A 71,499-nucleotide genomic window follows, 5' to 3' on the forward strand; every position below is an offset into this window, starting at 1 on the left:
TCATTCTTCTCCTGGTTTTGTAGTACATTTTGTTATGTTGTTGGTGTTTTTCCCCCTTCCCCTTTTCCCCCTTCTTTTTTAGTTTTTGAAGTTATTTCTTATTGTTTCAAAAACAATAAAAATTATATTATTTAAAAAAAAGACTGAAGAAAAGAACTTTCAGTTGATTGCAAAATTATTTACCGAAAAAAAGGACTCAGGGACAATTATCTTTTAAGTATTTGGGAACTGAGAAACATATAAAATTGTGTTATATTTAATGTTATGTTTCTTTCTGTAAATGCTCACAAGTTATTCATTGAATCTTTGCAAATTAATTTCTTTTGGTCCTTAAGAACCTGCCAGGGATTATACAAGCCTTTGAGTTCTCTGCAGAAATGGAAGGTTCATTCAACCAAGGCTATACAATGTTTAGCAATTACTGTTTTCTTGTTTAGCAGGCCACATGGACATCTGTAAATGTTTTCCACAGAGCAAATATAATTTTCAGAGAAACAAAGCACTGGGGCTGAACTTCCAAACAGAGAAGCTGTTCATACTAAGGCTGCATACACAAATATGTTGTTCTAGAATCATTTGAGACTGGGTTCTTCTCTTTTTCTACCTAGTGCACATACAATTTAGACCTATTGTATATTTTGCCCTTGAAAAGTGTTTCCTGACAGAGTGGATTCATTCCAAAAATAAAAGCTAATGATTCTGCATTACCCCACAGCATGTTCATTTGAAAACAGATGTAGGTAGTCCCAGCAATAGGATCTACAACTGCCCAATGACATTGTGAGTGGGTGTATACCAAGATTGCAAAGGGAGCATTTTCAAATGCATAATCTAATCAAGGGAAGGGTTTTCAAACACATATCCAGTAACCACACCCACCTGCCTTGACAGCAGGATCTACAATCCATCTATATTGAAAGCAGCATGTTGAGGACAAGCATGAACATTTCTGCACTTCTAATGGGTATGTACACAGCCTTAGTGTACATATCCATATCAAAGCAGGGTTGGCAACCCACTGCATGGAATGCCCTGCCTGCCTTTTAACATGGCTGCTCCAAATATCTTTACAGGCTTGACCCTTCATTGCAGAGAGAGGTTTGAGAAATGAGTAAGGGCTCATTCACATCACAGTAAAGATGCAGCTTCTGCCATCGTGATAGATTTGCAAGGTTCACACTTCCTACCTTCAAATCCGCTGCTTTCCTTTCACACAAGTAACCGTTCCTCTTGAAAGGTTTAGTGTTGCTGTTTCCTTGTGGCCCCGCCCCTAATTTTACATGTTTGCTCCCTCTGGAGTATGGATATTGCTAATGGAGAAGGGGAGGTTTTTTATCAGTTTCATTGTTTCTTGTCAATTGCACGCCTCTTCAGCCCAGAGAGTGGGGGTGGAATTGACATGAAACTGTATGAAACTGAATGGGCAAAGTGGACAGCAGCTGCTGCAGCTTTTGCAAGCTACAGAGAGAGAGAGAGCTGGCGATGGGGCATAAGAGAGCTTGCCCACTAAAAAAACACTGAGGCAAAGTGCCTCCATGGAGGAGAGTAGTAAGGCTGAGATGGTTTTTCCTTTCCTTTTTGCATTATAATTGGATTGGGTTGATATGGGAAAACTGTGTGATAGCTGCTGATTGCCTGCAACGTTATTGTGAATCATGCAAATTAAACGGGGATGCAAGTAGCACCAATCTCACAGGAATTTGCTGTGTAAACGAGCCCTAAGAGTTAAGAATATTAACCCTTTCCTGCCTATACTGTGGGCTGCTATAAACTCACTTTGACAGCCAACCCAATTCCAGTGAGTAATAGACAGAGAGAAAGCACACATGGCTTGGTCTGCCTTCACAAGCAGCAGCTTGGGAACAACAGCAATTGAAGTCATACTTCCCAGTATGTGAATTCTCTTTTACCACTATTGGGCAAGAAACAAACAGTCATGCAATCAACAAGATGCATCATCAGTGGGTTTAAGGTGGTTGAGCTGAGTGCATAGAACCACTGTTGTTGCTTCTATGGATGTAAGGGAGTGAGATGAAAGGTAAATAACATGCAAATAGAAAAGAAAAACAAGAGACAGCGATGATTTCCTAAATGCAATACCATACCAACCACAAGAGTCCTATGAGTAAGGCAGAAAACTCAGCATCCCACAACCAGTCAGGATTCCTAACCAAAAACCAAAACTAAAAAATCCTGGCAGCTAGTCAGCCAAGGTCACAGAAATCCCCATGCAGCACAACCTGGCTGCAGTTAGTGCAGAATGCTGCAGCACAATTACTGACATGAGTGAGACTCTAACACATAATACCTCTGCTCTAAAATCTGCACTGGTTGTCAATTTGCTACCAGGCCAAGTTCAAGGTGTGCTTTCCATGTTACAACTGCCACATAGTACTTGTTCTGTTCCTGTAAGAAATTGATTCTTTAGTGTGGTAGCACTTACATTATGGAACTCCCTGCCTACTGACATTAGGCAGGTGCCTTCATTGTATTGTTTTCGGCAACTGCTAAACACATGTTTTAGCCAGTCATATAGAAGCTTTTATGCTTTTTATCTGTTTTAACGCATTGTTGGTTTTATTACTTTGAATATTTTTAAATACCTGTTTTAACTAGTTTAGCCAATAATGTTACTGTTTTAATTCCTTCTGTAATCTGCTTTGAGTTTTTTTATGATAAAACAATATATAAATGTTCTAAGGAAAATACATACATAAATTGGAGAGTCACTGTGGCCCTTGGGTGTCTTTCCTCTTCTAGGAACAAAGAAATCTGCCTTATACCAAATCAGGCCATTTGGTACTATCTAGCTCAGTACTGATGACATGGACTAGCATTGGCTTTCCAGGATTCCAGACAATAGTCTTTTCCAGAGATTACAGTTTGGACCTTTGTATGCAAAGGATGTGCCCTTCCCCTGTTTAAAAAAGTATCATTTTAAATTGTTCTTTTCAATTCACTAATGAATTGGTTGCCAGGCCCAGCCTTCAAGAGGTCTTCTGTATCTTTAAAAGTTGCACAGGGGGAAGGGAGAATTCCACCTTGTGGTTTGTCCCATTACAGTGTTGCAAGAACACCTGCACTCGGCTGACTTTCTCTTCTCCTAAAGATACAGGATCAGTCTCAGGCCCTGAACCTGGCAACCCTAGATCCAGGTGAGGCGCAGGTGTGAGCTGGATGAGGCGATCCCTGTCCTGAGCTAGGAGAGTAGCCAGTAAGTACCCCACTAGACCCCTTATGGGAGTCCCTCTTATGTTTGATCCTACCCAATGCCATTTCCACCTAAGTTGTGACAGAAGGGTAAGAATGGCTAACATTGCACAGCAATCACTGAGGGATAGGCGAAAAAACCTCAACTGAGAGCCAATTTGACTGAGAGAAAAGATTCCTATGCGGCCCCGTCAACCAGCAACCCTGTTAGAACACATTTTAACAGAGGAAGGGCAGGTGAGAAAGCCAGCGCATGAAGAAAAACAGTCTGGCAGGCAAAGGCCTTTTCTTGGCCTGGGCCTGTTCTCGCCCCTCTGTGGCTCCCGTGGGATCTCCCGGAACTACAGGCAATCCCATGATAGCTGGCCATGGGCAGGAGGATGAAATCCCTCCTTCCTCTGGGGCTGTGCTCTGCTTCACAAAGGTGCCCCACGCCAAAGGTTGGCTTGGCTTTCTAGGGTTCAAAAATGTGCAGAAAACTTCCTGATACAGCGAGTTGCTGAAATGGGGATGGGAGGCGGGGGAGCTAACATACTTGTCTACACTGCTCCCCCCTCTTCATGTGTTTCCTTACCCTGCCTGAAGAGGGCTCTCTTAGCTAAGTCCCGCCTCTGCTGACATTTTGCGTTTCTGACCTACATGTAGCTGATCAAGGCCAGGCCTCTATCTGCAACCTAGTATTGTTTTGCACTGAAGAAGAGAAAGCAAGACTTTCTCTAGGTGCCAGAGTGTAGGAAACAAAATAAGTAAGTTTCCAGAAGGAACAGAGAAATAGATTGTAACCTCAAATAATTCTAAACTGACTTTTACCCAGCTGCTCCTTAGATGTCTTTTAAGAAGGTTGCAATTCTTGAATTTTCTTAGTATTCTGTTCCTAATAAGATTTTCTTAATAACCACTCTGTACTTTCATTGACTGTGTATTGTTTGTCCCACAGCAGCATTTAACAGTGATTTTTCATTCCAGCTTTACAACACTGACTGTCAGTGCACTCTTTACTTTCATGGAGTTAAACTACCCTGTACAACAACACTCCCACCCCCATCCCCGGGGCATGGCAGAATCTAAGGTCATCCCTACACCACAAATGTATATTGGTTTTACTTAACTAATCTCATTTTCCCCACAGAATCGTGGGAACTGTAGTTTGGTGAAAGTCCAAGCATTCTGTTAGTGCACAATGATTGGAATTTGAATGAGAGTTATCTGAAGACAGAACTTCATGGTTCCTTTTGACCCTTACCTGCCCCCTCCGCCCCCCCCCCCCGGTAAACTGAAACCTGACCTTTGCTGTCATCACAGCAGAACTAAAGATAAAGTTGTATTTCTCCATTGTTTTGTGTGGGCAGCTGTTGCTTCCATCCAGAGATGGGGAGAGAGAGAGAAACCAAAAACTTGTGTCCAAAGTCAGCCTGGAAGTTGGGCCCTGTGTGTAAGTCTACATGCTATAAGGCTAAGCCTAGAAATCCCTCGCTCTCCTCACAGAACTATTCTTTCAGATTCCCTGGGAAGAGAAAATGACCATTAAGCCAGTTTAAGTCTGTGATGAATACGGCCTGAAGGTTTACAGGTACTTCATGGGAATTAGGTCAGTAGCTTTGCTTGCAAGGGAAGGAGAGTGGGTGTGAATTCATCAAGGAGTGATATGGTCCTCGAGCCAAATATAGGCGTTATAGTTAAGAGATAGCAGAGGCCTTTCTCTGACAAGTATGAGTATCTCATTTATATTCAACATTTCAAAATATTATTGAATGTGCTCACTAAAAAATGAACTGATCTTATGAATGCATATTAGTGATCATAATTCAGGATAGCCAAATGGCTTGCTATGATTAACAAATGGTTATGTCTAGAAGATATTTGAAATCTAATGTGGCCTACCCTTTTGGGTATGCTTCAATCCCCAAAGAAGAGGGAGTACAGATACAACTGTATATGCCTTTGAATATTCCTTCTATGAGTAGATTAAGACCTCAGATTTTTAAGGTCTGACAAAACTCCAAGTCATGTTTTGTCTACATGCCTCTTGAGAAGGCCCTTTTGCAATGCTCCTGATGGATTATTTGGGTGCACGCAAGTTGTGCGTAGGTGTACATCTGTAAGGGAGCTCCTTGGCCCTTCTAAACTCAGCGAGGAAACGGTAGGAATGTCTGTCAGCCATTGCAAAGCTCAAGCATGGCTTGACTAGGATGGCCATTTATTTGCTCATGACCAAAAAAGATTTTATGCACAGATTTGCATAAAATTTGCATATACAAGTTTATATTATAGATGCAAATGTTTATATTAGTACAACAATTTAGATAGAAATACAGTACGTCTCACCATAATGAAGACTGCGACAAGGTGACCTGTGTGACTGCTCAGTCTGCTGGCCATATGCTTACTCTTATGGGCAACTTCAAGACCCCTGCTCTCCCTTCTTACAGTTCTTTTGAACTGGACTTCAAACAGAGGGCTATCCTTTCTAAAGCAAACACATGGCTACTCTTGGGTGTGCGCCATATGAAGATCTTGGCATCTGTAATGTATGACTAAGAAAGAATCCAAAGTTTTTGAGGAAAGACTGGAGCTGCTCAGGTGTGAGGAATATGGGTGGAGAGAAGATTGGTTATCAAGGAGTTGAACAAATGCAATGAAAGCCTGTTAAATAAATCATCTTTTAAATCAACCTTTGTTCATTTGAAGTGCAGCTGTGCTTACTCTTACAGCAACATGAGAATCTGCAGAAGAAAATTCTGAGGGCAAAGCTCTACAAAAGCAGGTAAGAATTTTCCAGACTCCTCTCTCCCAAACCTTCAGGTTATTTTTTTTAATTGCTTGCTAGATTTTGGGACACGGTTCCTGTTTTACAGCTTTCATGCAACTCCCTGAGATCTACAAACTTGTGCATTATATAAAAAAAATGTTAAGATTCACAGGAAGTCAACTGATTCCTTGTGTCCTGCACACAATTACACCAGTTGGATTGCACTATATTTATTAAAATTGTGCACCTTTTCTTTCATTATAATTCAAGTGGGATTGCACTATATTTATTAAAATAGTTTGATTGTAAATTAACTTATTTATAAAAATGTAAAATACTGAATATGTATAGTTCATGGGGGAGTGGGATCATGCTCGTTGGCTCCCACTCAGTGTTCATTTGGTAGAACCTGTGAATGAGCCTGTTTGCAACATGGGATACTGTCTGTTCTGTTTCTAACCACACATGGGCTCTACCAAAGATTATGCTTAACATGGGTAGGGGGCAGGGGTGAGGCCAGTACTAGTGATCCTGCTTCCACCTCTAACATATAAAGACCCTATGCACAGCACTGTCAAGCAACTGGGCTTGTAAGTATGGCTGTTACTTTTAGTAAGAACTACTTTTGTTTTATTAAACAATATAACTTGGGAATCAAGAATCAGCTGTCCAGCTCTCTTCCAACTTGTCATTAGAATGCGAAGAATAGTACGTGTGGGGAACCAGAATGCCCCCTAATCCAAACTCCTGGCTTAGGGAAGATCCTCCACTCATTAACCATCTTCTCTTTACATATTAACTACACCATCTAGATTATAGTGTGCCACTAGCAAAGCAGGAGTGAGCAAAGTTCACAATTATTATAAAGCACTGGAACTGCAATACATTTACTAAGCTGCCATGCTTTTCTTGAGGGGTGAACAGGTGTCAACAAATTTTGGCCTACCTTATTAGCCAACAATTATTTGCAGTTGCCATCTGCCCCTTGCCCTTGCACAACTGGAGGACTCAGGCAGAGGACTATGTGGAGGGGATGGTCTTTCACTCTCCACTGGGCTTTGGAAACAGCCTAACCTTTAACCTTAGCTCAAATAAAATATAACCTCATTTCTCCACTGAGGTGTCCCATATAAGCCCAAAGAGAACATTGCTCAGTTTCTGAGGGTATTTCTGGTGGGCCCCCTTCTAATACAACTGCAGTTGGTAAAGATGAGGGAAATAATCTTTTATATTACAGCATCCAAGAGTATGAAATGCTCTTCCCAGAGAGCTTCAGCTGGCTGGCTCCCTCATTGCCGCTTTAAAGAGGGCATTGAAAACTGTATTATTTTGATAGGCATTTTTCTTTGTTAATTCCCCCCTGATAGCTTTTTACCTACTGTTTTTAATTCTTGCTTGTTGACTTTTGATTATATTTTATTTTGTTTAATTATATTGTTTTATCTTACCACATTCTAAGCTGCCTTCAGTAGGCATTTTGCCTAGAAAGGTGGGATATTAATTTTACTATAAATAAACTTGCATGCAGCAATGAGAGACTGCTGCTATTTCTTATCTTCTGCAAACAAGAGCTCAAATGGGAGGGGATCCCTACTTCTTTCCCAAGATAGATCTTGATAGGACCATTGATTTTCTTCCTTAAAAAATTCATTAATGATTCCACTTAATGATCCCACTGAATAGTACTCTTAATATTTTCCTCAAGGCATTAGTACACACCTTCTTGTATGCCAGTAATGGAAAATTCAACGTGCTGGTGTGAATGGCTTATTAAATACCAGATATAATCACGTTTTTATTTCATTCTGATAAAATCAAGTACTAAACAGTTGGGAGAACCAATAATGCTATTGCTTACAATAAAAGTAAGTGGAACAGCAAGCAGACAGTGTCTGAAAGATAGAGTCTCATCTACAAGGAAGTGTAATCAGGCAACTTTCAAATAAAACATGAGTAAACCATGGCATTCACAAGTATAATTTCTCTGTGTATGTCAAACAGGATCTCCCTTTGTGCGTTACTTGTGTGATGGGTTTCTCATATGATCAAGGGGCAGTGGGGCAACACTGCTGGCTCTGCTGAATAGGTTACAGTTTCCCCCCAACACCCATGTGTTAATCTGTAGTTTTCTGCAGGGGAAAAGCCTACACACATAGGCTTTCACCCTACAGACATCCATGACTAGTATATGGATATCAGGAGTGAGACTAAGGAAAGTCATGTGACATTGGAGGCAGTACCGGTGACTTGGCCCTGCTGCCCCTTAATCATGTGAGTAACAAGCAAGTGTTTTAGTTGTTCTGCTGTTTTAATGGGCTTTTATTGCACATTTTTATTGTGAATTTTTTTAAAAAAATCTTTTGATGGAATTATTTTAGTGTGGATTTTAATTATGTGTTTAGGTTTTTGTAATTCATTTTGTACTTGCAGGCCACTTTAGCCATTAAGTGGTATATAAATAAATAAATAATACTGAGAATACCAAAAGCATCCCATTGCTCTGCCTGTGTCCCTGCACAAGTGGAAACTTAACACATGGGGATGGGGATGATGGTTCTTTTAAAACTGCCTTTAAGGACACATTGCTTAACAAAGCAGTGTACAATCATGCCAAAGTACAGTATAATACTGTTGCACGCCACCCCAATCTCCAAGCGGTGAGAGATCTCCATGGGTCCCTGCACTTACCCAGGGGTTTGGTTCCCTTGGAAAGGTCAGCGGAGACTGTGGTGTCTTTATGAAATATGGTATGTTTATTTACACACATTCCAACCTGAGCTTAAGATGGAGGGGTTCAAAGCCTCAGCAGTCCAGTAGATCTTGCTTTTTCATCAGGCTTACAGGAGGCATCCTAAAGCCATGGAGCAGGGAGCTAGCCTCTCTGCCTGCCTCTAGTTCCCAGCCTTTCCTCAGACTCAACTAAAAACACAAGCCTCTCCTTGGCCTCAGGAAGGGGAGGGGGTTCTCCTGAAGAGTTTCAATAACAATAGGATCTCCCTGGCCCACTTGATAGGCCCATTAACTCACCTGGCCACTCTGTTAGACTAACAAAGGGAACTCATCTGACCAGCAGAGTGGGTTTCTCACCCCCAGGTGCAAGGTTCCAAATCAGAGGCTGGAAGGGGACTCATAGAAATCATCCATCTCAACCCCAGACCCATAACACTACCTGCTCCAGACCTGCAAACAACAGAATAACAGCTTTTCCTATAAAGAAATAACAGATACAGGTTAATAAGACATTGAAATATACATCAACAAAAGCATAGCTATAGTACAGTCTCATTTCCACACCACACAAGTACAAAAACAGTCCATTCCCTCACAACACGTTTTATTAATTCCTCTCTCTTTAGGCTTCCTCTTCTTTCTTTGAGCTCCCACTCACAGTTCTGCATCCCAACCACTTACCCAGCCCTCATACATGGCAGTGGACAAGATAGTGAGTTCCTGACATGTTTAAGCCAGATTACAGCCTTAGTACTGGAGCTTCTTTGTCCTGCCTTGTGGCACTACAGCACAGCAGCCCTCAACCGCATGCACATTTTCCCTTGCTCCCCCAAACAGTTGTACACACACCCACAATCTAACAGCCATAGTATAGTAAATCTTAAACATTAAAACCTTATTGGAAAAACCTATCAGTATCATTCCTAAAAAACCATTAAACTGTTCATATCCTCACAAGCATGCAAAAAGCACAAATCAAAATCCAAAAAGCAATACTAAAACCATCAGGAAGAATTGCTGCAGCAAATCAATACACAGTCCCATAAGCACAATTCCCACCCCCAGACCATGCAGATGCCCACATGGCCCTTTTCCTTGGGGCTTCATGGAGTTCCCATTCCAAGTGCATCCCTGCTGCTGCATGCAGGGTCTTGAGATGCATCTCCAAGAACACATCTGTTTTTTCATCAGCGCACAGGAGACTGTAGCCATTTTCCTCCCACTCGCTGCCCTGGAAAAAATCTTTAAGCCAGTCCACTTCATCTCCTGCCCCAAACTCCAAAGTCCTGCCACAATCTTTATCTGGGGGCATCTTCTTCAGGACCAGCTGGCCTAGCTCACCCAGGTTGGCAGAAAGAAATCTTCTCTGTTCTCTCTCACCATCTCCAGTGTGAATCATGGGCCCAAACAGAGGCAGGTAACCCTCCCAAGTCTCTCTTGCCCTCCAAACTCACAGGGCGCTGTGTACCTCTCACTGCTGGAATTTGCTCAGGGATTGCACCCATCATTGGAGCTGCATCCCACCCTATAAGACCATTATGGAGCACCCAAGGGGCAAAGTCACTTGGGAATTTTATCTCACCCATCTCTCCAGGTGCCAGGAGCTCCTCTTGGACTTGCACTCCTGCCTCAGGCTTCTCCTCCCACACCTTTTTTTGCATAGCCATTTCTCCAGGTGCTGGCAGCTCCTCTCACACACACCCCTCCAACTCTTCTTCCTGCACTTTCTGTTCCACAGCTGGCACACACGGGGTGAACAAATCTACCAATAGCGGCTGTTCTCCAGCCTGTATTTCACCTTTCTCCAACATCTTTTCTTGCTCCTGCATTACTTTAACAGCAGGCACACATGGAACAGAGAAATCTATCAGCAGCATCTCTTCTCTAGCCTCTACACCACTTTCCTCCGAGGCATCTTCCTCTTCATTTTCCAGCCTTTCCTCCTTCAAATCTTGGGGAATTACTTCCAGCTTTCTGTTGTCTTCCCCCCTGGCAGTTTCCTGAACAATCAAAGCCTCCTCCACTACTGACTGCAATTCCTCACAGTGCAAGCCCTCCAGCTGCCCATCCACTTTCTGGATCTCTTTAGCCAAGACGTCCGCTCTGCTCCCTCCGTTGGTTTTCTGGAGACTTCTGAAAACGATTTTGTTCCGGAGAGCCTTTGGGAGGGGCTGAACGTAGAGCCTGACACTGATTTTATGCCTTCTACGTTAAATTTTCCCTTTGTAGTCCCTTTAATACCACCACCACCCTTTCTCTCTCTATATATAATTTTATGTATTTTAATTGTATCTTATGTATTTTAATTTTAATGTTTTTGTGATTTTACTGTTTAGAATTTTATTATGTATGTGTTTGATTTTATTTTTGTAAGCCGCCCTGAGTGCCATATTATAGGGTAGAAGGGCGGGAAAGAAACATTTTAAATAAATAAATAAATAATCCCAGTCTGGGTGCTCTGCAACTGGACTCCCAGGGCATTCTCAACCCTTTGTAGCAGCTGATCAGGAATGGCTCTCACTTCCTCACATGGGGTCTCCTTTATCTCTCCAAAGAGGCTTTCAGATATCGCCCAAGTGCTCCTGATGTTCTCGTTGCCTTTGCTGCTGGTCCTCCTGCCTTTGCTGCTGGAGCATCAATTTTATCTGTTCCAGGAGGGTTGGTGTTTCTCCCCCATTTTGACTCAGGCACATCTTGCTCCCAATGCTTCTTCCAGGAAACTCAATCCCACAGCTCACACCAGTGTTGTGCACCACCCCAATCTCTGAGTGGTGAGAGATCTCCAGGGGTCCCTGCACTTACCCAGGGGTTTGGTTCCCTTGGAAAGGTCAGCGGAGTCTGTGATGTCTTTATGAAACATGGTTTATTTATTTACACACATTCCAGCCTGAGCTTCAGATGGAGGGATTCAAAGCATCAGTAGTCCAATAGATCTTTTTTGTCCATCAGGCTTACAGGAGGCACCTTAAAGCCATGGTGCAGGGAGCCAGCCTCCAGTTCCCAGCCTTTCCTCAGACTCAGCTAAAAACACAAGCCTCTCCTTGGCCTCAGGAGGGGGGGGGCTCTCCTGAAGAGTTTCAATAACAATAGGATCTCCCTGGCCCATTTGCCAGTTAATGGGCATTTGATACACCCATTAACCCACCTGGCCACTCTATTCGATTATCAAAGGGAACTCATCTGACCAGCAGAGCGGGTTTCTCACCCCCAGGTGCAGGGTTCCAAATCAGAGGCTGGAAGGGGACTCATAGAAATCATCCATCTCAACCCCAAACCCTTAACACCTTATATAAAACCACACTGTACTCCTTTTAAAAAGAGCAATAATGAATAATCAAAACACAGCTCTTAATTAAAGTAGATCAAAATGAAAACATCTTAACGGTTAGCAATATTTCCTGAGGAAAGGAATTCCACAAATGTGAAGCAACCACTGCGAAGATCATGTCCTAGTACCAATCTAATATCTCTTTCTGACAGGTCAGAGACTGTGGGCTGCGAAGCTGATCTCAGTGTAGCTCTTTTATGTGTTTGAAACTTCCTTTCATATTAAGGCAAACCCAACTAAGCTCAGTGGGACTTAGGTCAGAGTAAACAAGCATAGGATTTTGCTGTCAAGTTTCTACTTTAGAGGTGACTTTAATGTTAGTCAGTATTCTTTTTTCTTCAGTGTCAGTCAGCATTCTTTTTTCTATAGCCAGAAATTATTGTCTCTGTATTTGTGTAATCGACCTGGCTCCTTATATGAGCACCTTGTTTGGTTCACTTCACTGGAGTAGTTTCCCTCAGCGAGGCTCTTTTTCTTACATGAACATCTTTTGACACCTGATGTATCTTTTTCATCCCTTTTGACAGAAATGACGTCTCCTCTTCAGCCCAGGGAATGCAAACTGAATAGGAAAGAGAAAGAAAGCTATGGATTTTGCCTGCGCATTGAGAAGTATAAAACAGGGCACCTTATTCGGAATGTGGAAAAGGGGAGTCCAGCTGAGAAGGCTGGCCTAAAAGATGGAGACAGAATCCTGAGGGTCGATGGGATTTTTGTAGACAAGAAAGATCATGAAAAGGTATGGAATAATTTAATTTTGGGATCCTTTCCACTGCCAAACAAACAGGAAATATAGGTACATCATGCAGCCTGATCCCATACCCACTTATTAAAGCCTTTTCCTTTTCCAAAGGCTGAAGGTGTCTTACGGTAATGTAAAACTGATTAATTAACAGTAACCACCACCATCCCACCCATGCACAGCAACAGCAAGAAAATCATCCAGCAATTACCTACCTCCATAAAAAAACTCACAGTTCCCAGAAGCTTATCTGAACATGCTGAGGGATGTCAGTCCTTAGCCAGGAGTGGCTGACTCCCAGCTTGGGGACTGCATCTGGTTCCTCACGCAATTTTTTCTGCCCATCTATGACCCTACCAGTTTTGGCAGCAGGGACAAAAAGAAATAAAAGTTGTCACAACATTGAGGTGGGCAGAGCTCAGTGGCCTGATGAGGATGCAAGTCACACAGTCATTAGACTGATCATTTGAGTGGATGGGGTGATAATACCTCCTCATCAGCTGATCTGTGTAGATAACAGGAGAGGGGGAGCTGTGTGACTATGAATGTATCTGTCTATGCGCTCTGTCTGTAGATGTGGAAGTGTATGTGACAGAGTGTGGCATAGCCCCACCAACTTTTAGTTACACCCACCACTGGTATGCAGCCTCTGGAGGGTTGGCCAAGGATGAATGTAGCCCTTAGGCCTTCGCTGCAGGGCTGCTAAAGAAAGGTCCTGCTCATAGCTAATAGGCATCCTCTCTTTTCACAATTGCAGAAACACACAGGACCTTTTAATATTGAGAACAATCTTAACCGGCAAGCAGTTTACACAAACAGAACTGCTCCATATGGCATGTTGATCCCATTAAATTTAGTAAGATTTACTCTTGGGTAACTCACATGCATAGGTTTGAAGACTTAGGGAATATATAATTAGCTGAGCTCCACTCATCGCACTACAGGTTCCTAGGGAGAGGGAATGGCTGTTAAATTGGTTTATATCAGTGATATATATATACCATTAGATATTTGCTATACCAAACGTTTTCTGCAAAATCACAGTGGGGCGAAACAATTCTGAGCATCTTCGGTTTCCATCATGGGCACCCAGAAGAACACTATGGAAGTTCTGGTCTGTGACTATTGTATTTCCGCCGCCCCCCAAGACGTTTTGCACATGTTTTTTCAGTGCCAGTAGCTCTTGTTTTGCACCAGATAACCAAAAAACCTAGATGAGTCATTTTACTATTACTCGTAATTACCACTGAAACTCTCATTCTGTCCATTGCAGGTGGCTGATTTAGTTAAGAAAAGTGTGGATTCTGTAGTATTTCTTGTTTTGGATGACAAAGCCTATGAAAATGCACAAAAGAAAAAAGTCTGTCTTGAAGAGTTGGGTCAACAGTTAGCAATCCAGCAGCAGGCAGAACATCCCTCAATTGTGACAAATGGAGAGCCTGTTCCAGTTACACAACCCCGGCTCTGCTATCTGGTGAAAGAAAGAAATAGCTATGGCTTTTCTTTGAAAACCACTGCAGGTGAGAACAATAAATATAGACAATGTATATGTAGCATTATAATCACATTCTGGAGCTGGGGCTGCACATGGGAGGTTAATATTAGGGTTGCCAGGTTCAGGGCCTGAGACTGATCCTGTATCTTTAGGAGAAGAGAAAGTCAGCCAAGTACAGGTGTTCTTGCAACCCTGTAATGGGAAAAACCACAAGGTGGAATTCTCCCTTCCCCCTGCACAACTTTTAAAGATATAAAAGACCTCTTACAGGCCGGGCCTGGCAACCAAGATGTCTTCCGTATCTTTAAAAGTTGTGCAGGAGGAAGGGAGAATTCCACCTTGTGGTTTTCTCATTACAGGGTTGCAAGAACACCTGTACTTGGCTGACTTTCTCTTCTCCTAAAGATACAGGATCAGTCTCAGGCCCTGAACCTGGCAACCCTAGTTAATACAGTTCCTTTATGTTGCCTTTCATTTAAAGCATGCTGTCCCAAACCAGTTACTAAAGACCATTGGGTTAAGAACATAAGAAGAGCCTGCTGGATCAGGCCAGTGGCCCGTCTAGTCCAGCATCCTGTTCTCACAGTGGCCAACCAGGTGCCTGGGGGAAGCCCGCAAGCAGGACCCGAGTGCAAGAACACTGTCCCCTCCTGAGGCTTCCAGCAACTGGTTTTCAGAAGCATGCTGCCTCTGACTAGGGTGGCAGAGCACAGCCATCACGGCTAGTAGCCATTGATAGCCTTGTCCTCCATGAATTTGTCTAATCTTCTTTTAAAGCCGTCCAAGCTGGTGGCCATTACTGCATCTTGTGGGAGCAAATTCCATAGTTTAACTATGCGCTGAGTAAAGAAGTACTTCCTTTTGTCTGTCCTGAATCTTCCAACATTCAGCTTCTTTGAATGTCCACGAGTTCTAGTATTATGAGAGAGGGAGAAGAACTTTTCTCTATCCACTTTCTCAATGCCATGCATAATTTTATACACTTCTATCATGTCTCCTCTGACCCGCCTTTTCTCTAAACTAAAAAGCCCCAAATGCTGCAACCTTTCCTCGTAAGGGAGTCGCTCCATCCCCTTGATCATTCTGGTTGCCCTCTTCTGAACCTTTTCCAACTCTAGAATATCCTTTTTGAGATGAGGCGACCAGAACTGTACACAGTATTCCAAATGCGGCCGCACCATAGATTTATACAACGGCATTATGATATCGGCTGTTTTATTTTCAATACCTTTCCTAATTATCGCTAGCATGGAATTTGCCTTTTTCACAGCTGCCGCACACTGGGTCGACATTTTCATCGTGCTGTCCACTACAACCCCGAGGTCTCTCTCCCGGTCGGTCACCGCCAGTTCAGACCCCATGAGCGTATATGTGAAATTAAGATTTTTTGCTCCAATATGCATAATTTTACACTTGTTTATATTGAATTGCATTTGCCATTTTTCTGCCCATTCACTCAGTTTGGAGAGGTCTTTTTGGAGCTCTTCGCAATCCCTTTTTGTTTTAACAACCCTGAACAATTTAGTGTCGTCAGCAAACTTGGCCACTTCACTGCTCACTCCTAATTCTAGGTCATTAATGAACAAGTTGAAAAGTACAGGTCCCAATACCGATCCTTGAGGGACTCCACTTTCTACAGCCCTCCATTGGGAGAACTGTCCGTTTATTCCTACTCTCTGCTTTCTGCTTCTTAACCAATTCCTTATCCACAAGAGGACCTCTCCTCTTATTCCATGACTGCTAAGCTTCCTCAGAAGCCTTTGGTGAGGTACCTTGTCAAACGCTTTTTGAAAGTCTAAGTACACTATGTCCACTGGATCACCTCTATCTATATGCTTGTTGACACTCTCAAAGAATTCTAATAGGTTACTGAGACAGGACTTTCCCTTGCAGAAGCCATGCTGGCTCTGCTTCAGCAAGGCTTGTTCTTCTATGTGCTTAGTTAATCTAGCTTTAATAATACTTTCGACCAGTTTTCCAGGGACAGAAGTTAAGCTAACTGGCCTGTAATTTCCGGGATCCCCTCTGGATCCCTTTTTGAAGATTGGCGTTACATTTGCCACTTTCCAGTCCTCAGGCACGGAGGAGGACCCAAGGGACAAGTTACATATTTGAGTTAGCAGATCAGCAATTTCACATTTGAGTTCTTTGAGAACTCTCGGGTGGATGCTGTATTCATTTGAGTCCTACTCTGAATAAACCCACTGAAATTAATGAACCTAAGTTAGTCATGTCTATTAACTTCAATGGGTCTACTCTAGGACTAGCAATGAATACTCCCCATGATTTGGATCGTGAGTTCTTATGGTAATGAAACTGAAAAGACCTTTGAATTAATCTGAAGCTCTGCTGAAGTGATAAAAGCGACAACTCAAAGCTCCTGCAACTGTTGATGTTTTGGTGAAAACTTTTCAGTTTAGAGGGACAAGCTAGCTTATCCCCTCCCCCATGTTTGATTCACACATGCCTATAAAGTACTTGATATTTCCTCACTCAACTTCCAGATGGTTTTCCATTGAAAAATATTGTAAGGGGATGGAATGATCTCCCAGGGATCCCCGTGATTATTGTTGTTAAAAGAGAGTGCTAAAATGGGTCAACCTAGCTGGAGAAATTTTGCCTGGCAGATTGCCTTTTGTAGAGTAGATTGGCACTGAGGGCAATGAATTTGTATAACTAAGGAAATGGACATTCAAATCTATAAATACATTCAAAGCAGGAGACCATCTAGGGAGACAATTGGACCCTTGGATGATAAGGGAGGCAAAGGTGTACTAAAGAACGATAAGGAGATTGCAGAGAAGCTAAATGAATTCTTTGCATCTGTCTTCCCAGTGGAAGATATAGGGCAGATCCCTGAACCTGAACTAACATTTGCAGGAAGGGATTCTGAGGAACTGAGACAAATAGTGGTAACGAGAGAGGAAGTTCTAAGCTTAATGGACAATATAAAAACTGACAAATCACCGGGCCCGGATGGCATCCACCCGAGAGTTCTCAAAGAACTCAAATGTGAAATTGCTGATCTCCTAACTAAAATATGTAACTTGTCCCTTGGGTCCTCCTCCGTGCCTGAGGACTGGAAAGTGGCAAATGTAACGCCAATCTTCAAAAAGGGATCCAGAGGGGATCCCGGAAATTACAGGCCAGTTAGCTTAACTTCTGTCCCTGGAAAACTGGTAGAAAATATGATTAAAGCTAGATTAACTAAGCACATAGAAGAACAAGCCTTGCTGAAGCAGAGCCAGCATGGCTTCTGCAAGGGAAAGTCCTGTCTCAGTAACCTATTAGAATTCTTTGAGAGTGTCAACAAGCATATAGATAGAGGTGATCCAGTGGACATAGTGTACTTAGACTTTCAAAAAGCGTTTGACAAGGTACCTCACCAAAGGCTTCTGAGGAAGCTTAGCAGTCATGGAATAAGAGGAGAGGTCCTCTTGTGGATAAGGAATTGGTTAAGAAGCAGAAAGCAGAGAGTAGGAATAAACGGACAGTTCTCCCAATGGAGGGCTGTAGAAAGTGGAGTCCCTCAAGGATCGGTATTGGGACCTGTACTTTTCAACTTGTTCATTAATGACCTAGAATTAGGAGTGAGCAGTGAAGTGGCCAAGTTTGCTGACGACACTAAATTGTTCAGGGTTGTTAAAACAAAAAGGGATTGCGAAGAGCTCCAAAAAGACCTCTCCAAACTGAGTGAATGGGCAGAAAAATGGCAAATGCAATTCAATATAAACAAGTGTAAAATTATGCATATTGGAGCAAAAAATCTTAATTTCACATATACGCTCATGGGGTCTGAACTGGCGGTGACCGACCGGGAGAGAGACCTCGGGGTTGTAGTGGACAGCACGATGAAAATGTCGACCCAGTGTGCGGCAGCTGTGAAAAAGGCAAATTCCATGCTAGCGATAATTAGGAAAGGTATTGAAAATAAAACAGCCGATATCATAATGCCGTTGTATAAATCTATGGTGCGGCCGCATTTGGAATACTGTGTACAGTTCTGGTCGCCTCATCTCAAAAAGGATATTCTAGAGTTGGAAAAGGTTCAGAAGAGGGCAACCAGAATGATCAAGGGGATGGAGCGACTCCCTTACGAGGAAAGGTTGCAGCATTTGGGGCTTTTTAGTTTAGAGAAAAGGCGGGTCAGAGGAGACATGATAGAAGTGTATAAAATTATGCATGGCATTGAGAAAGTGGATAGAGAAAAGTTCTTCTCCCTCTCTCATAATACTAGAACTCGTGGACATTCAAAGAAGCTGAATGTTGGAAGATTCAGGACAGACAAAAGGAAGTACTTCTTTACACAGCGCATAGTTAAACTATGGAATTTGCTCCCACAAGATGCAGTAATGGCCACCAGCTTGGACGGCTTTAAAAGAAGATTAGACAAATTCATGGAGGACAGGGCTATCAATGGCTACTAGCCATGATGGCTGTGCTCTGCCACCCTAGTCAGAGGCAGCATGCTTCTGAAAACCAGTTGCCGGAAGCCTCAGGAGGGGAGAGTGTTCTTGCACTCGGGTCCTGCTTGCGGGCTTCCCCCAGGCACCTGGTTGGCCACTGTGAGAACAGGATGCTGGACTAGATGGGCCACTGGCCTGATCCAGCAGGCTCTTCTTATGTTCTTATGACAATGACTCCTTCTTGCAGGAAGCATGTCTGTTTTCTGACCATACCACCATACCAGCCATGCAAATGGTGCAGCCTTTGCTTGGCCCTCTCAGCTATGTTGACCAGTGTGGGACCATGCCTATATAGATAGGTTGCCTTTAAAAGACATCTAGGTCATTGCATGTGGCCTTTCAACATGTGAACCTGAGCTAGCAAATCTTTGGCTGTAAACACACTAGTTGCCAGATCAAGGCGCTTCCATTAGTCACTCCTGGAGAGGGAAACGGGTTGATCTGCTGATCAGTTGTAAAATCTTTGACCAGAGTTACTATTGTTACCTTATTTCCAAACACGGTGAGCTATTTCACTGTATCCCTGTTCTCATCTTTGTTCCAGGGCAGAAAGGATTGTTCATTATAGATTTGTCCCCACAAGGACCAGCTGCAATAGCCGGAGTGCAGCCAAATGACCGCCTGATAGAAATCAACGGAGAGAATGTGGAAAATGACACTCATGAGGAAGTAGTTGAGAAGGTAATCCTAAGCCTAAACCTCTGGACCTGTCTCCACCCAATCCCTAAATCTTTGGTTAGGTTTGTTCCATAGCTAGATAATCTGAGAGTGGATTTAGAGTATGAGTTAGGGTTGCCAGGTTCAGGGCCTGAGACTGATCCTGTATCTTTAGGAGAAGAGAAAGTCAGCCAAGTGCAGATGTTCTTGCAATTCTCCCTTCCCCCTGCACAACTTTTAAAGATACAGAAGACCTTTTGGAGGCTGGGCCTGGCAACCAAGAGGTCTTTTGTATCTTTAAAAGTTGTGCAGGGGGAAGGGAGAATTCCACCTTGTGTTTTTTCCCATTACAGGGTTGCAAGAACACCTGCACTTGGCTGACTTTCTCTTCTCCTAAAGATACAGGATCAGTCTCAGGCCCTGAACCTGGCAACCCTAGTATGAGTTGAGATGGTGACCTTGAGTGAATGCATGCAACCTTGTCCCCAGTGTTAGCTTATTACAGTATACATCTATCTCCTTAAGCATAGGAACCTAGGAAGTTGCCTTATACCGCATCAGACCACTGGCCAATCCAGCTCAGTGACTGGCAGTGGTTCTCCCAAGTTATATGCAGAAGACTTTCCCTGTCCTACCTGGTGATGCCAGGGATTGAACTTGGGATCTTCTGCATGCAAAGCAGATCTCTACCACTGAGCATTGGTAAGATTGTGGGTTGTCCTGCCCACCAGTCAAATGTGGGGCATGGGATGGGGACAGGAATCCCCTCCCTCAGCTCTACACATTTACATGTGAGTAATGGGTGAATAGGGCTTTTAATCAAGGCTAGTTGCATATCCTTTGCAGTCTCTGCAGCTAAAACATCTTCCTAATAGTTTTCTCCCCAAAGGGCTGAGTGACTGGTGTCTATCTGCCTTTACACCTTACACTTATATTGTAATGACATACCCAAGTTGCATAAGCCTTATTCCCACATGACACCACTAGTTTTAGTGGTGAAGCATACGTGATAGTGTTAAGTACACTGTCTCAAAATGACTAAAAGCTGAGTCGTGTCTGAATGTGGTAGAGTAATAAAATGTACACTGTCTAGGTTTCATAAATACAGTGCAGAACAATAAGTCTCACCTATGAAAATGACATCTGAAAAGATGGATGGGTATGTTTTGTGTGGACTGGGGGTTTGCTCTGGCACTTGGCATATAAAATGCTCCTCAGCCTTATACTGCTACACAACATGGCAGAGGTACCATCTCTTTATAGTATGTCTGTGTTCCTAGGTGAGAAGGTCTGGCAATCGAGTTGTGTTTCTGCTGTCAAATAAAGAAACTGATGAGTATTACACCAGACAGAACATGCAGCTGAGGAGAGAAATGGCTAGTTTGAAACTATTACCCCACAAACCCCGAAGGCTTCAGCTTGCAAAAGGGAAAAACGGTTATGGATTCTACCTGAGAATGGAACAAAATGGTAAAGGTAAGATAGGGATCATGGGATCCCAGGATGATGAATACACACAAAATCTTAAAACAGTTAATTTAAACTTAAAAACCATATTACATAAATACAGTTCACTAGCAGCATCAAAAATAGCTGCTAGACCTCCCCCCCCCCCCGCAATGACTGTGTGGACAGGTGTGTTTTAAGCTGTCATCTGAAAACAGTGTAGGAGACAGCCTTTTCTCCCTAGGGAGGAAGTTCCACAAGTGGGAGGGTACCAAAGAGAAGGCCCTATCCCGCATCACTGCGTAGTGACCCATGCTCACTGATGGGACTGCTAGATGGGTCTCTCCTGGACATCGCAGGGCCCAACCTAGTAGATATAGGGAGATGCACTCCAACAAGCTGATGAGCCAGGCAGTAGACAAGTACAAGTTTGCAACATGGGCATTGATACTTTTGTCTGCTGACTGTTGGAATTTGTGGTAGACTCTCAACCCCAACGGCAGTGTTCAGATTACAGGAGAGGGTGTGGTAGAAAGGTGGGAGGGTGTTTAATGAAATCCACCAAGTGCTCCTGACTCCTCATTCCCCTTGTAGCTTTTTCAAAAGAATAGCTAAGGAGGCTGTCACAAAAGACTGTCTGATCCTCTCCCTGGTAACGGGAGTACTCCCAGTCAGAGTGGGCACAATATAATGCAGATGTTTAATGACTGGAAATCACATAAATATTTTCTTTCAACCTGCCTGCCTTACTAATAGACATAATAGACAATAGGCATAAGACATTTTGGTTCCCTAGGCAGAAAATCAAAGTGTACCTTTCCCCTCTCCCCATGGCTCAAAATGACAGTAAACAATATAATTTAGAATATATAATAGTTTCCCAAGATCAGTCGCACTAAGGACACCTCACTTTGTCTATTGTTAGATCTGCCCTGGCTTACTATTTTGAGACCAGCATGCCAGTCAAGATTTGATTTTAAATCTCTTGTGGCCTGCTTCCTCTCCAGCCCTTGCAAGCCCTTGTCACAGCATCTCAAATAAGGACCCTTGCAGTTTAATAATGCATTCATGGTAACAGTCTGGGTAGAGACACACTTACTGTTCTGCCTGTTCCTGTGTGTGTCCACCTCTCTTTTCTGAAAACTGGGGCACATGATACTAGTCAAACCCCACCCCTTTTTACTGTAAAACCTGGTGGGATAAGCTTGTGTACATATTTTTTAAATCTCTTCAAAGAGATTTTGCAACTGATTGGCAGATCAACCCATTCCCACTCCAAGTATGGCCAATGGAAACGCTTTGCTGTATGCAACTAGTGTGCTCACAGCCTGTGTTGCAGGAACTGTTTTAAAGTATGTTAATCTCTAAACACTGCAGCTGCCACTTTACTGCCATCATTGCATGTTCCTTCATACGATTATTGTGAGGCCTATAGCCTAGGTCACTTTCAAGTTAGACCGATCCATGGTTATTGGCTATTAATGCTAAATGGAACCATAAACTCAATACCAGATTCTGAGTACAGAAAGCAAGGGAAAGGTGTTTCCCTTATGCTCTTCCTTTGAACTTCTTGAAGGCATCTAGTACCCTCTTGGAAGCAAAACACTGGGTTAAATGGCCCTTTAATCTAATCTAGCTTATATTGTCCTATATTCTTAAGAAAATGATGTTCCTGAGTCCACCAATGAGTCCATGACAAACAGAATTTAGATATATCTGGATTCACCGTTTCTCCTGGAAAATGCCATAACTCCATTTGGCAGCTCATGTACTCACACTCTTTGAAAAGGCTACATTATGTGAATTAGTCAAACTATATAAAGATACATAAGCCAGAGCTAATGTGCTTTACTAAATATCAGCTTTTCTTATTTTTGAGTATAGGTCACTTAATTAAGGACATCGATTCTGGCAGCCCTGCAGCTGAAGTAGGTCTCAAGGACAACGACATTCTGGTGGCTGTAAATGGAGAGCCAGTTGAAGCACTGGACCACGAGACTGTTGTGGAGAAGATCAGGAAGTCTGGTGAAAAAACTACACTGCTGGTAGTGGATGAAGAGAGCGACACCATGTACAAAATGGTAACAAGTACAGAGCGAGCGCAAGAATGAGTAACTTGGAAATCATGTGATGAGGAGCAGAATGATGGGGATAAGCAGATAGCTGCCGCTGGTTTGTCATTTCATACTGCAAGCACAGAAATTGGTAACAATTGCAGACCAAGCAATCTGAAAAATCCAGTTTTAATTTTTTACAAGCAAGGTTCTAGGCTTTCTGGTTGCAAGGGTATGCTTGAAATTCTGGTGAAGATTCAGAAGCCAAAGGTAGAAGCAGAGAAGGCTACGCAGGGGGTGGCACTTTCTACATTGCTATTTTTCCTCCTCTTGATTAGCTGTGGCAAAATGTAATAAATAAATAAATAAATAAATTACAGCAAACCAGCAAATATGAACCAGCCATGTTTCCTGGTGCAGAATTCTGATAATCTTGATGCAGACATTCTGTTGTTGTTTTTAAAAAGCATGGACTATTTCCACCTGAACTGAAAATTACAACAGCAGACATAGGCACCATGTTCAAAACCAAGCTTCCTCACTTTCCCTTCGAAAGACAGCTGCAGACTGTCATTAAACACAGAACTAGCTCCAACAAGTGCAAACCTGTATTTTTTTAAAACACTGGTCACTGCTGAAGAACTGTAAAAGCAGAAATGAGTTTGGAGAACTCATGGTGAGAGTGCAGTGTGGAACCCTTCATCCACTGGCTTTTCTCTCCCCTTCTACAATCCCCCAGCCACCTTTCTCCTAGCCAGTCTCATTTCCAGTCTTGCAGCCCAAGTAGGAGAAAGGAGACTGGGAGAAAGCAGTCGGAGGAAGAATAATTCAGCATCATTCTCTCATTCTGCTTGAAATTGTCCTCCCACTTTGCTTTATAACTGCTCAGTACCAACTGTATTTGAAGATGCAGGTCTCCCACCGTCATTTCTAGAGCCACTCTAAATATCACAATTATCTTTACTTAGCCTTTACTTTAAACAAATCAGGCGACATTGAAACTGTGCAACATTTACGACTAGTTAGTGCATCATAGACGTTAATTACTTCTCTGAATTTAAAAAGGGAACAAGTAACTTGGGTTGCCAGGTCAAATTTAAAGTGCTGGTGGCTGTTTGTTTAAAGCCCTAAAAGCCCTAAACCTGTGGCCTTTCAGGTGTTGTTGGGTTCCTAACTCCTTCAGCCCCAGCTAGCATTGCCAGTAGTCAGAGATGAAGGGGAGTTGTAGTCCACCAAATTTGGAGGGCCATATGTTAGCCACCCCTGCCCTAAACAGTTTGAGACCACGGTTGTTGTTTCCAGGTGAGGGAGGACTGCCTGCAGTTGTGTGAACCTGCCTGTGGTCCAAGATTGGCCACAGTCTGACTTGATGTCAAATAGATTGGTAGGCACAAGAGACAGGGCCTTTTCAGTGGCAGCCCCATCTTTGTGAAACTCCCTCCCATGCAGCGTTCAGCCCTCTTTAGTTGCTTTTAAATGGACCTTAAAGGCTTTTTATTCCAATCTCCTTTTAATTGCTATGTGTTGGAGCATCTTGTCTTGGGATCTGCTTTAAATTGCTGGGATCCAAGTATCTATTCGAGCACCTCTCCCTCCATCAATTGACTTGGACTGGAGATCAGCAGAAAAGGCCCTTCTTGTTGTCCCATCAGCAGGGATGACTTATTGTATGGTGGCATGGGATAGGGCCTTATCTGTAAAGGCACCCCAAAAATGGCATTCTCTCCCATTAGATATAGTTAGCTTCTGTGGCTGCATACACGCCATACATCTGAAGCATATTTAAAGTACATTTTCTCCTTCAAAGAATTCTGGGAACTCGGGGGGGGGGCTTAGGATGTTTATAATGCTATTCTATGATGATGCTTTATGATACTGTTTGAATATATGTTTATATTAGTTCAGTTCTGTTACACACTGCTGAAGACTATTTGTCTGGAAAAGTGGGATATAAATTTCTTACAGGGCATGATTCTAAGAAGAGTAAAATATTCAGGCATTCTTCGAGTATATGCTACAGGGCCAGTTTATTTCACCTACCTTATTTCCTGCCTCATTCTCTGCAGTGCCTGGTAAACTGAAGTTGTGATCTGCACTCAGGCAAGCCACAGATCTGCAAATATTTGGTAGCAAATGATTATTGCTTGGTATATTCTAAAACGTGTGCGAGAGGCTTTATCATCTGATGTTTGGTAGCAATATTTATCTTGCAATGTGTGTTTTTTGCTTTTGGTTATTAAGGCTAAAATATCCCCATGCCTCTACTATCACACAACACCAGTGCAATCCCCACATCAGGCAGAAGTGCCAACATGTCATATGGAGGAAGAGAATCACAAGCCCAGACTCTGCAATCTGATAAAGGGTCTCAGTGGATTTGGCTTCCGTTTGAATGCCGTCAAAGATTTGTCTGTCCCGTTCATTAAAGAGGTATTAATCTAATCTGTATGTTGGTGAAATAAACATGATGCCAAAGATGAGTATATGAGCAACAGTTGTCCATCCCGTCTGCTCCTGTGGTGCAGCAAATAGTTTTCAAATACTCAACACAATACACAGCAAAAGGTCACTCAGTGGCCACGTTCAGACATCATGATAAACCATGGCTTATTGCTCACTCTTTGCTGAAGCATGGCCACAAGGAGAAGCATGGAGACTTTTTTCTGCTTTTTAAAAATAATTTAAATGCATATAATTACAGTTATAAGAAAAATACGTTCTAATCATTTCATACATTACATCAAGTTTAGCCTATCCATCAACACCAATTCTCTTCTATGGCGTGGATTCTGATAAAGAGTACAAAAAATAGTTTTTCTGAAATATTTCTATTGTTTCATCCATCCCATAATTGTTTATATTCCATTATTTTATTCAGTTCCATTAAGTCCCAGATTTTCTCTTCCATTGGTCTATTGAGGGTATTCTATCCATTTTCATGCCATTGTTATCAATGTGTGAACAGTTATAAGCATCTGAATAATCAAAATCCATGTATTGTGCTGTACCTGATGGTTTAAAAAGTATTATTACCCAAAATTGACAACCAATTATTTCTTTACTTGAATTTCTCCCCCAAATTCATTAACTAAGCAACAATCCCACCATGTGGGGAAAGGTACCTTTGACTTTCCTGCATCTCCAACAAATATCTGATCCTGTTAAGTACATTTTAGCTAAAGTATAATACCATTATTAGATTAAATTATTTGAAATTTACTGTTTTTAATAGTGTCCCAAAATACTGCACTTCTTGCAACAGTATTAATGATACTATCTCCATTTCTCCACTGAAATGTTGATAAGTTAAAGGAATAAGATCTCACTATTTTTAACTATTGCGTATCATTAGTTGTACCTGTGCAGTTCATATGAATGCAACACTTCCTGGCTCATAGTAATTTAGTGGTTTGAACTACCTTCTATCCAACTCTGCCCACCCACTCTCAACCAGTGAAATCTGGCTTTAATACAATATAATTGCAGGTACAGAAGGATGGGCCCGCAGAAACAGCAGGGTTGCAAGTTGATGACATCTTGATAGAAGTGAATGGTGTAAATATGGAGAATGAAGATTATGAAAATGTTGTGGCAAGGATCCATGAAAGTGGCAACAAGCTGAAGCTACTTGTATGTGAAGACGAGGCTTATCAGTACTTCAAGTCCCATAATATGCCAATTACTGCCTCTATGGCAGATCCACCAAATGATGGCAGCAATGACCCACCTCCTTACACAGAGATACAAGCTCCAGAGCCAGATAGACCATTGCCAAAACCACGCGAGAGGGTGAGTTATCTTACTTAGACAAAGATTGAGAGAAGACAAGAGAGGGGAAAGGGATTGGCTTAACATGGCAATCCTAAGTATTAATTTAGACAAAAAGGCATTGAAATGTGTGGTATTAAGTTCCAAGTTAATATGACTAGGGTTCAAGTGAGTAGCTTATGTGATCTAGCCAGAACATAATGAACTGTTGAGATGACAAGGCCTATGTTCAACCTATCCTTAAACCACAGAATGACTAATGCTCTTGGTTATGCTACTAATAGTGATTTATTGCCGTTTCTTCTGACCTGTTTCACACATAACCCTAAGCATGAACAAGCAAAAGCACCTGGAGGAAAGATTATGATCTCAGGCCTCTTCTCGCTGCATTGCTGCTGCTACACTACCCAGGGCTAAGCCATGGTTTGGTTTAGTGTCACATCGGAAGCTGAGCTTGGGGTCTGTCTCATTCCAGACAAACCACAAGCTGTAACTAAGGTTTATTCTTGATTTACCATTCATGGTTTATCTAGGGGAGACAAACCATGAGCCCAGGTTTAGATGTAACACTTAAGTCAAATAATGGCTTAGTGCCAGGTCGAACAGCAACAGCCAGGACCAAGAGAGCAGCATAGCAACAGTGTTCTTCACTCCAGGAACCTGCACATTTACTCATTTATGCTAAACCGTAGTTTGGCTTAGCATTATGTGCCAACTGGGCCAATATACTAGACTAGATCAGACTGCAGACCGCCAAAATGTCTTATCTGTTTACTGCTTCTCTCTCTCTAGGCTAACTCATCATCCTCTTCACTCTCAGTTACTTCCGAAGATGATGATACCAAATTCTGATGCCAGAGATGAAGTACCTTTTACTGGTAGTATCCAAAAAGGAATACTATTCTGAAGCAGAGTTATAAATATTACTGCTCAGAAAATGTTGGCTGCACTCCTGTGCATGCTTATTTGAAACCAAAGCCCAGTGAACAGTGTGGGAGTTACTTCCAAACAAATATGCATAGGATTGGGCTGCTATATGAACATGGCTTTGTCCGTTTCAGGGGAAGAGGGAATTCTATTAGATTCATAAATCATTTTTGTTAAGCTGCAGGCTTTTCCACCTAGGCCACAATCAGCTGCACCAAGACTACATGTATAAATGTTATTGTGCTAACTGCAGCCAAACATTTCCTAATAGAAAATGGTAAGTGAATATGGCACCTACTATACATAAAATACACTTACTATAGCACAATTAAATTATCAATCATTCTTATTAAAATTTATTTCACATATTCTTTGAAACCATTAACCAAAGCAAATGCTGATGTGTATTCATTTTAGAATGAGCTCATTTTAGGTTTTGTTGCCCAACATTTAAACATTTTGAAAACACTATAGCGTATCAGTTATGCACTGGTGTATCAACATTGGTTTACTTTCACAGTATAACTCTGATATCTTTTTTATTGTAAGATTTAAAAATATTTTTTTCTCTAGTCTTATCTGCATCCAAAGTGTAGTGCTTCTGATATACAGAATGTGAAAAATTCAGTTCCTGCAGCCTACCACTTGACTAGAATCCTCACCAAATGTTTGCCTTTTTCTGAGAGAAAATGTGGATAAATAAAACTTCTTTACTGAAAGGTGAACTAATTTTGGTCTACAAAATGTATGCATATGAAGATAACAAGGCCATGGGGCTTATTTTATTTTTCAGTAATACCTGTCCTGTATTTATTTTTCTTTCCTACATACAGTAGATCCCTTGACCCCTAGCATCCCCCCAGCCTAATATTCTACAGGTGCAAAATTTCAACCATTCATTCCCACTCTTCTCCCCCCCTGCCCCCCCACATACAGTATTGGGGTGGCCTTTCACTCTTCTCTTAAAGTCACAATACTCTTTAGCATATGATGTAGGGAGGAGAGAAGCAGCCACTGCTCAGCTCCTAACCACAGTCTGATTGATGGAGGGTTTCCCTGTTCTCTTCCCTAAACAGGCTGCAATCCCAATAGTTTAGTCAAATCAATCAGTACTAACTCTGGCCACAGTTTACCCATCACCATGCCCACCAGATAATGTTACAGGAGAGAGCTCACACATCATTCTTTCGGGGGGGGGGAACAGTAGAGGGCAGAACCCCATGCCTTTCAGCAGCTTACCCCCAGCCCTCCTTGGACATTTCAGTCTTCATGCATATTAGAGGAGAGTGTTTGAAGCCTACGGTTTTAATAAATCTGCTTAAACTACAACATGACAACTTCAAATCCATGTCTCACTGAGCTTTCTATCATTGCCCCTTTCATATCTATATGGTGGGCTTTTCTTGGGATACCTAACCCCAGAATCAAGAGGTAGGTTTCATCAGCAGTATATCAGGTTACAGTGGTATTCACAAGGAGAAGAACAAATATCTAGTATATAATACACATTGGCATGTTTGCCATCAGCTTTCTACAAGGTCTCATTTCTACTTGTACTGTGGAATGAAAATAGATGACTGGCCTAGGATCCAATGAAACAGTAAAGGGGCTGAGATTCACCTTCTGTGAAGCCAGTTGCATAGCATACTGGTGCTACAATTGGCATGCCAGTGCTAGCCAATTCAAGTGTTGTTATAGTCCCAGGGTAGGAGCAAAACCCTGACAGGCAACATACAGTTTGATAGGACAGCTTGTGATCAAAGGCTGCTTTAGAAATATCCAGACCCTTGTAACCCAACACTGTTCATTCCATCCTCTAAGCAGTAACATTTCAAAAGTCTAGGGTTATCACAAAAACATTGTGAATTATTACAAAAGTAGGTTTATTCAGACATTTAGATGTTCTGTTTCAAAATCATTACCTTCCAGATGAAGACAATTAAACAGACATCTTGCCAATCACATTTAGTAAACACCACAGGATTGTTTCTTCCTATTCTGCTTTGAGAAAGCTGTCCTTTCACTTCTTCTTACATGCTTATAACCCAAAGATTTTGTCTTGGGGCTATTTCCTGTGCCTACACCGACATATTTGGTTCTTATCAAAGAACTGATCCTCCATCACAGAAAGAGCCATCTTCAGATGGCAATATGCCAAATACATAGCTTTTTATCCATCTCACACTGAAGAATTAAGATGGACTCAGAGTGCCATATGTTTTTCAGGAGCCTGCTTATGTGCCAGGTAGAGGAAGAGGATACTGGAAAGAGCACTGACAAGAAATATAACATCAAACCAGCGGTGATAGAAGTTAAACTGTAATTCTCCTAGAACTTCAGTAATGATTGTGCGATACTCTAGAGGCATACTCATTCGAATCAGAAGCACTGAAGACACAAAATACATTCCCTGCGGAGAAGAGAAAGGGAACATCAGACATCCCATTCCCAGCCAGGGGTGTAGTTGTTCAGAGTCTTGGGGGGGGGAGCTTAGACCTTTTACCTTTTTGGAGTAGGGACCCTATGTTTTGAGCATCCTATGAGCCAATCAGCAAGAAAGGGGAGTGTGTTAGCCACTGAGAAGAATCTTCTAACGTGCTTCCTTGTCCTTTCTTGCTGAGTGGAGTCAATCAGAATGAAAGGAGGTGAGTCAGCCACTGAAAAGATTCTTCTCAACAGCTAAACTCTCCCCTTTCATGCTTCTTGGCACCTAGGGATATCTGTTGTGAGATAAGGTATTAACAAGCATCTCATTCTCAACCCAGCAGCAAAAAAGGGGGGAGGGGCATGGCTGTGACTAACTTGAAGACCCCACACTTCTGAACTTGTCACTACGCTACTGCTCCTAGCTATTCACATGGCTAAGAGTGGACAACAAGTACTCATTCACCATTTTTGGCTAAAATACTCACCATAATCTGTGCCAGCAACAAAACAATAACATTGGAAGACTTGCTGCTTGAGATAGCATAGAAAAACTAAAAGACAAAACAGAAAATCATCTCTCAGACACATATAATTACACTCCTATAGAGGAGACAACATGTCAACAAACATTTTTAATAATGTTTATAGGGCTAAACTAGAAAGATGTGTCTCTGATATTCATCATTTAAGACAGGATCTTCATACATCATATTACCACAATAACTAAGAACTGTATTTAGAATAATAATTACATTAGGGTGATTTGTGACAAAACTCTTTTCTCCCGGTTTCTGACACTATCCCACAGTGCATTCCACATTCACATGACATCAGACAAGAAACTACGTATTTTTGGATACAGTCCTGGTTGTTCTCAGGCATGTGTTCATGGGGGCAAACATAAGTGGGCTAACTTGGATACAGCTGCAAACAATTCAAGGAAGTGTGAAAGCTGAGAAAAATGCTGCCATGATCAGATAACTGGATGTCCATTATTCTCCCAGTCCCATCCATAACCCAGAGGTGACTGGGCTTGCTCATGTACTGAAGTGTCTCATGTAACCCAGCTATACACTACATGAGCAGTTTGCAGCTGAACACGCTGCTATGATTGCTTTCTACCCAGTGATACACAATCACCCATATATTTCCTGGTGTGTTATGAGAGGCAGCAACATTCCATAGACATCACATCTGCCACATGTACCATAGTATAAAAGAACTCTTATGTTCAGAAGCACCTTTAAACCAAAACCCTCCAAACTACTGGGAGAGGAAGAGGGTTAGAATCTAAGGCAGCCTTTTTCAACCAGTGTGCCTCCAGATGTTGTTGGACCACAACTCCCATCAGCCTCAGCCAGCATTGCCAATGGTCAAGAAAGATGGGAGTTGTGGTCCAACAACATCTGGAGGCACACTACTTGGGAAAGGCTGATCTAAGGTGTTAGAATTTAACGTACAAATTTCTAATTAAATTTCAAGGAATGGTAGAAATGGATATTCTGTTGTATGCCACAGTTTTCTAGCTATTAATAAGATCTATACTCAACTACTCACAAGAAGCAGTTCCAATTCACCATAGCATCCTAGTACTAATTCACTAATAGGCAAAAAACCTTGCAGTTTAAGAACATACCTATAGTCCACAGATATTTCTATCAAACTTTAAAAAGCAGGGAAATTGGGCAGCTATAGTGAATGCACCAGGGGAGCAGGAGACCTGACCTCTCTGAGATATTGTACTGCCCTACAAATTTGTAAAAATGCAAACACAAATTGGGTTGGTCTTTCACAGTCAAGTCTCCTGCTCCTCTGGTGCATTCAATGGACTGCCTTCAAGTCGACCCCGACTTAGGGCGACCCTATGAATAGGGTTTTCATGGTAAACATGGTATTCAGAGGAGGTTTACCATTGCCTTCCTCTGAGGCTGAGAGGCACTGACTGGCCCAAGGTCACCCAGTGAGCTTCATGGCTGTGTGGGGATTCGAACCTTGGTCTCCCAAGGTTGTAGTCCAACATTGACCCGGGGGGGAGGAGATTGGGTGGGTGGGCACTGGGCAGAGGGGAAGGCCCTTTCCAAAATGAAAACTTTGTGAACACTATCATTGCTTTTCAGCATTTCCCCCCCCTCTTTTTATTCTACACCAGACACATCTAGCCTCCCAAATTTAAACCAAAGCTATCCCTGGCAACATCCACACCAGGCCTTTATTTCACTCTGGACAGTCATGGCTTCTCCCAAAGAATCCTGGGAAGTGTAGTTAGTGAAGGGTTCTGAGAGTTGCTAGGAGACACCCTGTTCCCCTCACAGACCTTCAATCAGAGTTGCTGACTGTTAAACCAGTCTGGCCACTGGAGCTGTCAGTGGAATAGGAGTCTCCTCTCAGCACCCTTCACAAACTACACTTCCCAGGATTCTTTGGGGGAAGCCATGACTGTCTCAAGTGAAATCAAAGCTGCTGTGGATGTGGCCCCCTGATTAGGCAAGCCAAGCAGCTGGAAGTCTGGCTTTTAGAACACTGACAGTTAGTTCTTACTAAGCATGCCCGACACTATTATTCAGTTCAATGCAAAATTTCTTAAATTAATTAAAAATCAGCCAGGCATTTTGTCTAAACTTTTAAACTGCAGAAGATAAAGGTCAGAGTATGGGGCAAGGTCAGTAATTGAATTACAGGTACACTGTGAACATGGCTGATTTTTAATGAATTTCAACAGATTATGAGAACTCTGACAGAAAAAAGTCCAAAAGGGTTCTGGGATTTTTTCCCTCTCTTTTTAGACTTTGAACTCTCTATTCTCTCTGAATGTTTTGTGTATCACCATGAAAATTTAAAGGGTTGTTAAGCAAGCATTTCTGAGTTCAGGACTAAGTTTTGTAAGGTTTTGTTTTGAAACGAGTTTATGGGAAGCATAAGAATGCCATGGGGGTATTTAACATTGTGGAATGTGAAAAATCCATGCTGGCTATAGTATACAGCTACTCTTGTGGCTGTATAATCACTTATACGCCCATGTTAAAGCCACATTGGGAGCAAATTCCTGCCCTCGCCAACCAATACTGTGGTCTGGGGTTGCGGAAATTGCTCAGCATGATGACACAGATCGTAAGGTCAGTAGAACTACATGTTGCTAAGGGAGAACAGGAAATCTAACAAGGGGGGCGCTGCTTTTAGTAGACACCCCATGTTTTTTGTGTTGTGTGGTTCTGCCCCAAAATTCTTACAGAAAGGTGCCTAATTCACCCTCTCTTCTGCCCAACCATAATCATATAATAGGAACATGGCCAACCTTACCTTTGTGAGTGTAATCAACAAACCTCTGATAGAAGTGACAATAATTATTCCAACAAGGATGAAGGAAATATGCTGGGACCAGAATTTTACCTATAGTAGTACAGAAAGAAAACAGTTAAAGTCTCAGAGATGCTTATAGCTTCAGTGTCCGAACTTGGTAGGCTGCTTAATTTCAGGTGTTGCTTATGTATGCAGTGTCTACAGAAGTGCACACAATAATATTTTCATATAAAACTAGACTTTGCCAGTTTTGTATACACAACACTGGATTCAGATTGCTTTTTAAAGTAACTAAAGGCATAGAAATGTTTAATTTAGGCGAATATATTCTCTGGTCCTGAAGATGGAAGTACTGCCATCTTCTGGGCAAGTGGAAGACTAGAACCCAAATTTCAAAGAAGTGTATTTCTATTCAAACCCAAATGCTAGATGTGAATTTTCTAAAGGTTTAGAAAATTACTCACTATTGTACCTAGAGAGATTTTTAAAAGTTAGCATGCTGAAAAAAATATGAGTGGTTTGGAAAAGTATGATTGATGTGTGCACATTTTACCATCCACACATATGAACAGTTTTAAATGCCTGACATTTTTTCATATCCCACTGACCTCATACAATCTGGGAGAACATAAGAGCTAAATCATGTCACATTAACACACTTTTAAAAATGCATGCATAATACTGCACTTTTATTTTGAAGGAAAAGCAGCTGTGGGGCCCCAATCTAGGGCTGTGTTGCCAGTCCAAATTGGGGTCCTGTGCCAGTTTCCCACCAAAAATTGCTCCATCTCCCTGCTGTCCTGTCCCCGAAGAGCAGGGCCCAAGTTTGGGCTGGCACTGCAGCCCTGGACTGGGGTCCTACTGTTGCTTTCCCTTCAAAATAAAAATGGCAATGTTAAGTACACCTTTAAGAAGCATTTTTAATATAACAAAGATTGGACCTAAGTGATTGATAAAGTAACAGGTGGCAAAACTATTTCTGCAAAATAAACTTTCCATGAAGAAGCAAGACATCATTTAGTAGTAGGGCTTACTGCTGGACAGAAGTAGATTCTAATCCCAAGTCCCTATTTTTAAAAGAGCTTCATAGTTTACCAATCTTACAACATGACAAGCAACCTCTTCTGAGCAAATGAAGGCAGCTGCAGGTAAAATTCTTAAGGTTACTTCTAAAAGGCTTTGGTATATTGTTTTTACTTTTGCTGCTTAGCCTCTACTTGAATTTCAGCCCAGGCTGGCAAATGTTCAATGCTACAACCCCTTCCTGCCTCTTTTAATTATCTGTGTGAAGTAACCTGCAGATTTTGCCAGAGAACACACAAGTACTGGTGTGTAATACAGAATCAAAAAGCTACTTGAGATGAGCCCAGGACCTTGCACACATACAGGGAGTTTAGTGTTTCTCACTCAAGCACACTTTTTCCCAAGTCCCTCCATCGTAAACTGTTGTTGAGAGACCTCCCAGCTTCAGGGTGGTACAGGGAGCTATCGTTCTTTGGATCCTGTCCATGGCTGCCAACCAGAACAGATGCACCTGGAGTTGTCACTTTTTAAACCTGCAAAGCCATCAGTGCAGTTCTGAATAGTTGACAAATACATGCCAAATCGATACCAGCTTCACAGACCTCACAAATGAATGAAAATGAATACTGAGTCAACACTCTTACAATTATTTAAAAGTGAGACTGACACATATTCAAAGACACGAGACTTAAAGTCAACATTGATAAGAGTAAAATTTGAGGCAGTTCAAAGTAATCAATGTTTCAAGTAGTGCCCTGAGTGGAATGGAGAACCATAACTGAACTACAATCTTTTTCTTAATGCAAACATGGCTGTTGGCCTCCAGATCTTAATGGACTCTCATCAGTGCTGACCGTTAACCATGCTTGTTGGGAACTGGAGTCCAACAACTTCTGGAAAGCCACTGGTTATCTACCCTTGTTCTAATGCATTACCTTGGGGAAAAAGCCAGGATCAGTCAAAAGTAACATATCTGTCAATAAAGCAGCAATCCTATACATTTTTCTTACAAGACAAGGATTGCACTGCCAAATACACAAGGTCACACTTCCCACCAATTATTATTATTATTATTATCTTTATTTATACCCCACCATTTTTCCAAAACTGGAACTCATGGCGGCTTCCAGATAAAAAATGCATATAATTAAAAACATACAAAGTCTACATTAAAATAAGATTAAACTATTTCCAATATTAAAACCATACACACATATAGCTAAAAAAGTTCAAACTAGTTTAAAAATGATATAATAGACATTAGCAATGCAGCACCCTTCACGCCCTATCCTTAGCCTTCAATTCCAAAGGCTTGTTGGAATAGGAAGGTCTTTGCTTGTCGGCAGAAAGACTGCAAAGAGGGGGTCATTCTTACCTCCCTAGGAAGGGAATTCCAAAGCCTAGGGGCAGCCACCGATAAGGCCCTCTCACGCGTCCCCACTAGTCGTACTTGAGAAGATGGCCCTGCAGGAGAAAGAAAGCATCGCCCCAAGGGAAGGAGAGGCTGCTGCTGCTGTGCTGCTGCTGCTGCTGCGGGACCACCACCTCCACCACCCTTCCCAGAGGGACTTCTGCCTGGCAGGACCAGGCCCCAGGTACCCAGCCAGCCAGGACTGATTCTTACCACCTGTCCCTCTTTGGAGGGATACATAAGCCGGCTGGCTGAGGTGGCCTGGGAGACCCAGGCCCTGCAGGAGAAAGAAAGCATCGCCCAAGGGAAGGAGAGGCTGCTGCTGCTGTGCTGCTGCTGCTGCGGGACCACCACCTCCACCACCCTTCCCAGAGGGACTTCTGCCTGGCAGGACCAGGCCCCAGGTACCCAGCCAGCCAGGACTGATTCTTACCACCTGTCCCTCTTTGGAGGGATACATAAGCCGGCTGGCTGAGGTGGCCTGGGAGACCCAGGCCCTGCAGGAGAAAGAAAGCATCGCCCCAAGGGAAGGAGAGGCTGCTGCTGCTGTGCTGCTGCTGCTGCGGGACCACCACCTCCACCACCCTTCCCAGAGGGACTTCTGCCTGGCAGGACCAGGCCCCAGGTACCCAGCCAGCCAGGACTGATTCTTACCACCTGTCCCTCTTTGGAGGGATACATAAGCCGGCTGGCTGAGGTGGCCTGGGAGAACCAGGCCCTGCAGGAGAAAGAAAGCATCGCCCCAAGGGAAGGAGAGGCTGCTGCTGCTGTGCTGCTGCTGCTGCGGGACCACCACCTCCACCACCCTTCCCAGAGGGACTTCTGCCTGGCAGGACCAGGCCCCAGGTACCCAGCCAGCCAGGACTGATTCTTACCACCTGTCCCTCTTTGGAGGGATACATAAGCCGGCTGGCTGAGGTGGCCTGGGAGACCCAGGCCCTGCAGGAGAAAGAAAGCATCGCCCCAAGGGAAGGAGAGGCTGCTGCTCTTGCTGCTGTGCTGCTCCTTTCTTTTTCTTTTTCTTTACTTTTTGTTGGTGTGTTGATGCAATTTGAGATGAATGGGTGCCTGATTATATGAATGTATGTTTGTTTATATGCTGTATATATGGCTGTATATATAGCTGTTTTTATACGTTTAATTGTTGTATATTTTAGTTGTATTATGTGCTTCAGAGAGAGTTTTATCCATCAGGCGGGGAGACTTGAGGGGGCCCCAATTGCCGTAGTGACGGGCAAAGGAAGGTATGGCGCTGTGAGAAGGACGTGCCAGGTAAGGGGAACGCGGTCCAGACATGTTGTGGCTGTGCCTTGTTGCGGTCCTTCCCACACCCGCAAGGTCGTTGGTAGTCCTATCAGCCAACTCTCAGATCTCCAGTTGCTGTTATTAAATGCCAGATCGGTATATAATAAAACCTCCCTCGTCCACGATTTGATTGTGGATGAGGCAGCCGATCTGGCATGTATAACCGAGACCTGGGTGGGTGAGCAGGGAGGAGTTGGTCTCTCTCAGCTCTGCCCACCGGGGTACCTGGTCCAGCATCATGGTAGATCTGAGGGTCGGGGAGGTGGGGTTGCTGTCGTCTATAAGAGTTCCATCTCACTCACCAAGCACCATGTTCATTCAGTTACTGGCCTGGAGTGTTTGCACCTTGTGTTGGGCCAGAGGGACAGGCTGGGAATCCTTTTGGTGTACCGCCCACCTTGCTGCCCAATGGCTTCCCTAACTGAGCTGGCGGAAGTGGTCTCGGATATATTGTTGAGGTCCCCCAGACTAATAGTACTGGGGGATTTCAACATTCATGCCGAGACCACTTTGTCTGGCGCGGCTCAGGACTTCATGGCTTCCATGACAGCCATGGGGCTGTCTCAATATGTTAGTGGTCCAACACATGTATCGGGGCACACTCTAGACCTTGTTTTTGCTACTGAGCATGGGGAAAGTGATCTGGATGTGGGGAGTTTTACAACACTCCCTTTGTCATGGACAGACCACTGCTTGCTGAAGTTTAGACTTTCAGTAACCTCTTCCCTCTGCAAGGGTGGGGGACTTATTAAAATGGTCCGCCCCCGGAGACTAATGGATCCTGAAGGTTTTCAAAGGGCTCTGGGGGATTTTCCGGCTGATAGGACTGGCGCTCCTGCTGAAGCCCTGGTCGCTCTGTGGAATACGGAGATGACCCGGGCTGTAAACACGATCGCTCCTGCACGCCCTCTCCTGTGTAGAGCTCATACAGCTCCATGGTATACTCCGGAGCTGAGAGCGATGAAGCAAGATAGGAGGAGGCCTGAGCGGAAATGGAGACGAACTCCCGACGGATACAATTATGCGCTGGTTAGTGCTTCGACTAAGCTCTATGTAGGAGCAGTGAAGGCAGCTAAAAAACATCATTTTGCTGCCACTATTAAATCATCTCTTTGCCGCCCAGCGGAGCTCTTTCGAGTTGTCCGGGGGCTTCTCCATTCAAACCCTCCGGACACGGTGGAATCATCGGAGGCCCGCTGTAATCAGTTTGCCGATCACTTCCAGAATAAGATCTCATGTATCCGCCGGGACCTAGACTCTCAAGTTATAGCAGTAGATCCTAGTGAGGTGTCCGGAGCACAGTCTTGTCCTGTTTTGTTGGATGAGCTTCAGTTGGTTCAACTCGAGGACATGGACAAGGTGTTTGGACAGGTACGTGCAACCACTTCGGTACTGGATCCTTGCCCCTCCTGGCTGATAAAAACTAGCAGGAATGGAACAGGTAGCTGGGCCAAGGAAGTGATAAATGCCTCTTTACGAGAGGGAGTGGTCCCGGGCTGTCTGAAAGAGGCAGTGGTGAGACCACTCCTGAAAAAGCCTTCCTTGGACCCAGACAATTTTAACAGCTACAGGCCAGTGGCGAATGTTCCATTCCTGGGCAGGGTCTTGGAACGGGTGGTTGCTGGCCAGCTCCAGGCGCTATTGGATGAAACTGATTATCTAGATCCATTTCAATCGGGTTTTAGGCCCGGTTTTGGCACTGAGACAGCCTTGGTCGCCCTGTACGATGACCTATGTCGGGAAAGAGACAGAGGGAGTGTAACTCTGTTGATTCTCCTTGATCTCTCAGCGGCTTTTGATACCATCGACCATGGTATCCTTCTGGAGAGGCTCGCGGAGTTGGGAGTTGGAGGTACTGCTTGGCAGTGGTTCCGCTCCTACTTGGCGGGTCGTCTCCAGAAGGTAGTGCTTGGGGAACATTGCTCGACACCGCGGGCTCTCCAATATGGGGTCCCGCAGGGGTCAGTTTTGTCCCCCCTGCTTTTTAATATCTACATGAAGCCGTTGGGAGAGGTCATCAGGAGTTTTGGAGTGCGTTGTCATCAGTATGCTGATGACACGCAGCTCTACTTCTCCTTTTCATCTTCTTCAGGTGAGGCTGTCGATTTGCTGAACCGTTGCCTGGCCTCGACAATGGACTGGATGAGAGTTAACAAACTGAAGCTCAATCCAGACAAGACTGAGATGCTGTTGGTGGACGGGTTCTCTGATCGGATGGTGGATATATACCCTGTCCTGGACGGGGTTACACTCCCCCTAAAGGACCGGGTTCGTAGTCTGGGAGTCTTTTTAGACTCTTCCCTCTCACTTGAGGCTCAAGTAGCCTCGGTGGTTAGGAATGCGTTTTACCAACTTCGGTTGGTAGCCCAGCTACGTCCCTATTTGAGTAAAGAGGACCTTACATCAGTGGTACATGCTCTGGTAACCTCACGTTTGGATTACTGTAATGCGCTTTACGTAGGGCTACCTTTGAAGACAGTTCGGAAGCTACAACTAGTGCAAAATGCGGCGGCCAGATTGCTGACAAGGACCAAGCGGTCCGAGCATATAACACCTGTTCTGGCCAGCTTGCACTGGTTGCCAATATGTTTCCGGGCTAGATTCAAAGTGTTGGTATTAACCTATAAAGCCTTATACGGTGCGGGACCACGATACCTTGCGGAACGCCTCTTCCGATATGAACCGGCCCGTGCACTACGTTCTGCTATGAAGGCCCTCCTCCGGGTTCCAACTCACAGGGAGGCCCGGAGGGTGATGACAAGATCTAGGGCCTTCTCAGTGGTGGCCCCCGAACTATGGAACAGTCTCCCTGAGGAAGTACGCCTGGCGCCGACTCTGCTTTCCTTCCGGCGCCAGGTCAAAACCTTCCTATTCTCTGAAGCATTTTAAGTTACATTGATCTAATTTTAAAAATGTTTATTGTATTGTTGATTGTATTTTAATATTATTTTGTTATTCATTGTATTTTTATACTATTTTATGTTCACCGCCCAGAGAGCTATCGCTAGTCGGGCGGTATATAAATTTAATAAATAAATAAATAAAATAAAATAAATAAATTGAGAGAAGGGCCTCCCCTGAGGATCTCAGGGCCCGGGCAGGCTCATACAGGGAGATATGGTCTGATAAATAGCCTGGACCTAAGCCGTATAGGGCTTTATAGGTCAACACCAGCACTTTGAATTGTGTCCAGAAACAGACTGGCAACCAGTGGAGCTTTTTTAACAGGGGGGTAGTACGGTCCCTGTAACCAACCCCAGTTAGCATTCTGGCTGCAGCACGTTGTACCAACTGAAGTTTCCGAACAGTCTTCAGAGGCAGCCCCACATAGAGCGCGTTACAGTAATCTAAACGGGATGTAACTAAAGCATGTGTCACCGTGGCCAGATCAGACAGCTCAAGGAACGGGTGCAGTTGGCGCACTAATCTTAATTGTGCAAAAGCACTCCTGGCCACTGCAGAAACCTGGGACTAGTCCAGGAGCACACCCAAACTGCGAACCTGCGTCTTCAGGGGGAGTGTAACCCCATCCAGCACAGGCTGTATCCCTATTCCCCGATTCGCCTTACGACTGACCAGGAGCACCTCTGTCTTGACTGGATTAAGCTTCAATTTGTTCACCCTCATCCAGTCCACCACTGACGCCAGACACTGGTTTAAAACCGAGACAGCTTCCTTGGAATTAGGTGGAAAGGAGACATAGAGTTGGGTGTCATCAGCATACTGATGGCACCGAACCCCCGGACAACCTCTCCCAGCGGTTTCATGTAGATGAAATATCACCAAGAGGTGATATTAACTCACACAGTATCAAGCTCTGAACAGAGTAGGATGAAATGAGGATAAAGGAACTCGTGGAAAGAAACTGAAATTTAAAATGGTTCTCACATCAAATTGGATCCCCAAATAGTTCACGGTTATCTCAATTCCTCGTGTAACTGGATCAGTCTTCCCAACTCGGTCAAAGACAATATTTATTGTTGCCTGAAGCGGGGAGAGAAAGAGACATCATACCACTTAAGGCACCTTCACTAAAACCAACATACAAGCACTCCTTTCATAGTAAATTGCCCAGCATGGCAAAGAGGCTACAAAATATGTGTGCATAAACACACACACGTTACTGCCCAGTGATGCTATGTAGCTATGGATATCCACTTTTGCCTGGAAACCAGTTTTGTTGAAATTCAACAGGTCAGTTTTTGAGGTCAGTTTTCATACATGTATAAAAACTGCCTGACCTCTAGTTATTGAATAATATATATATATTAAAATTACAAGAGATGTGGAACATTCTCCTTCATAGCACAGCCTTTGCAAAATATACATTACCATTCTGAAGGCACTGTTACATACCATAAAAATTTTCCAGACACAGTAGATTGAGAAAAAGTAGCCCAGAAAGTTGAAGTATTTCCCTTGGAAGGTTTTAGAGTATTCTATTCTTTCCTGCAAAGAAAATGTTCTGGTTCAGTAGGCATCTAGTCATGTTTTTAAACTAGCATGTCTTATATCATGAAGCAAAACCATTTCATACAAACCATGTGACACAGATAAAGTAAACTGCCCTCTTTACAGATGAGGAATCTGGAAGGCACTACCAGATCAACATTCTCCTAGGCCCTAGTGTGTATAAATTCAAATTACACAACAGAAGAATTTTTATAAGAGCCACATGTTCACTACCTGATGAAGCCTTTATTAATAAATGAACAACAATTATCTAGGGGGATAACCCTTCTCTTAATACAACATAACATTGTGGTTTACTCTAATATACATGAGCCCAGAGAAGGTTTGAAATGAGTAGAGATTACTTATTTACTTTTTGGAAAAACCACTGGACAGAATGTCATAAAGCTACAACTCCTGTATTGTGTTCACTTGCTAGCAGATTGCTTTCTGTTCTCCTGCCCAACAGTCCCTTTTACCCACCCATCAGGCATGAGAACAGTCCCCTTAGCCTGCACCTTGGTAGCATGCAGGTCAGAGGTTTCCAAGAAAAGCTGCCGACTCAGCTCCTCCAAAGCATCTACTTCCTGCTGGATAAGTGCCAGATCTGGCAAACAGCTGTCAAGGAGAAAAACCCATATATTGGCTAAAAACAACACACACTTCAAGATTCCTTTCATTCCTTAGCCCACCACATACGCAAAACAGATCTTTCAAAAATGTCTATGATCATCCGAGTCCCAATATTAAAAAGCCATGGCACCTGCTTGAATGGAAAGTCCTCTACTTTGCGACTACTACTTTGCACACCAATGCTGCCTGCAGGATAACAACCGATGATGCAAGTTATATACTATAACAAATTCCTATCTGTGTATCAGTACTTATGCCCAAACTACATACTTCCTCTGTAGTATCTAGGACAACTTATCTGTCCCCTGAAAGTCATGGTGCTGTGCATTTTCCTGCTTCACATCATTGGGTGTCTCTGGTACAGAGGAAGAAGCACTATTGTCATTGTAGCTGGCCAAACAGACATACCCTGCTCTTGATGAAAGGCAGGGCTCTGAGAAGCTCCAAGTGAGTCCTGCCTTAAAGAAACAGCCCCTCACAGCTTATCATGTTGCTATGCAAACACAAAACACAGGGCAAACAGCATAAGTTGTGTCAAGGGCTAAGAAAAAGAGGGGAAGACAAGGCAGGACTTCCAAGTCAGCAAAATTAAACCTTCTCTTCCTTTGCAGAGTGAGGGTGGTGAGACAGGAGCAAGAGGATTGGATGGTCCTTCTTTGAGTTGTGCCAGGGCCCAGTACAGCAGGGGTTGCCAAGCCAAGCCAGGCAATGTACTGGCTGGCTTCCTGATCACAGAACTCCCCAGTGGGTACAGAACAGCTACAACTTACTAGACTGGGCTGCAGCCTCCCACACCATCCCTGAAGATACTCTGGCAAGGCAGGCATCTAACAATGCAACCTCTTCCCTGGTTTTTGTTTGTTGCATTTTTGTCACCCCTCCAGATCGTAAATGAAAGGACCCCTTTCTGCAAAGGCTATCCTATGCACAAGGACTGAGCAAAAGCCTTTAAAAGTGGAGCTCAGCAGAGTCAAGTTCCAAATACCTTTCCAGACCTCCTTTGTCTGGCACCCCTCTCTCATAAGGCATGCCTTTAGACTCTGAGATGCACTACCCAACTGCAGTCATAATATTCAGATATGGGTAAATTGACCTAAGACACAGTAATCTCAAGGAGCAGAAAATAAGGGATTCTGCATATGTGATCTACTCAACAGTAAATGGGATCCTTGTGTGTGTGTTATGTGCCTTCAAGCTGATTATAACTTATGGTGACCCTATGAATCAGCGACTACCAACAGCATCTGTTGTAAACCACCCTGTTCAGATCTTTTAAGTTCAGGCCTGTGGCTTCCTTTATGGAATCAATCCATCTCGTTTGGTCTTCTCACATTCCATGTTCCTACTGTGTATGTCGTACAACTCTGGACTCTCCTTTCACATCTGTGTGCATCAGCCTCTGGGCTTCCATTCGGCTTTGACTCAGTGGCGTCATTAGTCACAGCGCTACTTGTACTTTTCCATTGCCATCTGACCTGGGGGGTCTCATCTTCCAGCACTATCTCATGTTGCATTTTGGATAGTCTATTCATAGGGTTTTCATGGTAAAAGGTATTCAGAGGTGGTTTACTATTGCCTTCCTCTGTGTCTGGATGCATCTTAGTCTGGTGTCTCAGTTTGGCCGTTCCACCTTGGGTGACCCTGCTAGGAGTCTAGCCTCTTGGTCTGGACTCCTGATGGCATTGCACTCAGTTTCTTCAATGGGATCCTCTTTCACTTGTATTTTACCTCAAGCAGGAAGCCTCCATTGTCGTTTCTCACTTTCTCATCCCCCAAAACAGAGTAAGGAAATAAAGGATACTTTCACTGCCTGATGAAGATGTTGCAACACTTTTTATCATTCCCCAGAAACCAGTGGGCTTGTTGTGCACTTCCCCTCTCTGGAACATGTTTCTGTGAACCATTGCTATCCTGATTGGAAGGAAAAGTCAAGTGCTAAAAAAGAGAGATGCAAACTGGAACCAAAAATAAATTATCACATTTCAAAGTTTAGACTTTTCAAAATGTGAAATTCACAATATTACTGTGGACATAATTGGCTAAAGCACAATTCAGGAAAGAGTTAAGTGCATTTCCTGATTTTCCAAAGAAATGTCCATGCCATTAGGTAAAAGTCAGAAGGCCTCCCGAAGTAGGTACTACAGAATAAAATATTCTATTATTTGGCTCCCAGGTAAAAAAGAAAATACAAAGCTTTTTTGCAGACTTCAGACATTAGTGTAACTGCATTATTTTACCAAATATTTTATTTTAATCATTTCATTATTTGCATGCCATTTATCAGGGCTAACCCTCCCAAGGTGGCTCATACCATACTCAAACAATTCGACAGAGTTCACCATAGTATAATATATATGATAGATCTAAAGCATCAGAAGACAGCACGCGTTTAACACAATACAAAGCACTATGTATATTAACAAAAATCAGTGGCAGGTACTGCCCTGTCATACAGCATTGTTTTCATCACACCCTGGAACTACCTGGTCTGTTTTGATGTTGTAGAGCTGTTATATTATTGTTTTACTGTAATAAATTGGTTTTTTATGAAGCACCTTTCCATCAGTTTTGTAACCATTTAGCTCTTTTAATTGCTCTCTGATACCCTAGCCCAGGAATGGAGAACCTCAGGCCCAAAGTCAAATGCAGCCCTCCAGGCCTCTCCTTCACAGGCTACACACCTCACTGGCCATGCTTCACACCTTGAATGTTTTTGCCTGGCTGGAATAGGTCTTTGAATTCTGATAAAGGTTCTTGCTTATCTGGACAGAGGATAGAGAGGGGTGTATAAGTCTGTGCAGAACCTGGCCTACTGTACAAGGTAAAATCTGGATTTGTTGCCCCACCCACTTTTGCCTCTGTCACCTTCCACCACTGGCACGTGGCCCTCAGAAGGTTGCCCAGAAGGAAATGTGGTCCTAAGGCTGAAAAAGGTTCCTCAACCCTGCCCTAAACAATAGAAATAATCTGTCTGCTGGCAAGTTATTGGCCTGACAAAAAATTCAAATGAAGTAAACAGATTCCCTACGGTGTTTGTCTCACCTCTTCTTCTTGCTGATGATCATGTCCATGGTTTGGAGGAGACGACGCTCCAGAGCTAGAATATCTGCATCTGTCACATTCCTGTAACAGACACACATATAGACCTATTAACATGGCTCTAACTTCTAACACAGTAATGGCCAACCCAACCCCTTTCCCAGTTCAGGGCATCCTCCACCTCTCTTCTCCACTTCCAACAGAGTACAGTGAGAAGCAGATGCGTATACTCTGGACAGAACCAAAATAAGAGAACATATCTCAAACTAGGATTAGCATTGTTGAGACAGAGGGCATAGGGAGGGGGAATACATTTCAGAAAACCTGATGCTGAAGGAAGAGGAAAGGAAAACCAAATGAGAAGAGAATAGACCCCCCAAAAAGCAAGAAATTCCATTTACCTGAGAAAATAAGACATATACGTGTATGGGCAATTGACTGCACCAAAGCCAGAAAGCAGAGCCATGAGGGTTACCCCAATCACTCCCACCCGACTGATAAGCTGCTCTATGGATAGGATTCCTAATAAAAAAGAAAAGAATATCAGGTTAATTCTACCACTGTGTTCTTGAAAATACAAAAAAGCAAAATACCAATCACTACTAGAGCTACACTTGAACACATCATTTTGTTTTAAAACCCCTAATGTAACCATTATTTAACATCTGCAGGCATAATTTCAAAGAGATGCAAGTGCTCCTCTCCGCGGATGCTGAAAAAAAGTTGTGCCACCATTCCATTTTCCCTTTGCAATAAGTAAAGTAACACAGGAATACTTCATTTCTGAAAGATGCAAAATGAGCTGAAAATTTCTTTGAAAGTTCTACTGCTGTCACTTGCACTGCCAAAGAGGTAGTCATTTAGAGCTTAAAACCAGATCCCTATTTGGCAGCCATAATGTAAGACTCAATCCAGAGAAGCTTGCAAATATCTCAGTGACACTGAGAATGCACAATCCGAGTGCCCCACTACTTAGCAACACTTCCCCTTGCCTTTCACTCCAGACTGGAAATCAGCTGCATTACAGCATAGAAAGAGCCAAGTTTAATTGGGAAATATTTCAAAAACTCTGCGCAGGCAGCCATAATGTAAGGAAGTATGATGGACTAGGATGAAACCCCCCACTCAAGCATGTAGTCCAGAATACTCCGTTACAATATTAGGAATTGCTTGCTCTAGCCAACTATTTCAATTCGGGAAGACAGTTCTGTGAGTTTTTGATTGTCTGTTAAAGACTTCTTATGTAAGATATTCGGAACTGCAACTAACTCTCTAGATGTCAGATTTAACCCTAATATACCAGTGCTGAGGTGAGAGCTACAATGACAGGAACACAACATGCATAAAAGAGGTAGAGTGAAAGCAGTTCTAACTTATCTTCCAATGAAGAAGCTACAATTTAAAAACAAATACAATAAACTGAATATTTTTAAAATTTTAAGATATTTTTAACATTAACAACATAGCATTCTTTCTAGAAGTGACTACTTTTATAGGCCAAGATTCCCTTGGGAAATCACAAAAAACCCATGACTGCAAATTTCTTGTGTTAGAAATTCAGAGGGCTAATAAAGATCTAAGGGATGTAAGAAAGCCTCTGAAGATGCAGTCCCAACCCCACTGACCTAGGAGTAAGCTCCATTTAATTCAATATGATTTAGTATACATGGTTAGGATTGCAGCCTAAGGGCGCAATCCAACTTGCAGTTATGCCAGGCTGAGGGGAGTTGGATATGGCGGACCTCTGGCTGAGCTGGTTGGGTCCCGGCTCAGCCAGACTGGGCTGGCATAAGTTCCTCATCCCGACTCAGCAGCAGCTTAGCCGAGACCCGGCCAGCTCAGCCAGAGGTCCACCGGAGAAGCCCAGCCCGGCTTAAGGGAGCTGGCAGTAGCTGGAGGAAGGGGTGTTCTGAGGGCATATCGGAGGAGGGGCCAAGGGGGGAGAACTTACCCGATATTCAGGTCCCGTTTGGCTCTCTCCTGTAGCCCTCCATTGCAGCAGCCAGTACACTGGGAAAAGGAGTGGCAGAAGGAAACATATATTTTGTTTCCTTCTCCCATGCCCTGCTGGCACAGCCAGCATCCTCCCCTCTACGAGACCTCTCAGTGGAAGCTGGATGTGGTGGCCTCTTCTGCCAGCTCCACCAACTTTGTTCCCACCAGCCCCCAACAAGGTGGATTGCTCTGCCCAAAAGCAACTTCTAAATAAAAATATATATAAGATTATGTTGTATGCTTATCTGACTAATTAACTGCCAACAGAAACTACTCATTCTATGTCCTGATTTTTAATCACAATATCTTCAAATATTAGAGTCTGTTTTGCTCAAGCACAAATGACCTGAAATACATGAAACTCACCATGTTTTGGACTGAGGATAGGAAACGGATCCCCCAACTTCCAGAAGAAATACATGAATGTTAGCCAGACAACACAGGCAAAAAGAAGTCTGTGCCTGTGCACTAAAAATTAATAAGAAAATAAAGAATGATTAAGTCATTACCTTTGGAGTAACAAATGTTATTTTGGCTGGCTACCTAAAGTGCTTGTGCCACTAGTGTGTCAAGATATATGCATACTTACACAATCGGATGTTGCTCACAACAAAGTAACCAATGTAAAAGGGCACCATGAATACCAGGACAAGCAAAATCACACAGAGGTTCAATTTCCAGTGAAAATACCGAGAGCTGAAAATAACAGAAGTGTTGTCATTACCAGGTCATCATTAAGAGTATTTTTCTTCATACATCCCATTCCCTCAGACAGATAAGAAATATCTGCCTAAAATCATCAGTCAGGGTGACCAAGGCCGTTCCAAACCCCAGGCCTGAAGCCAAACTTAAATGGGTCTGGATAATCAGTTTCCTCAAAACACACATGAAGTTCCCTGGCCACCGTTAGCTCCACGGCCTTGCTCAAAAAGGGACAATAATCACTAGGTGGTAGTTATCAAGAATCTCGGGTCCAAGGATGACTTCTTGAGAAGGGGCAACATCATTGCCTCTTGTAAGGCAAACAGCATCACACCCTCTGACAAAGAGGGATTTACACACACACCCAAACACACCTAGTCAGTCCACTCTGACTAGCTTTTATCAGCCAAGCCAGGCAAAGGTCAAATAGACGTATGGTCAGCTGTACCACTTCAAATGTCTTGTCCACATACTCAGGCTGCAACAACTGAAACTGATCCCACAATACTAGACCAGACAGTGCCCTAGGAACCTCAACACGACCTGTCAACATTGTGGTGTCAAGTTCTGAGTGAATGCTAGCAACTTTTGCATCAAAAGACGGAGCTACTGTGAGTGGGTAATTCTAGTGCTCATGAAATTGGCCATTAGCCTGTCCTGGATGGGGTTACTCTCCCTCTGAAAGAACAGGTGCATAGTTTGGGGGTGCTTCAGGATCCATCCTTTTCACTTGAGTCTCAGGTAGCCTCAGTGGCTACAAATGCCTTTTACAAGCTACGGCTGGTGCTCCAACTATGGCCATTCACAGACAGACATAGCCTTGTTGCAGTGATTCATGTATTGATAACTTCAAGACTTGATTATTTCAATGTGCGCTATATGCGGCTACCCTAGTACCTGATCCAGAAGATCCACTTGGTGCCATAGGCTGCAGCAAGGCTGCTGATGGGAACAGACTACCACCAGCACATAACTCCAGTACTCAAAAGCTTGCACTGGCTGCCCATATGTTAACAGGTCAGGTTAATGGTTCTTGAATTAATTTAAAAGGCCCTTCACAACTTGGGTGTAGGACATCGTAAGGGCCTCCTGACCCCTTATATCCTGTCCCAATCACTGAGATCTTTGGGGGAATCTCTGCTGATGGTCCCCATGACTCAGATGCATGGCTCATAACTACTAGAAGCCGTGCATTCAGTATAGTAAGCCTAAGACTGTGGAACTCCCTCCCATCTGAGATCAGACAGGCACCCTCCTTGCTGAACTTCAGGAGCATGACTAAGACTTTCTTGTTTCAGCAGGCATCTTTAGGCAGTGTTCAGTTTTGTGATGATTTTTATTTTCTGTATGGTTTATTTTTATGTTCACGGCTTAGAAATGCTAATGATTAAGCGAAAAAGAAATGTCTTATATAAATAAATAAAAGAGTTAGCAAACCTGTCACAGCAGGCCTACAACAGTTCATATTCCAATCCCCTCTGACGTATATACAAAATTTTCTTTATATCAATCCCATCTGAAATAAATATTATTTATATTTTATAGCTTGATAGACCATGACTTGAAGAAGTGACAGGACCACAGCTACAACCAAACGAACGAACAAGCACATCAGCTGCGCTCAAGTCACAGTCCTATCTAAAACACTGTTAAGGCAGCTGATATGCTTACCTGCTGTTTAGGACCCCTAGGATCTCAAAAATGATAAGTTCAAACATGGTGCAGGAAAATGCAAACGTGACAGAGAAGACAACCTGCACAACGTACTGCCGCACCTGTGACACAGCAGAAACAGAAGTCACTTCCATAAGAAGAGTATTCAACATCGTTATCTGACCAGAAGGAATACATCAGTGTAGAATTAAACATACAATAGGACCTATACTTGAATATGCAAATCAGCCTGCTATATGAAAATGATGTAGTTTCGTATAATTCTCTATTTGATTGTTTTATACACTAAAATGCAAAAAAAAACCCCACCCCTTTTTAAAATCGTAAGAAAATTAATCCTAAGCAATACTCACTGATAGGTAATCAGAGAAAATATACAGTAAGGAATCCTACTACCAGCTACAATGCATGACTAGTTGCAAGTATCTCTTCACAGAGGTCAATGGATTTACACTCAAGTGAATGTTCTTAGGTTTATGGACCTAGGGAGATACTCACCATACTTCTGAGTAGACATGCTTAGGGAATGGCCATAGTTCAGTGGCACAGCATCTGCTTTGCATGCAGAAGGTTCAATCCCCAGCATCTCCAAGCAGGGCTCGGAAAGACTCCCTGTCTGAAATCTTGGAGAGCTGCTGTCAGTCAGTGTAGACAACATGAAGTCGGATGGACTGTTGGTCCAACTTGGTGTAAGGCAGCTTCCCAAGTAAGACCCAAGAGTTCAATAGGGCTTACTCCCAGGTAAGCAGGGATAAGATTGCAGTCAGGCAGAGCAATCTGAGGGCAGTGTGGGGGAGAGAGATTCCCTGGCCCAGTAACTGCCAGCCAGGGCAGAAGGTAGTGAGAGTGGCTTTTTTATCATTTTCCAGTTATGGTCAAGTTTTTTAAAATTTCCTTCTAATTGACGGCAATGTGGGAGAATAAATTATGCCAGCACCGGGCTGGCATAGTTTTTCAGCCAATTTGGAGGCATGTCAGGAGAACAAGAAGGATTAGGATCCCCCCTCAGAATGCCCCATTTTAACCTCCACTACAGGTGGCGTTTCCACCCATGGAACAGCAACAGCAGTAGAACCATCCGCCGCCTTATCAGGGCACCTCTGGTGGTGGACCACATTCTCTACACATGCCCCCCCTCAACCGGCAGAAACGGAGATTCACACAATCCAGCAGTCCTTCAGTCACCCTTCCTAGGACCTTGGGATTGCTCCCCAAAATTATTTGAACTCAATTATATATATTTCTACATTGGTAGCTTCACTTTCAGGTCGCAACAAAGTCATAGTTAATCATCTCCACCTCATAATCTTTGAAGAGCCGGCGCATGAAGAACAGCCATCCAAATCCAAAGAATAGCACCTGCAAAGGGGGAGAGAGAAGAGCAGTTAATGGTTATAAATCTTACAGTTTGCAAAATTTTGAAACCTTAAAAATTCTTAGTACATGCAAGTATATTGCTGTTCTCAAGGTAAGATAGCTGATACACTGAAATAAACATTGGTTTTAATTGTAGTGTAACTAGACTGGGATTGGTTTCTTCCTAGAAAAATGCTCAGTATTCAAAAAAAGTGGTTTCTAAAATAAGAAGCCATGTCACAAGAATAGATTGCAGAAATACTTCATCTATTAATTCTGGCACTTCAAAAACAGGAGAAAAAAACAAAAAGGGCTTCATCAAGTCTTCTTATTTCTGGAAGTATGCAGCCATATCCTTAGGGATGCTGACAGTGCAATCCTATTTATTTAAAGCATTTATATGCCACCTTTCTGGTCAAAGTCCTTCCAAGGCAGCTTACAGACCTTAATTAAAACATAAAACATTTTTAAAATATATATAAAACAATCAATTTCCAAAACTAAAGGACAGCAGCAATTTAAAAGCCATGCACACAACTTAAAAAAAAAACAGACTGAAACATATACGTTTATAGTGTCCTTCTAAAGGCTGATGAAAATGGGTCCAGAAGGACTCGTCTCATGAAAACATTTCAAAGCTATGGGGTCACAACTGAAAAGGCCCCATTTCTAATGCCAGCCCTCAGTGGCAGGCCTGTGAGCAGGACCTCTGAGGCCAATCCTAAGGCCCAGGCAAGTTCCTATGGATGAAAAGGTGGTGTACGTGAGGTTTTCTCATTTTATCTTCTCAACAACCCTAAGACATTCTACCCATTAAACCACATTGGCTCCCCCCATCTCCAAAAACACCCCCAAAACATGCTGGTTGCTTAGTACTCTATTTTTCTAGTAAATGAATACCCAGGGCACATATCCTGGTTTACTGGTGAATAAGCCTCAGTTAGACCTGTTAGGATCAGGGCCAGCACCAGGCATGACTGGGCCCTTGGGCGCCAGCCTGCCCCAGGGGGCCCGCTCCCAGCCCCCCCATAAACCATGCGGAAACGCTCCCCCTACCCCCTCTCTTTCTGTGAATGCCCTGCGTGCTGGACACGCTGGTCGCTGCCATCAACCAAAATAGCAGTGGAGGGTTCTCTAAGGGGCTAATACCCCCGCCGCCATCTTCGTTGATGGCACACATGCATGCTACTCTCCGTATGCGCACAAGACTGCCATCAATCAAGATGGCGGAAGGGGCGTCAGCCCCTTAGAGAAGCCTCTGCTGGCATCTTGGTTGATGGCAGCTGCACATGCAGCGTGTAGGGTATTCACAGAAAAGGAGAAGAGGTAGGTGGAGCGGGTGGGCGCCACAGGCCCGCAGTCTGTAGGGGGTCCTGGGAGCTCAGTCTCTGCCAAAGATCATGGAAGGAGTGCACTACCCCCACACCCTAAGGAGAGGCCCTTCAGGGTCCCCTCCGTGCTGCATGGGGTCTCGGCCAGGGCCCAACCTGGCCACCCTTTGGCACCACCCCTGGTTAGAATATGTGTTTGTTTTAGCCATGACATTTTACAAGTTGACTTTTAAACTATTTGTAAAATTTTATTTTAAAGTACCATAATCCACCCTAACACATCAGCATACCCAGGACACAAATCTAAATGTGGTCATCCTTACACAGTGATTTCCTGTTTTGATGCCATAATGTTAAATCATTAGCATATGAAACACTGAGTGATAAAAGGAGAGAAGATACCTAGGAAGTCAGACCATGTAGCTCTGTATTGTCTACACTGACTAGCAGCAGCTCTCCAGGGGTCTCACCCAATGCTACCAAGAGATTACAGGGATTAAATTTGGGACCTTCTGCATCCAAAGCAGACACTCTACCACTGTGCTACAGACCACTCTTCTCTGGGAAAAGAGAAGCAGATCAATGATACAAGAAGAGGAATTTAGAAAGCTCCCCTGTACCGAGTCAGATCATTGGTCAATCTAGCTCAGCACAGTCTACACTGACTGGCAATGGCTCTCCAGGTTTTCAGACAGGCACCTTTCCCAGCCCTATCTGAAGATGCCAGGGACTGAACCTGGAGCCTTTTGCAAGCAAAGAATGTGTTTTATACTAAGCTATGACCCTTCCCCATAAAGAGAAAAGGGGTGGAGCGAACAGGCCTCAGTTTCAAACATCTACCATACAAACAGGTACAGATTTGATATGGTTATACATAGAAACCATGTGCTTTGAAGAGACTGAGTGGTTGAATGATCATACCCATGAGCCATAAAAAATAGACAGATCAGATATATTCCAATATAGTGGGGAAAGCAAGCAGGAAAGTCCCTCTCCATGCCAATCCTGCCATCAGGCATATTGCATCAAGTCTTCTCATCGCTTTCATGACAATTATAGTGCACAAAATGTTTTTTAAGACTTTATATTGGCTGTTCTTAAAACACTGTATCAAGAAAGTTATATGAAAAGATTTTCACAAACTAAAAACGCTTTTTAGTCTAGAATGCATCATTTCTGTATACTGTTAACACAAGACTGGAAAAAGGCTGCCGGGTGTCAACGAATGTATATCCTAGGCTGTTTCTACATGTGACATTTAAAATGGATTTTGCCATTCCCAAATCAGGAATTGAAACATTTCATTGACTACAGTGTCTATCCCACTTCATCTACAATAACCACACCTATGTGAGGGCTGCATTGTGTATTTTTATGAACTGCATGTTTTTGTGTGAATGTGCTTTTGTATAACTGCGTTTATATTATAATGTATTTTTTACTTATGGTTATGTTTGTAAATATGTTGCAAGTCACTTGGAGATCATTTTGTGTAACAAGTAATTAGCAAGTTTAAATAAACAAATAATAAGCCCCAAATAGTATGTGAGAACCTTAACTGCAATTTTAGAACCATGGATGCAAATGAAGCTCACTAGCTAAGCTTTGTGTGCAAATTATAAGCCACCTCCGATAAACACCATCTCCCAATCCTTTAATAATGGAGGAAACCCAGCTGAAAGATTTCAGTTGGCTGAGAGAGAACTTGCCACACAATAAGACAAAAGTATCCTAGCCAGGGTTCAAATCCCCACTTGGCCACGAAGATCACTGGGTGACCTTGGGCCAGTCACTCTTTCTCGGCCTATCTTATGTCATAGGGCTGCTGTGAGGATAAAATCAGGAGGGGGAGAAGCATGGTTGTATGCCACCCTGAATTCCTAGGAAGAAAGGTGGGATATAAATGTAATAAATAAATAGCCCACCTCCGACCGTGTTCTAGCCACAACTGACAGAGGCTTGATCTACAGATGCAACGAAATGAGCTTGCAGAACAGGTGCATCACTTCACATTGCAGGTAAATGAAAGCTCCTGCATGTGAAAAGTCTGAAGACTGAAGACTCTAGTTTTGTCTTTTTTACATAATACAGCATTGAAAGACACCCACCCATTCGCTTTCTAAAGTGGTAGAGTCCATCCACCTGCAGCCGGAAGTGGTACCATCCATCCTTCTATCAACTTCATTCTACAGCTTGTGTCAGCCCGGGCTAAGTGGGCGCGGATGAGGAAGCTAGAAGCCACCTCCTTCCACAGGGACTCTTTATGTTATAACATGATGATTTGGGCGGCGGCGAAGAAAGAATGGGGCTCCGCGAGTGCTGAGGCCTCGTTACCTGAGATACGACCATTATGCTGGAGTCGATCAGGAAGCTCATAGTGGACAAAATCCTCCCGGAGAGGGAAGAGAGACGACTCTTCCCCTCCCCCACTCCCGACTTCCTGTTCTCCCCTGACTCAGCCGCGCTCGCGAGTGTCCCCCGGAGCGGCTCAGCCCCGCCCCTCTTTCATTACCGCTGCGCCACTGACGGGTAGAACGGGGACGCGGCAGAAGGCGGGGCCTCAGAGAGCACTCGCTTGTAATAGAAGTATTAAGAAACAGAAAAGAAAGGGAGTAGTATTTCGTGGAGATGTCGCTTCCGGTTCCTTTAGGTCCCCCAACCTCCATTCCCATGGAGGAATTGGGAGCTGCCCATAGAAAAAATATTGGACGCTTTCGAATTTTAGCGTGGTTGTGATTGAGCAGCAGCGTAGTTCTCCCGTCCCCCACACCGCCGAAACAAAAAGGCGGCGGTTCATGTACTTTCTAACTTGCAGCACAGTCCACTGAGTGTTTGCTCCAAAGTAAGCTCCGTTGAGTTCAGTAGGACATGCTCCCAGGTAAGTATGTATAAGATCACAACTTTCTGATTTTGTGTGCAAAAAATGATTTACTTGTTTGCTGTTAAATAAAAATTGTTCTGTTAGTACCAATATTCCGTTATAAATTGGGTGGAGGAGAGGCTCGTGACAGCCCTGTAATGTAATGTAGTCTACTGTTGATGTTGCAAGGTGGAGGTGGTGTTACTGAGGCTAGTTTGGACCTCCGTAGATATCGACCCTCTTTTTGCAGCAACGGCCAGTCTACTTAAAATCGCCCCTTCCTAAGCCAAATTATTTGGTTGTAGAAGCCTTGTGTTCCACTAATTTCCATGCATATGTTTAAAAAACTAAAAAAAACAACCTGAGTTAGGAAAAACATGACGGGTCTTTATCCCTATCTTCGGGAGAGTGGAATACGCTGCTACCAATCACAAATTTTAAAGAAAAAGGATTCTCCCCCCCCCCCATTTTTTCTCATGAGTTACTCTTACTTCCACCCTGGGAGAATAAAAACAACGTTATAAAGAAACAAGTTCTAAGGCAATCGGGGAGTCTGCTGTTGTCTATTTCAGAAGTCTGTAGTTGGAAAAGTCAAGAGAGAACCATAGAGATAGGGCAAAGTGGAATCACGCACTTCACCTAAACTTCCGGGATTAAATGTGAAAGATGCCATTGGCTCTTGGGAACCAATGCAACGGCGAGGCTTTCAGAGTGGGTGGGCGGAGCAAAGGAACTGACGAAAGAAGGGCGGCGAAGAAGCAAAGGCGGGTGCGCTGCCCTGTTCTCCTTGGTGAAAGCGCGGGATGCTGTGTCTGGGAAGGCAAAAGTTGTTTTGTTTTGAAATGCTCGGGAGCTTATGAATTGCTGGAACTGTTTTAGGGAGAGCTCCCCGTTGAATTCTGCAATAAACTGGAGTGCCGGTTAACAAAAGTAACTTTGCAGAGAGAGTGGTAAATTCTATTTAAAGTTTAACTTTGAGACTCTTAATTCTTAAACAAGATTTGTTGCAGTCTCAACAATGCAGCAGTGGCACAGGTGATAGCTGGAGCGCCTCAGCTACAAATGCTTCACTCTGAGGAAGGAACTGTTAGAGCAGGGATGTGAAACCTTTTTTTAAGGGCTGCATTCCCTTCTGGGATCCACATGCTAGTGCTCGGCAGGTCCAGAGGCAAAAGCAGTTGAAGCAATGAATGTAAAATCTATCCTTGTACAGTAGGCTAGTTGCTACATATGCTCACGCACCTCTTTATCCTCTATACAGGGAAGCAACAAGCATTGTCAGAATTCAGGGACATTCCAGCCAAGCAAAATCACTAAAGGAGGGTCTGAAGCAGGTGAGGCCTGGGGAAACTCCTGAGGGCCAGATAGAGAGGCTTGGAGGGCCAGATCTAGCCCCTGGGCCTGAGATTCCCTGCCCTCTCTTGTCTTGGGGTGTGGCATAGATGTCCACAGCACAAACCAGCAGCAGGTCAGGGAGGAGGTGATGGAAATGGTGACTGCAGTCTGCCTCAGTTGGCACAGTGTGTTGCACCGACTCTGGATGCACTCAGAACACAGATAGGTTTGACATCATCCTCACTGGACTTTAGCAGTGGAAAAGTTGGCCAACCTCCACTGCTGAGAAGAAAGAAACTCTCTAGTGCCCAGAATCATGATAATTTACAAGTTGACTGAACCCCCCATTTGTCTCACACTGATATTATTACTAGTTTAGCTCAACAGAAGCCCAGTCCATTTGCTGTCACTGAAAATGCAATGTAAAAAACTGCAGTTTTTAATGCATTTCTAAGTTGTCCTGAGTCATTTCCTAGCTTTTTCTCCAACATAAACGAGCAACAATCTTATCTCATTTTTGTTTTTTCACAGATGAAATCAACAGTGTGGCAACACAGTCACAAATGGGGAGACATCATTAAACCATAATTAACAATAAGAGTTTGACAAACAAGTACAAAGAGTTTGAAAACCTTTCTACAGAATGCTATAAGAAAGCAACAGAATTTGGAAAGAAAAATATACCTAATGTAGTGCTAATATACATGAAGAATCTGGAAAGCTTATTTTACTTTGTTTTATGTGAGTGGATAACTTGATGACTTCCTCACTCTACTAGCAAACCCTACTGAGAGTTTATTGCTTGTGTCACACTTCTGTGGTGTAAACCTCAGTCCACACTCCTTAGGGTTGTCTCTCCCCTCGCTTGAGAGACTACAGTAGGGCCCCACTCATACGGCGGGTTACATTCCGGACCCCTGCTGAAAAGCGAAAACCGCTGAAAAGCGGAACGCATTGAATAGAACGGCGCATGACACCCGAAAACCACCATAAAAACAGAACAAGTGCTGTATGAGTGGGACTTTAGTCTAATTGTGTCTAATTGAGACTGCCGCATTAGCGAAGCGCTGTAAAGCGGGGCCCTACTGTAATAAGGAGGGTGAATTGAGACAGTTTATCTTGGTTGTCATGAAAGGTTAGCAAATTATTAGTGGTTTAATTTATTACTGCTGCATTTTTACTTCCAGGGAGCTGTACTTATGGGATTTTCAGCTGCTGGTACCAAACCAACTTGGACAGCCTTAGATACTTGACGCATTGACTTGGGTGGTGGGCTGCCGTTTGCTGTTCTGCCTCAACAAAATGCATGTGCACTGTCACAATTGGAAGACTGTTCAGCTAAAGAACAGTGTTACGTCCAGATAAAAAAACCTTTTCACACCAAAGGGGAATCAATTGAGTCATTTATGCAGTGTGATCATTAATGTACCTCCCTGCCGCTCTCCCAAGATAGGTCACTGAAAGATGGCATGAATGCCTGAATCATCAGTGAGTCTTCCAATTGTCTAGCCTTAAAGCTGGTGCCAGCTATAAAAGGTACAAAGCAGCCACTGAGGTATCTATTGTAGCTTTTGTCAAAAAGACTCACAACCTGTGCTCAAATAGGTTTAGGGCCCATCCAGACTCCTGTTTGTTGCACTTGTATGCAGCCACATGTTGTTGATGCATTAACAGTGCAATTGAAGCAGATTTATAATGGACCATCCACACACCATCCCGCTTCATCAGTTCTGCGATGCTTCCCCAATGTTCCAATATTATTGCATCCGTATTTGAACTTTGCCCATTTCATTGCTCATGTTGCTGCCATCCCCCAATTCTTCCCCTTTTCCCTGAGTAAGTTGGTTTATGACAGCCTTTCCCAACCTTTGGGTCCCCAGATGTTGCCGGACTACAACTCCCATCAGCCCCAGTCAGCATGGTCAGGAATTATGGGAACTGTAGTCCAGCAATATCTGGGGACCCCAAGATTGAAAAAGGCTGCTCAATGACACTGTGCTTTTATTTGCACACTTTTAAAATGTTTATGTTAAGGGGCTGTGATTGCTAAGCCATGCTTGTTTGCGGGGGGGGGGGCAAAAATGTCAGTATGCAGCATCAACAGGAAGTATGTGGGAATGGCATAAGCTTCTCCCTCTTCCCCACCCCAGTTTGCCCTATGATCCCATGCCACCATCATACTTTCAATTCTACACTTTTTAAGTTTTTATATTTAGGTCATGTTTGCTGTGATAAACCTTCACTGGTTTTCACAAAAACCCCTGCAGGAATGCCGGCATCCAGCATCAACTGAAAGTATGTGGGAGTGGCTCTGTCACAGAAGCAAATTTTAAATCTGCAAACTGCCAGGGCACCCTAGCACTATAGCACAATAAAAGCAGGACTCCCCAAAAATCAGAATATTTGATGTATGAAAAGTTACGGGCCATACACTAATTGCTTATGAAGCAGTATGACCACCCCAAAACTTTTGCAGACACAAATAATGTTGAACACGGGACACAAATTATAATGAATGCACAATTTAAAAAAATGTCTGGAGAGGTCCTTGATATGCTTTTTAAAAACTACATAAATCACCGATTTGCCACCTTTCCCTAATGATGTCTTGCCAACCCACATTACACAACATTTAACATTTTTACAGTCTTAGAAGTATTGCTTCTGTTTTCTAGTGTAGGAGAAGCTTCATCTTCAGGAAGAGAAGCCAGAACATCTTCATTATTGAGGTGCTTCCAGATGGGAATTTATTGTGGAATTGGTGCTGCTCATGCTCACAAGTGTATTTGCAGTAGCCATACAACATTGTTGTAATTAAAATGCTCTATACAGATTTCTCCTTACCATGGAAAATCAGATAAGTAAAAATAACTAGATATACATTTGCAGTCACTGCTGGAGTGAAACCTCATTGGTATATTTTCTGTTTTCTTCTCACCTGAGCGCAATCTAGTTGTTTTGCTTCTGGTGGCCCACAATACCAAAGAAATCTATCTCGACTGATTGACATGTGCCTGGTTTGGAGGAGATAGTAAGTTGGGACAATTACCTGGGAGTCTGTAATCACAGCAGAGCTTGGAAAAGTTACTTTTTTGAATTACAACTCCCATCAGCCCTATCCAGTGGCCATGCTGGCTGGGGCTGATGGGAGTTGTAGTTCAAAAAAGTAACTTTTCCAAGCTCTGAGTCACAGTACATGCATCAAGCTCATAATGATAATAAGGCTCGCACAAGTCCCTTCACTGTTGCACAAGCCCCTTAATATAATAAAAATAGAATCATAGAAGAGTAGAGTTGGAAGGGGCCTGTAAGGCCATCAAGTCCAACTCCTGCTCAATGCAGGAATCAAAAGCATTCCTGACAGATGGCTGTCCAGCTGCCTCTTGAATGCCTCCAATGTCATAGAGCCCACTACCTCCATAGGTAATTGGTTCCATTGTCATATGGCTCGAACAGTAAGTTTTTCCTGATGTTCAGTCACAATCTGGCTTCCTGTAACTTGAGCCCATTATTCCATGTCCTGCACTCTGGGACAATTGAGAAGAGATTCTGGCCCTCCTCTGTGACAACCTTTCATGTACAGTACTTGAAGAATGCTATCATATCTCCCCTCCGTCTTCTCCAGGGTAAACATGCCCAGCTCTTTCAGTCTCCCCATAGGGCTTTGTTTGCAATCCCCTGGTCATCCTTGTTGCCCTCCTCTGAACCTATTCCAGTTTGTCTGCATCCTTCTTGAAGTGCGGAGAGCAGAACTGGATGCAGTACTCAAGATGAGGCCTAACCAGTGCTGAATAGAGGGGAACTAATACTTCACACGATTTGAAAACTATACTTCTATTAATGTAGCCTAATATAGCATTTGCCTTTTTTGCAGCCGCATCACATTGTTGACTCATGTTCAGCTTGTGATCAATGACAATTCCAAGATCCTGCTCACATGTCGTATTGCTGAGCCAAGTATCCCCCATCTTATAACTGCATTTACTTTCTTTTTCCTAAGTGAGGAATGTTGCATTTATCCCTGTTGAATTTCATTCTGTTATTTTCAGCCCAGTACTCCAGCCTATCAAGTTCCCTTCAAGGTCTGTTTCTGTCTTCCACGGTATTAGCTGTGCCTCCCAATTTTGTATCATCTGCAAATTTGATAAGCATGCTCTGTACCTCCTCATCCAAGTCTTTAATAAAAATGTTAAAGAGGACTGGGCCCAGAACCGAGCCCTGTGGTACCCCACTCATTACTTCCGCCCAGTTTGAGAAGGAACCATTGATAAGCACCCTTTGAGTACGATTCTGGAGCCAACTGTGGATCCACCTGATAGTTGTTCCATCCAACCCACATTTAGCTAGCTTGCTAATCAGAATATCATGGGGTACTTTGTCAAAAGCTTTGCTGAAGTCGAGATGTATTACATCCACAGCATTCCCACAGTCTACCAGGGAGGTTACCCGGTCAAAAAATGAGATCAGATTAGTTTGGCAGGATTTGTTCTTCATAAATCCATGTTGGCTCCTAGTAATCACTGCATTGTTTTCAAGGTGCTTACAGACTGACTGCTTTAGAATCTGCTCCAGAGTTTTTCTAGGGATTGATGTTAGGCTGACTGGTCTGTAGTTCCCTGGTTCCTCCTTTTTGCCCTTTTTGAAGATAGGGACAACATTAGCTCTCCTCCAGTCATCTGGCACTTCACCAGTCCTCCATGATTTTGCAAAGATAATAAGACAGTGGTTCTGAGAGTTCTTCAGCCAGTTCCTTCAATACTCCAGGATGCAGTTTATCAGGCCCTGCTGATTTGAATTCGTTCAAAGTGATTAGGTATTCCTTGACCGTTTATCAATCTCAAGCTCCAATCCTGCCCCTTCTACTTCATGTTTCCCGGGAGGGTCATAGACCCTTTTTTGGGAGAAGACTGAGCCAAAGTAGGAATTGAGCACTTCTGCCTTTTCTTTGTCATCTGTTATCATTTTGCCATCCACATTGAGTAGCTGTGCCACCATTTCTTTTCTCTGTCTTTTACAATGGATGTACCTGAAGAAACCTTTTTTGTTGCTTTTAGCATCTCTCACTAACCTCAGCTCATTCTCAGCTTTAGCCTTCCTGGCACCATCCCTGCAATTCCATGATACCTGCCTGTACTCTTCCTTTGTGGCCTGGCCTTCTTTCCACTTCCTGTATGTGTCCTTTTTTGTTTTCAGGTCCTCTCTAAGCTTTTTGTGAAGCCACATTGGCTTCTTCTGTTGTTTCCCCCCTTTTTTCCTTGTTGGAATTGCTTGCCATTGCGCTTTTAGAATTTCTTTTTTTAGAAACTCCCACCCATCTTGGACTCCTTTTCTCATTAGGGTCACTTGCCAGGGAACCGTACTTTCAATTGTTCTGAGTTTATTAAAATCAGCTTTCCTGAAGTCCAGGGTGTGCGTATGGCTACTCTCAGCTTTTGCTTCTGTTAAAATCAAGAATGGTGTGGTCACTTTCCCCCAGAGTTCCCATTACTGCCACTTCATCCACCAAATCATCTATCTCTATTGGTTAGAATCAAGTTCAGGATAGCTGATCCTGTGGTTGCTTCCTCCACTTTCTGTAGGAGAAAGTTATCTCCAACACAAGTCAGAATTTTTTTCTAGGGGCCGTGTTTGGCAGAATTTGTCTCCCAAGAGATATCGGGATAATTGAAGTCCCCCATTACTACTCCATCATGCCTCCTCAAAACATTGGCAATTTGCTTTTCAAAAGTTACATTCTCATCTTCTCCTTGATTGGGTGGTTGGTAGTAGACTCCAAGCACCACATTCCTTTTATTACTTGCCCCATTAATTTTAATCCAGATATTCTCGGTGGAGCTACCAAGCTCATCTTCCTGTATTTCTGTTCATGGATATATATTTTTAAAATATAGTGTGACTCCACCTCCCTTTTTATTCCTCCTGTTCTTTTTGAACAGGTTATATCCTTCAATTGCTGTATTCTAGTCATGGGAGTCATCCCACCAAGTTTCAGTTATATCTATCAAGTCGTAATTACTCTCCTGTATTGAGTTCAAGTTCATCCTGCTTGTTTCCCATGCTCTGCACATTAGTATACAGACATCGAAGACCATGTGATTCATGGTTTGGCTTCCTTACTACATTTTTCTGAAGACTGTTACTGGGCCCTATAAGAGCCGATCTCTCTGTTCCAGTTACTGTCACAAGCCTTCAACAGTCGTTACCACCAAGTTTACATCTCCACACACCCCTTAGGATTCAGTTTAAAGCCCTCCTGATGAACTTCTCCATGCTGTGGCCAAACACATTCTTCCCAGTCCTTGTGAGATGCAACCCATCACTTGCCAGCAGTCCATCTTCCAGGAAGCATATCCCATCGTCCCAGAATCCTAATCTTTCACTTTGGCACCACCATGGTAGCCATTCATTCACAAGGAGTATTTTTCTTACCCTTTCTACTCCTAAGTACTGGAAGGATGGATGAAAAGGCTATCTGGGCCCCAAAGTCCTTGAGTTTCCTTCCCAGAGCTTCAAAGTCTGATGTGATTTCTTCATAGCTCCGTTTCGCAGTATCATTTGTTCCCACATGGATGAGGAGAAATGGATACTTGTGGCTGGGCTTGATGAGTGATGGCAACCCTTCCATCACATCTCTAATCCATCCTCCTGGTAGACTGCATACCTGACGAGTCCACTGATCTTCTTGGCATACTTGGGTTTTGATCCCATGCAGTAGGAAGTCTCCCACTACTAGTACTCTTCTCTTGTTGTGGGGCGTGGTTTCCTTGGCCCTGCTTGATTGAGCTTCAGCCTCTTGCTTGTTGTTGCATGGGGTCTCCTGTAATTCTTCCACCACAGGCTGTCCTCCAGTCTCATCCTTGAGTGGTTGAAAGTGGTTCCATAGTTCCACTGGCGATGGGTGTCTTCTAGCTCTTCTGCTCCTAACTGTCACCCTTTCCCACAGAGTTTCCTCCACTTCGTTGTTCCTCTCCAAAGCAGTCTCCTCTTCTGCTACTACATGCTCTTCCACCTCCACTTCTCTTTGCTGCTGTTGTTCCAGCATTCTGTCTAAGAACTCTTCATCTTCTCTTATAGTCCTCAGTGTGGCCACCCGTCATTCCAGGCCTCTCACTTTTTCTTCCAACAGTGCCACGAGCTTGCACTTGTTGCACGTGTACGCCATGTTGTTCTCAGGCAAGAAAACAAACATGGAAAACACCTTGCAGGTTACAACCACTGCCATATCCTTTCCATTCATACTCTCCTACCTTTTGTTTCTTTCTAACTACTTGATATCCAGACAAGATGAAAGTACTGCTGGTCATGGGAAAAACCACCAGGGACAGGGTTGCAACCTTTTATGGATGGGGTTGCACTCCCCTTGAAGGAGCAGGTCCAAAGTTTGGGAGTCCTCCTGGATCCTGCCCTGCTGCTTGAATATCAGGTGGCTGTGGTAGCCAGGAGTGCTTTTGGCCAACTCAAACTGGTCTACCAGCTGCATCTGTTCCTGGAGATAGTTGACTTGGCCACAGTGACACATGCACTGGTGACATCGAGGCTTGATTACTGTAATGCACTCTATGTGGGGCTGCCTTTGAAAACAGTTCAGAAATTGCAGTTGGTTCAAAATGCAGCAGCCAGAATGTGCTTTATCAACTCCACTGGCTCCCAATTTGTTTCTGGGCCCAATTCAAATTGCTGGCTCTGACCTTTAAAGCCCTAAATGGCCTTTGACCAATATACCTGAGGGACCACTTATGCCCATATGTACCTGCCCGGGATTTAAGATCATCTGCCTCTGGTCTCCTCTGCGTGCCTGGAATAAAAGATGTTAGACTGACAGGCACGCGGGAGAGAGCTTTTTCAGTTGTGGCTCCCAAGCTTTGGAATACCCTACCCCAAGAAGTCCGCTCTGCTCCCTCCCTGTTGGTTTTCTGGAGACTTCTGAAAACAATCTTGTTCCGGAGAGCCTTTGGGAGGGACTGAAGGTAGAGCCTGACACCGATTTTATGCCTTCTATGTTAATTTTTACTTCTATAGTCCCTTCAGTACCACTCCCTATGTATGTGTGTGTGTGTGTAGCATTATATGTATTTTAATTGCATTTTATGTATTTTAATTTATTTTAATGTTTTTGTGATCTTTATTGTGTACAATTTTTATCATGTACATGTTCGATTTTATTGTAAGTTGCCCTGAATGCCCTATTATAGGGTAGAAGGGTGGGATAGATATATTTTAAATAAATAAATGTACCTATCATTAGTCAGAGTAAGTTCATGGAAATTCATGGATATGACTAACTTAGGTCATTAATTTTAACCCGTCTACTCTGAGCAAAACATGGATACAGTCCACTGACTTGAAGTATCACCTCCACTTCTTGCAATATATATAGATTTAAAATGTGATGAATTTCTCCATTTTAAATATACATGACAAATGTACATGGTGTATATGTAAACCATAATTTTATAGCAGGTGCGATCTGAACAAATAGGAAAGATTTTATATGACTATCTGTATTATCTATATGGCTTTAAACATATTGCTTATCATTCCTCTGTAATAGTCATTTCAACCTCATGATACTCATCCACAATGCAAATTCATTTTGAATTTCACAATCATTTAAACATAGCAGAAACCAACCAATGTTGTGCATAATTTTTCTGACATTATAATTCTATTATAATTCCACCTGACGTCAAATGACTTCATTAGATCCACACACCAAAAGTCTTACATTTACAGGACAAGGAAACAAACATCCATGTTTTGCATAACTCCCGCTAAATTTTCTATAAGATAATTTAGATAAAATCTCAAAAGTACTCTGTAACGGGATCACAAGATTGAGAAATTTTTATTCCATCTTTTTTGAAGAGCCCCTGTGACCACGAATCGGACACAGTTTTTGAAAACGATTCCTGCCTCCTATGTTTTGCAATAAACTTGAAATACCTTGGGCAAATCTCTGTGAAGTATTCTTGTTGAGAAATTCCTATGCTGGCCAAGACCTGCTCTAACTTCTAGGGCTTATCCAGTATCAAGACATGCAAATCTGTCACTCAAGAACCAAGACATTGTTCTGCAATAGCATCCTTTAACTCTAACGGTGAAGCTAAAGATGGATCAAAACCAATTGTTTTCCCCTTAGTCAGTACACACTGCATCCCAGTAATGCTCCCTTATTGGAGACTAAGTTTCACAGGTCCTACTGAGAAACAAGGCGATTTGAGAATAAATGTAAATACAAATCATGTCTATCCAAATTGCCTGTCCAAGTCAGGGCATCTTTGCATGTGCAGTTTTGGATGCTTTCCCTGCCCCATGTGGTACCCAAACCAAGAGATACACATATGAAACAGGATGCTATGGCTATTTTTACCAACATGTTTCTCCATTACACTCAAACAAACAAATAAACAAAACTCCATACAAAGTGCATGTTAGTAAAATGGCCATGATAACAGGCTGCATATGGGTATATCTCTGGAGCACCATACGGGGGAAAAGACACAGACACACACACACCCAAAAAAGAAAACATGGAAGCTGGCCGCTGATATCCTCAGATTCCAACTGCTGTGATACCTAGGAGTAAAAGAACATAATTTTTAAATCAATGCCATCAAGAAGGCAACTTGCCACAGTGACAAGATCCACCAAAGAAGGAGTCTCCTCTTGTTGCTTGGTGTTCTGTAGCAAAAAAAGGTGAACTTTAGCTCTTCCCTGCTCTAAAAGTCCCAACCTTGTCACACGACTGAGCAGATGTGACTGATAAGCACTGATTGGTGGGCTTTAGTTGCCCTGCAGAATGTAAGCTCCAAACCAGACATCCTTTAGAAAATGAATGACATTTGGTGACATGGAAAACAATAGAGGGGAAAGACCAAAAAAAAAAGAGAGGCAAAAAAGCTTGTGTGTGCTGAATAGGAACAAAGTGAAGTAGGAATGGGCAACAGGCACTGATAAGTGCAGGCAAAGGTACCGTTTGCACAGCCCAACATTAGCCTACAGCGAAACATCCAGTCAATATAAACTGAGCCACCTTAGGCCTTGTCTGTTCAGTGTTGTTACTGTGTAGGTCAAGGCCAATGGAAACATTTCTTACCTGTTATCATTTGCAGCCTTCACTATGGGCGTTTGGAACATCATAGGGATCCAGAGAGTCTACAGAGAGGATGATAGTTTTAACAAACATTCCATCACACATCTTTTCCCGTGTCTGCACACAATGTGGGATGAGTTCCTCCTATCACTTGCAGGATGATACAAATGACCAAGTGCATATTATCAGCATGGCATTACCACACTGAAAAGTGTACTGCAGGGATGGGCAACTGTGGCCTGTGGCCTAACTTCCTATGGCCTTGGCCTAATTTCATGCAGATGGTAAAGAGGGGGGAAAGTGTGAGGGGAAAAGAGGAAAGGGGGTGGCCCCACATATTTTTGGCACCAGCCTGCCCACTTTTAACTCCAGCCATGCTCACTGTTGAGACGTGTGTGTGACGCCCTTCCCTGGCTCTCCCTGTCAGGTTCCTACCTGCTCGTGGTTACTGCCTGTCTCTAGGCACCACCAGGGACTCCACCAGTCCGGACTGTCCTTTTATATGGTTTCTCTCCCCGCTCTAGCACAGATCTCAACAGATCCCCCTGCTAGGCAGCACCACCAGTCACGTCCTATAACCAGTAGTCCCAGAGACTCTGCCTGAGTCTCTCTATCTGGTTACCTCTGTGACTGAGTGCTAAAGCTGTCCCAATCCCTTTGATTTACTCAGACTGCTTGTGGTGTTATTCTCTTCACCGCTGCCACCATTTGTTATCCTTTAGCCTTGGTATTTACCTTACCCTCCCTTCTGGTCTGTGAAACCCCAGCCAAGGATCAGGCCTTTGGTAAACCAAAAGTATTTATTGAATATAACAGAGATAACAAGATTTCTTTAAAAGGCACTTAAGCATATGGTTACATCTATTCCTGAGGTACTGGTCTTAGTATTAATCCGAACTCCACCCTCTCCTCTCAAAACCCACCAAAACAACCCTCTCAAGTCCACCAACGTCCACCAACGTCCACACCACATCCACCCAGATTTACCTGACATTCTTCCTTTTATACTGTCAGCCATTTTAAACATTCAGCCAATCATCCAGCATTCTACTGCCCATTCACTCCCCCTTCCTCTTTCATTCTACTTACCATGTATCTTCTAAACAAACAGCACTTACCCTATTTACACTAATACAGGAACATCACAGTGGGCTCTGACAGATTACCCTTGAGGGAATGTGGCCCTCAATAGAAAAAGGTTGCCCACTGCTGTTGTACTTGTTTGAAGAGTGGTATGACAGGTGTGCCAGCTTCAAATTAGCAGGATGCAGGTAGAATGGGAAATGGTTGCTTGTGTATGGAGGCTGTGGGGTCCTTGTTATTCCTTCTCCCTGGCCTGGAGACCACAGAAAAATAATGACAGCCCCAGACTTTGTTAATATTTTTGACTGGCTACACAACCAGTTCCCCAAATCTCAATAGTCTGCTTGAGTTTATCTGCAAGGGAAAGACAGTGCTGGGATAAAAAAGGGGCAAGCTTTTCCAGCTGCCCTGTCCCCACCCCCCTGCCTGGACCCTTATAAGAGGGAGTTGTTCCTACTCTCTCTGACATCTTTCTGAGGACTGCCCATTGCTTTTTGGGCAGAGCATGGATGTATTTTAGTCTTTTTTTTTTAAAAAAAGTGAGGATTTTGTTGTTTTACATTTTTGTAAATTGTATTTTTTGGTTTTGGCTTGAATTATCCTTTGCATTTTCCTTTGTGAGCTGCCTTGAGGGCCTATTTGGCCAACAGGTGGCACAGAAATAAACTTTAATATAACATATCTAAAAATAGCAATACAACAATTCGCCATTGTTGTAAGACATTGGAAGGGATGGAGAAAACCTCCAAGTATGACAGAAGGCAACGTATGGTCATACATACCTACAGACCATTCAGTTGTCCCACTAGAACCCAACATATATGAACAAAAGATGTGTTTGCAGTCTGAAAGGTATAAACCACTGGCTGCAGCCTCCTTGACAGTCTATACTAGGCCATAAGGCAGAGTTTGCATTTGGAAAATAAAATAAATGTGTGGCCCTTACCATAGCATACAGAATCAACATATAATGGAGCAGAGCTTGGAAAAGTTACTTTTTTGAACTACAACTCCCATCAGCCCCAGCCAGCATGGCCACTGGATTGGGCTGATAGGAGTTGTAGTTCAAAAAAAGTAACTTTTCCAAGCTCTGTTAATGGAGACAAAAGACTGGTTCAAGCACTTCAAGAGCATGGAAGGCCACTAATGGCCTTATTGGCAAATTACACTCCCACAGAGGAGCCATTTGTTGGAAGCCCTTCCTCCATATGAGGGGTGTGAGTATATGGCTGCTGCAATTTACACCATTGTGATGTCTCCAAGAACTGTCACTACAACTGCAGAAATGCCTCTGTCTGGAAATGCCAGTTCACTCAAACAATATGAAGACAGCTGAATCACAAAGCCACTAATAGCCCTGTACACTCAAAATCCTCATGTGGGCTGCTGGCAAATGTGGAGCAGGCCATAGGTACTATGTAGCTTTCAAATCTCAGATTCATCCAAGGACAGCTACTGAGCCACATTGCAAGATGTATCTTCCTTGACATAATCAGCACTGGGATTAACTATAATTTTTTTGGAGGGCTATGTGTTTATGCATTAAGTACATGTTTGGCATCCTTTTGGACGATTCATAGCCACCCCAGTATTCCCAGACTATGTTTCTGGATGCAGCACGTCATTTAGACACCTTTTTATTGACAGACATAATGAGGTACCATAGAGTCTGTTGGCCGTGGGGTGGATTCGATTGGCAGTACCTTCTAGTTGTCATGATTGTGACGTGCAGGAAGCTCACTGACCATTATTGTATGCTAGACCCACTCCCAGTCCCAACCTCCCTATATTTTGCTATATTACTGCCACATATCCTTCCTGAGATAGCCTGCGCACGCGCACACACACACACACCCGGTTTTGTTTGCACATGTTTGTAAATTGTGGCATTGTTTGCATTGCACTTTTAACATGCAAAATGTTTTTCAATCTTTAGCTCACTTGTGACCAGGTTGCACATGGCCGAAGTCAGCAGCCATCTCTGGAATCACAGTTGCTGCTAGAGTGCAGCCATAATCACACAAATGGCTGCTGGCTCCTCATATTTAACGTCAGTTCATACTCATATTTCCCCCTCATTTGTTTCCACATACTTCATCATGAATGCACAGCCCAGCCCTGAGCTAAGGTGCCACTTGAGGCGGATGGCAGGTAGCTGCATAATTTTGTGTTGCTGTTGTTATTTACCTGCCATTCTCCCTAAGGTCCCAGAGTGGATTGCAATAACAATTTAAAATACATCCTTAAAAACCATTGAAAACAACTTACAATCACAAACTATAATAGAATAATGTTCGTGTGTGTGTGCTCAAAATACAATTTTATGAGTGACTGTGCATTATCCACTTGTCAGATGGAGATCTGCCCCTTAACAGGAAGGGCACAGAAATAGCTGGTACAATTTTGCAGGGTGCATTCAACAAGACTGTATGCAGGTGTGCATCTGTTCATCTTCCAGCTGCCACAGAAAGAAGATATCCCAGTGCATAGCTTCCTCCTCATGGTCAAGGGATCTTCTGTTGTTTTACTTGGCTGTCACCTTGCTTGGTGCCTATGTGACCATCACTGCCCCAGGTGGGCAAACTGAGACTCAGAGGATGGTATGTTCTATAGTAGATTGGAAAGTCAAAGGTGGATTTCTTTCATAAATGAAATACTCTTTGCCCATGTTCCGGAGCACTTTTTTAAAAAACCCTCATTGGCCTATGTGGGAAAATGTCTTGATACCTACAGGCCCACAACCTGAAGAACCTGGTTTCTTTTTCTTTTTCTTATTTTTTTCATAAAACTAGGCAACCCTAATAACTGCAAACTATGTCATTGCTTCCATAGAGGAAGCAATCCAAGTCAGCTTGAACCTTGGCCACCTCTCATTGAACACAATACCTCCCTTCCCTTGTAGCAACAGAGAAATCGAGCCACTTTTTCAGTCCAGTCTTTTTCCTTGCAGTTCAGTGACTGGAACGGCAGAAAGGAGAATGTGTTGTTTTAAGGGGATTTCTAACACAGTGGTGTCAGGGTAAGGCAGGTTCTTTTTACTGAACAGAGCAGTTCATGCATGAGGGCCCATTCTGTCAGATAGCGCACAACCTCCATTGTGGGACTGGACGGCCTCTGCAACAAAGTTATCATCTCTTGATCTGCTTAGCTAGAAATCAGCTTACACGTTTCATGATGATGTGCTGGACGTAGCAAACATACAGGCCACCTACTAAGTATTAAAGGTAGACACCGAGGAGTCCCTCACAAGAAAACCTGTGCTAAAATGTTTAAAAACCCTGGTTGGCTTATGTGCCACCATCCACCACTACTCTCTACCTGCTCTTTGCTATCTGTAACACAATATCACTTTAGGAGCAGGCTTTGAAAGCTTCTTGTCCGTTAGCTCAGTTTTACCTTAAAAATAGGTACTAGAAAGGGAAGCACAGATTGACACCAGATAGAACATTTGTTAAAAAAACCAACCAACTAATCTTTTGGTATATCAATATAATGTAAGACAGAACAGCATGGCAACCTGGTGGGGAGACCTGGAGGAAAGCCTCTTCATATAGTCATACAATCTGGTAGAAATTGTGCTTAACTTTTAAAGTCAGGGTGGGGACCCTTTGGTCCTCCAGATGTTGCTGGACTCCAACTGCCATCGTCCCTGACCGTTGGCCGTGATGGCTGGGGCTGATGGGAGTTGGCATCTAGCAACATCTGGAGGGCCACAGGTTTCCCACCACTGTTTTAAAGGATTTGCCTGACTCAGTTTGATCTTGTATATGCTTGACAACTTGAATATTGAGCCCTCACCACGGGCATGAACAATTTGGCAAACATTTCCTGTTATCGAGATATCTTTTTTGTTCTCTGCACTTTTTATAACTGAATTTATATTAGTTTATATTAATAGCCATCATATGTTA

The 71,499-nt window shown here is 43.2% G+C and overlaps 2 protein-coding genes and 1 long non-coding RNA gene across 10 annotated transcripts; 2 read left to right on the top strand and 1 right to left on the bottom strand.

Moving 5' to 3' along the window:
* The first annotated feature begins 4,668 nt into the window (after window positions 1-4,668).
* PDZK1 (PDZ domain containing 1) lies at window positions 4,669-28,888 on the top strand. 6 transcript variants are annotated; one of them, XM_061627967.1, is made up of 10 exons: window positions 4,669-4,798; window positions 5,899-5,974; window positions 12,545-12,756; window positions 14,033-14,279; window positions 19,265-19,401; window positions 20,658-20,853; window positions 22,708-22,904; window positions 25,119-25,307; window positions 26,364-26,666; window positions 27,438-28,888. In XM_061627967.1, the coding sequence occupies exons 3-10, from the start codon at window positions 12,547-12,549 to the stop codon at window positions 27,495-27,497; spliced, it is 1,539 nt and encodes a 512-aa protein (XP_061483951.1). In that variant the 5' UTR covers window positions 4,669-4,798; window positions 5,899-5,974; window positions 12,545-12,546; the 3' UTR covers window positions 27,498-28,888. The 6 variants fall into 6 exon arrangements, with proteins under 6 accessions (XP_061483951.1, XP_061483950.1, XP_061483949.1 ...); XM_061627966.1 differs by having other exon boundaries at window positions 5,904-5,974; XM_061627965.1 differs by having other exon boundaries at window positions 5,922-5,974.
* A 550-nt stretch (window positions 28,889-29,438) lies between these two features.
* Window positions 29,439-54,717, bottom strand: GPR89B (G protein-coupled receptor 89B). Of its 3 annotated transcripts, none has more exons than XM_061627972.1 (14): window positions 54,552-54,717; window positions 50,830-50,889; window positions 49,528-49,631; window positions 47,744-47,850; window positions 47,521-47,622; window positions 45,561-45,681; window positions 45,163-45,243; window positions 43,922-44,031; window positions 42,006-42,094; window positions 41,392-41,484; window positions 40,924-41,019; window positions 33,297-33,386; window positions 30,485-30,550; window positions 29,439-29,982 (listed from the first exon to the last, which is right to left on the bottom strand). In XM_061627972.1, exons 1-14 carry the CDS (start codon window positions 54,591-54,593, stop codon window positions 29,776-29,778), a joined length of 1,368 nt encoding a protein of 455 aa, XP_061483956.1. In that variant the 5' UTR covers window positions 54,594-54,717; the 3' UTR covers window positions 29,439-29,775. The 3 variants fall into 3 exon arrangements, with proteins under 3 accessions (XP_061483956.1, XP_061483955.1, XP_061483957.1); XM_061627971.1 differs by lacking the exon at window positions 54,552-54,717 and adding an exon at window positions 54,326-54,531; XM_061627973.1 differs by lacking the exons at window positions 29,439-29,982; window positions 30,485-30,550; window positions 33,297-33,386; window positions 54,552-54,717 and adding exons at window positions 37,814-38,766; window positions 54,326-54,532.
* LOC133385285 (uncharacterized) lies at window positions 54,654-57,797 on the top strand. Its single transcript, XR_009762844.1, has 3 exons — window positions 54,654-55,095; window positions 56,339-56,411; window positions 56,944-57,797. It is a non-coding gene; the product is annotated as an uncharacterized LOC133385285 (long non-coding RNA).
* Window positions 57,798-71,499: the final 13,702 nt, after the last annotated feature.

The sequence above is a fragment of the Rhineura floridana genome, chromosome 5 (assembly GCF_030035675.1).
Source record: "Rhineura floridana isolate rRhiFlo1 chromosome 5, rRhiFlo1.hap2, whole genome shotgun sequence".
In the NCBI taxonomy this organism is placed as follows: Eukaryota; Metazoa; Chordata; class Lepidosauria; order Squamata; family Rhineuridae; genus Rhineura; species Rhineura floridana.

Excerpts from the sequence above, each read along its gene's own strand:
- PDZK1 (XM_061627967.1), top strand. The coding sequence starts at position 12,547 with ATGACGTCTCCTCTTCAGCCCAGGGAATGCAAACTGAATAGGAAAGAG. Across the intron at positions 14,280-19,264 it reads TTCTTTGAAAACCACTGCAG|GGCAGAAAGGATTGTTCATT; the intron begins GTGAGAACAATA and ends TCTTTGTTCCAG. Across the intron at positions 25,308-26,363 it reads CTGTCCCGTTCATTAAAGAG|GTACAGAAGGATGGGCCCGC; the intron begins GTATTAATCTAA and ends ATATAATTGCAG.
- GPR89B (XM_061627971.1), bottom strand. The coding sequence starts at position 54,385 with ATGGATGGTACCACTTCCGGCTGCAGGTGGATGGACTCTACCACTTTA. Across the intron at positions 50,890-54,325 it reads CCACTTTAGAAAGCGAATGG|GTGCTATTCTTTGGATTTGG; the intron begins GTGGGTGTCTTT and ends CCCCCTTTGCAG. Across the intron at positions 29,983-30,484 it reads TGTTGCTGGCACAGATTATG|GGAATGTATTTTGTGTCTTC; the intron begins GTGAGTATTTTA and ends TCTTCTCCGCAG.